Below are 68224 nucleotides of genomic sequence, written 5' to 3'. Positions count from 1 at the left end.
CCTCAGAATTCTGTGATTCTATGCAGAATGAGGTGAAGTCATAAACAAGTAACTTGTTCCTGCTGCAAGCTGCTGTCCTGCACAGCCATAGATGAGAAGCTGCCTGGGCAGGTAAACAGCTTTTCCCCCACCCCGTGCTGCAAAAGCTCTCCTCTGGCAGAAGCTCTGTGTGCACTGCAAAGGCTCTCTGGGTGTGTGATAAAATGAATGCCCAGGGAGGTGGTGGAGTCCCCATTCCTGGAGATGTTCAAGAGGGGATTGGATGTGGCACTTGGTGCCATGGTCTAGTCATGAGGTCTGTGGCAGGGGGGTGGCAGGTTGGACTTGATGATCTTTGAGGTCTCTTCCAACCTTAGTGATACTCTGATACTTTGATACTCTGATACTGTGAATATTTCTATTTTATATTTACCATTTCCTGGCAATGGTAGCTTCAGACACCACCACCACTTACTGACAAAGTATATTCACAGGTTCTGTGATTGGGTTGTGGGTCTTACCTTCCACACATGCAGGCAGTTGAATGATTCAAGCACAGATCTAAGAATTTCCAATACAGGATTAAAACTGGAAATAAAGGTGCTGGGATCTGCAGTTTTCCCCAGATGGGATTCTGTAGCAGATTATCAAGTCTATAGAATTCTATAGATCATCAAGTCCAACTGATCACCCAACCCTAACTAATCAGGTAGACCATGGCACAAAGTGCCAGGTTGGACATGTGTGTTGCAACCCCAGCAGGCACGCCCAGAGTGATTGCTGGCCGGCGCAGCTCTGCACGGGACAAGAAGGCCCTTTGGAATTCCCAGATCTTTCCATGGCTCTTGGTGATTCCAGACTGCTGTGATCAGAGTTTTGTCCTCTGCTCTTTCCAGTGTAGAGCCCGTTCTGCTCCGGGGTGGAACGTGGATCTGGAGATGCCGCAGTGGCACAGAACGTTCTTACATGGCACACTTGCTGCTTCTTGGCATGCAGAGTGGCAGAACTCTCTGCCACTTCAAAATGGCTTTCCTCCATCACATGGTCAGAGTAGTTCAGGTCTGGAAATGTTCAAACTGCTTGAGAATGTGGTACTTGTGCTCTACTTCTGCAGCATCTTCATCAGAGCTGGAGTCCGTTGCCAGAGACTATTTCCCTGATTTCAAATTCACAGCTTTTTCCTGTGTTTTGCCTTTTGACTTCTGGTGAGACCCCACCTGGAATATTGCATCCAGCTCTGGGCTGCCCAGTTCAGGAGGGACAGGGATCTGCTGGAGAGAGTCCAAGGGAGGACTCCAAGGATGCTGAAGGGACTGCAGCACTGCCTGGGGAGGAGAGGCTGAGAGCCCTGGGGCTGTTCAGTCTGCAGAGGAGAAGGCTGAGAGGGATCTGATCAATGTCTATCAATAGCTGAGGGCTGGCAGTCAAGAGCGAGGGGACAGCCTCTGCTCACTTTCTCCCTGGGATAGGCCAAGGGGCAATGGATGGAAACTGCAGCACAGGAGGTTCCACCTCAACATGAGGAGGAACTTCTTGACTGTGAGGATCACAGAGCCCTGGAGCAGGCTGCCCAGAGAGGTTGTGGAGTCTCCTTCTGTGGAGCCTTTGCAGCCCTGTCTGGATGTGTTCCTGTGTGACCTGTGCTGGATTCTCTGCTCCTGCTCTGGCAGGGGGAACTTGATGACCTTTGGAGGTCCCTTCCAACCGCTAACATCCTGTGAGCCTGTGAGCAGACGTGTTTATTTCACATGGCTTATTTTTCGGGTGGCGGCTCGCAGGCTGGCTCACCTCCCAACAGGCTGCTGCTGGGTTCAGTACTGTTGGGTCAGAACTCTCTTTTTCCAGCGAAACACGTGTTCTGCACAGCCTGGAAGAGCTGGGGGCTTCCTCTTCTAAGCTTCAGTTTGTGCTGCTAGCTGTAGAAAATTTCCCTTGCTTCCTGTAGCTTGTGGTGGGCAACTCTTTTTCCAATGCCGTTTGGCAGCTTTTTGCCTGCTTCAGTCATGGTGCTGCCTTCCACAGCTTGGGTGAGTTCTGCTTGCTGGCTGAGTTCCTCACAGCTGCTCAGGCCAGTGTTGCTGTGCCTTGGAGGTTTCTCTCCACTCTGGGGTAAGCAGGTCTCAGGCTCTAGCATGTAACTCTCGGAGCTTTGTTTGGCTCGCAGGCTATAGCTGCTGTCTTTCTTCAGGCGCTCTGGGCGTGAGCAGCATTTGTCTCCCTTCCTGGACGGGCAGGGTTTCCCTCCCCAAGTGTGGTGCCTAGAACAGCTGCTTTAAAGTTTGTTACTTCAAAGTTCTCCCTGCATGGTCCTGGTTCTGGTCACCTGTAAAGGGGAAAAGTCATCGGCAAGAACCCAGCGGCGGCAGGTTGTGCTGTGAAACCCTCAGCTAGGCCTCTCCTTTGCACGGCTACCGAATCACGAAGGCTCCGGCTCGGTGCCCTGTCACCTTTTAATTCTTTTTCCAAATAAAGAATCCTTTCATCATAGGACTGAGCCTTTTCCTTGTAATACTGAGTCTTTTCCTCATAGCTTTTAAATTCACTTGCTGCTGACCCTGTGCACGCAGCCACAATCACAGCGCGGTGGCCGCCTGGCTGGGCAGAGCTTTCAGCCAGTTCCTCACTAATGCCGTTTGGATTGTTGCAATTTTCTTTTGCCCATTCCAACCCCGAGGCTGTAATTCCACAACTGATCTTGTGAAGGTATCTCACCACTGACTACCCTGCTCCTTGTGCCATTCATGCAATAAAATAGTTCCTGGCAGTGGTTCCTTCAGTGGTACCGTAACTTATTGACAAGGTCTGTTCACGGGTCCGGTGATTGGCTCATGGCTGTTTCCTTTCCAATACAGCAATTCAAACTGGAAATAAAGGTTCTGTGATCTGTGGTTTTCCCACAAATGGGATTCTGTAGCAGGTGAACCTGGGACTCACAGCTTGCTCCTTTGTCCAGTACCACCCCAGATGCTGTAGCTATAATTCAAGTGGGTCCTGGCTCAGAGAGGGCTAAGAGCCTCACTCCTCTCGTGCCCAATTCTGGTGAGAACACCTCAAGTGTTCTGTTCAGTTCTGGGCACCTCATAATATAAGAGAGATGTGGAGGTGCTGGAGCCAGGACAGAGGAGGGCAAGGAAGCTGTGAAGGGCTTGAAGAATAAATCTGATGAGGAGCAACTGAAGAAGCTGGGGATGGTTGGTGTGAAGAAGAGAAGGCTAAGGGGAGACCTCAATGCTCTCTACAGCTCCCTGAAAGGAGGTTGTGCAGAGGTTGGTGCTGGTCTCTGCTCACAGGTAATTACTGACACAAGAAGAGGCAATGGCCTCAAGCTGTGACTGGGTAGGTTTACACTGCACAGCAAGAGATATTTTTCATGGCAAGAGTGGTCAAGGACTGGAATGTGCTGCCCAGGGAGGTGGTGCGGTCCCCAAGCCTGGATATGTTCAAAGGTGGTTTGGATGTGGTGCTTGGGGCTATGGGTTAGGGTGACCCTTGTAGAGTAGGGTTCTGGGTTGGACTTGGTGATCCTGAGGGTCTCTTCCAACCTGAAATATTTCTGTGATTCTGTGATACTTTCATTCATTGCAGCCTCCTCTTTTATTAATAACCTGCAGCAGTGCTTCAGCCTGGGAGCTGCTTAGGGCATTTGGCTCTCTCCTCTGATAATTAATCTATCTGCACACTTATGTTGCTGCCAGCCGCCACGTTGCTCCCTCCATAAAATGGGCTCTCAGGATTTCCTCTCCTTCATCTCCTGCTGCAAATCAAGGCCTGCACAATGCAGAGCCATTTATCTCTGGACCCTGACCAATTTGATGTTAATGTTTTAACAGACCCATAAAATAATTACATCACTTTACAGCCATGGGGCATTATAAAGCAAGGCTCTGCTGCCCAGCACAGCACCTTCTCTTGGCACAGGGAGCACAGGGAGCCCTGCACCATGAGCTTCACTGGCAAGTATGAGCTCCAGTCCCAGGAGAACTTTGAGCCTTTCATGAAAGCCATTGGTAAGTGCCTGCATGTGCCCTGTGCATGCATCTGCCCTCTGCCTGCATCTGCCCTGTGCTGCTTTGCCTCCACAGCTCCCAGTGCTCCCTGGCAGCTCAGCTGTGCTGCTGCTCCAGGCTGAAAAGCTCTCCCAGTTTCTCTGCCCCTGGTCTCTGTCCATCCTTGGGGGATTTCAACTGCATGTGTATGGAGATGTGATCTCAAAGCAGACAAGAGAGCCTCTCTGCATGGTGGCTGGAGTTCAGGGAAGGAAGGACAAGTGGGGGGGTTAGTTTCTATCTGGTGCTTAGCTAGGGGGTGCCTGCCCTGCTGCCAGCCTGAGAGTGGGCCAAGGGAGATGCCCAGTTCCCACACAAAACCCAGGGTGGTAGCATTTGGTCTCCTGCCTCCCCAGCAGACTCAGGGCCATGTGGTCCTTGGGGAGCCATCAGCACTCTAAAGCTTTTCCACAGGGCAATAGAAACCCTCCCAGCTGCAGGTCCCCAAATGCCACCACTTTAATTTGGCATCACCAATGGCTCCACCAAACAACTCTTGTTCCTGGGCAGGACTTCCTGATGACCAGATCCAGAAGGGCAAGGACATCAAGAGTACCTCAGAGATTGTGCAGGATGGGAACAAGTTCAAGTTTTCTGTGACCACTGGCTCCAAGGTGATAACAAACGAATTTACCATCGGGGAGGAGTTTGAGTTTACACTTCCAACAGGACAGAAAGCCAAGGTGAGTCACCAGCTCCTCCTCTGCCAGGGCTGGGGGATCTGAAGGACATTAAGTTTCATTTCCAGCCATCTCCTCTGCACTTGAGCACAGGGACTGACCAGAGCAGAGGTGTTAGAGCTGACAGAGGGAAGAGCCCTGGGCAGTTCCCCAGCCTGGCTCTGTCTCTCACGGTCTGCAAGCAGGACTTGATGTGATGGGAAGGAGCTAACTGCTGAGACCAAGTCTGCAGGCATGGCAGCCACTGCCCTGCTGCCTGCAGGCCCTCAGCTCTCTTAGGAACACTTTCTGGAAAGGAGAGTCCATTCTGGAGTCCATTCTGAGCCTTGAGAGTGGGTCAGCTCCTGTTCCTGGACATAGCTTCCAATGGTTCAGAAAATGCCAGGACAGCAGCACCAGCAGCAGCCAACTGCCTACAGCCCTGCCTCAGGAGAAACTGCCACTGCAGGAGCCTTTGTGAGCAGGAAGGATGAACAAAGAAATGCTCCAGTGAGCCCCAGCAGCTCTGTCACCATTTCCAGCATCACTCAAGTCCCTGAGCAGAAGCTGTAAATCAGCAGCTGCAGGGCAGAGGAACAAGTCTGAGAGATAGACAGACAGAGGAACAGACCTGGGGCTTGCTGGGTTCTGGATCTGAGTCCTTTCAATGAGCAGTGACAGCTGCCCTCAGGGAGCTGCTGCTGTCTGTAGCCCTTGGAGATGTGCAGCTCCTGGGGGCAGGAGACTCAGCAGATATTCCTGTGCCTGAGAGCTTGCCACCATCACTGACTTTATGAAAGTGCCTTGAACTCTTCCTCACCTTGACCAAGACATCCTGTAGCTCCGTGCTGTTGCTCAGCTCCTTGTCAGCTCAGCCCAAAGAAGGCTGCTGTGGCAGTGTGCAGTAGTTGGGTGGTGAGGAGGAGCCAACATGCCCTGGGCCAACTGTGCCTCTTGCAGCAGGCACGCAGCTGCTCTTGGTCTGGGTGCTGCATGAGGAGCTGCCCCAGAGAGCATGAGGGCTGCACAGAGGGAGCAGCAGTGCCAGGGGGAAGAGCCTTCCTTCTTCTCCTCCAAAATGCTCCAGACAGCTTGCAGGGGAAATGGCAACAACTCAGTTCAGAAGAGGAAGGAAGGAGACAATCTGGGGCGTGAGATGTTCTCCAGCAGTAACAGCAATGCTTCTGTCCTCTCCCACCAGGCTGTTTTTCAGCTGGAGGGGGACAACAAACTGGTGGGAACCATGCAAGGGATGAAGTATGTCAACGAGCTGAAAGGAGACATCATGACCAGTGTAAGTGTAGAAGGGAAGAGCATGGGGGAATGGTGCAGGCAGCTGCACCCAGGGGGCTGGCCTTAGAAAGCCTGCAGAGGTGCTGTGGGTCTTTGGGAGGTGTGGGAGATGAGGCCATGCCTGCAGACAGGCTCTCAGCCAAGGTTGGTCACTCAGCCAGGCACTGAAAGCAGTTTTTCATTGTAGTCAGGTCCCCAGAATGCTCTTCCAAAGCCCAGCAGGCTTTGCTGATCAGATCCTCAGGTAAGGAGGGCACATTCTCAGCCACCCAGAGATGTAGCTGTGTGTCTGGTGTGTTCAGTGCTGGGGCCCAGCCTGTTCAGTGTCTTTATTGATGATCTGGATGAGGGCATTGAGTCCATCAGCAGTAAGGTTGCAGAGGACACCAAGCTGGGAGCAGGAGTTGAGCTGTTAGAGGGTAGGAGAGCTCTGCAGAGGGACCTTGCCAGGCTGGACAGATGGGCAGAGGGCAAGGGCAGGAGATTGAACACATCCAAGTGCCAGGTGCTGCACATTGGCCACAGCAACCCCAGGCAGTGCTACAGGCCGGGGTCAGAGTGGCTGAGAGCAGCCAGGCAGAAAGGGACCTGTGGGTAGTGGTCAATAGTAGGCTGAACATGAGCCTGCAGTGTGCCCAGGTGGCAAAGAAAGCCAATGGCATCCTGGCCTGCATCAGGAACAGTGTGGCCAGCAGGAGCAGCGAAGTCATTCTGCCCTGTGCTCAGCACTGGCTAGGCCACACCTTGAGTCCTGTGTCCAGCTCTGGGCTCCTCAGGTCAAGAAGGACATTGAGAGACTTGAAGGTGTCCAGAGAAGGGCAACAAGGCTCAGGAGGGGTCTGGAGCACAGCCCTGTGAGGAGAGGCTGAGGGAGCTGGGGTTGCTTAGCCTGGAGAAGAGGAGGCTCAGGGAGACCTCCTTGCTCTCTCCAACTCCCTGAAGGGAGGTTGTAGCCAGGTGGGGGTTGGTCTCTTCTCCCAGGCAACCAGCAGCAGAACAAGAGGACACAGTCTCAAGCTGTGCCAGGGGAGGTTTAGGCTGGAGGTGAGGAGAAAGTTCTTCCCAGCAAGAGAGATTGGCCATGGGAATGTGCAGCCCAGGGAGGTGGTGGAGTCCCCATCCCTGGAGGTGTTTAAGAGGAGCCTGGATGAGGCCCTTGGTGCCATGGTTTACTTGATTAGATGGTGTTGGGTGACAGGTTGGACTTGATGATCTCTGAGGTCTTTTCCAACCTGGTTGATTCTATGGTTCTATGATTCTGGGCCTGGAACTTGTAAAGAAGACATCAGCAGACTGCTCCCTCCTGCTTGCTTGAGGCACTCAAGAAATCCAAAGCTTCACTAATTGAGGTCACAGGAGATAGGGTGGGGAGCAGTGCTGCTTTGATTTGCATGGCAGACCCTGTCTGGAGCTAACTCTCTCCATTTGTCTTTCAGGTTCTTACCATGGGTGACATCGTCTACAAGAGGGTCAATAAGAGAATCTAGAAGCTGTGCACACAGCAGCCACCTCTCTGTGTAAAATGTGTCCATTAAAGTCAACTTTGTACTAAAGGCCTCCTCCTTGCCATCAGCTTCTGTCCCCTTGCTCCAAGGAGATGCAGGGCTGGGCACGTTCCTGCAAGCCCTGCCACAGCCTGGGCAATGAGCTGAGCCAGGGCTGTGCTGCTGCTGGGGAATGGAACTGGGCTAGGCTGCAGCCTTGCAGCCATTGAGTCACCTTCTGGGATGTGCTCCACGCTGCTGAGCACTCTTCCAGAGCCTCCTTCCTCCCTGGGGAGCGGTGCCAGCATCCTGCCAGGCACGTGCCAGTGGTCATGTAGCCACAGCTGCCCTGGCTGGGTGGCTGCAGTGGGCAGGGCAAGGGCTCTGTTCCCTTTGCTTTCACACGTGGCCAACATGAGCACAGGGCAGGGCTAAAGGATGCTTTAGGGGGGGCTGAAGGAAGCCTCAGTGATCCTGCCTGGAAAGCTGCCCTGGGGAAGGCAGCAGCATGGGGGGAGTTCAGGTGTCTCAGCCATCATCTTCACCCTCACACCTCTGCAACAGGCTCCAGCCCCACAGGCTCTGGACACTCCATCCCCATCTCCTCCCCATCCCTTCCCACCAGCAGGAGCTCCTACACAGTCCTCGGGTGCCCTGTGTGCATTCCTCCCCAAACCATGGCTGCCAACTGCTGAGCAGGACCTGCCCAGCTCTGCCAGGGGGAAGGAGAGCTTCTTTCTCCTGGCAGGAGATGGGCACTGGCTGCTCACAGTGTAGGTACAGAAGGAGCACCAAAGTCATCTCCCAGCCTGTTGCTTGCTGCTGAAGGCTGTGTGCAGTTGTGGCTTTCTGCTGCACAGAGGAGAGGAAACTTCTCTTAGCTGCCTTTTCCAAGGCCTGTGCTGGGATGACAACTGGGAATGATCACTGGCAGAAGGCTCCAGGGCTGGTGGGAGGCACCTAGCAGGGATGATGTCCTTACAAATGCTCAAAGCTGATGAGGATGTTAGGGAAGCAAGACAAGGCCTTTCCCACCACCTCCTGCATCCCCAGCACGTGCCACCGATTTGTCCTCAGGTGCAGCTCTCCCCTGACTCCTCTCTCCTCAGGGGAGGCTCTCCTCTGACAGGTCAGCATTGATCCTCTTGCTGAGAGCTGACCAATGTGGATTGCCACAGCAGATGGGCACCCCAGGGACAAACAGCAGGGCCTAGCTCAACAGCACCTACAAAGCAGATGCTGGGCTCCAGTGGACTCAGAGCTGCAGAAACATCCACAAAATCTCTGAGTAAATGCAAAGAGGAAAAGCTGATTCTGTTTTCTTGCTCTTCTGCTGGGGAGCAGGTGTGGGAGTCTTAAACAAACCTTCTCTTCATCTCCTGGCTGCCACTGAATGTCTGGTGCAGAGCAGTTGGACTTCGCAGAGTGCAAAGCCCTGGTTCTATCTAGACCCCCAAGCACTGCCTTGATGTGGTTCCCTCAGCTCTGTGTGATGCCCACTGGCAGCTCACCCATAGACCTTCCCTTTTTAGCTCTGTAAAACTGATTGAGCCCCTGCCCAAGCTGGGAGGCAGGTGCTGAAAGCCACCCCAGCCCTCAGCTCACCCTGAAGGTGATCAGAGGTGACCTTTCCCCCCTGGAAACCATTTGTGCAGGCAGAGCAATCCACACAGCCAGAGCAACTGGCTTTTGGCCTGGACTCCTCAGAGGCACCTGCTGCCATCACTGCAGCCATTTCCTGGGTTGTAACTAAGGAGTCTCCTTCACTATGATTAATTTATCCTCATGGAGGAATTCCACCAAGTGCCACTTGCAAACTGCTGACAGCAGGATGTTGCCCCTGGGGGGGGTTAATGCCCATTCTGAGAACAGGGGGAGGGCAATGTATATATTGCTTAAAGAAAACTCTTTACCTCTCTGCTTCCAGGCCCACTCCAAATTATTTCTTGGTGGATTTGCTCCTTCCCTTCCTTTTTTCCCTCTCTGTTGGGAGGTAGGGGCAGCGGGGGAGAGCTTCTCAGCCTTGCCCCCATCTGAGCTCTTAACTCCCAGTTAAGGCTCAAACCACCACACCCCTGCAGCATCAGAAACACCAGCCCTGGCTCTTGCTCAGGCTCCACTCAATGCCCACAGGCACATCTGACTCTTTTTGGAACCAGCTTCCCACTCCTACCATCCCTTGGTCAAACACCCATGGGCATCCCAGTGAAGAAATGATGGCAGCACGAGAAAGTGTTGGGGAAACAAAAGCCACTCAGGGAAGAATCAGTTCCAATGTAACTGAGACTGCAGGGGCAGGGCTGGTGTGGAGAGAACAGAAATGGGTTTGCAACAGGCTTTCTGGCTTTGTTTTTAATGCTAGTGGTGGAAAAAAAGGATGTTGTCTCTGCCAGGATCCCTTCTGCTTTGCAGCCCCAGCAGAGCTTTCAGGACTCTCTCCTAGCAGGTCCCTGCTGTCAGTCTGGTGCCACTGGAAACAAGAGCTGAGGATAGGCCACAGCATTCCTAACGCTGGGAACACGATCCCACAGGCATGGATTTGGGTCAAGCCAGGCTTCATTCCTTCTTGTGGAAGAGGCTTGGTGAGGTCTCATTGCTGGGCTCAGGCATGACATGGATCTTTTGGTTTTTGAGGGCAGCTTCCCTCATCTTGTAGTACATGAACTCGTTCTGCTGGAACATGCGCAGCTCCATCTCGGTCTGGACACGCATGACCTGCAGGGCACAGCAGGGCACAGCCTGTCAGGCAGAGCACCTCCAGGGCAGCAAACATGGGGCACTGTCCTGGGCCATGGCATGGCATGCAGCTGGCCCTAGATGACCCTTCAGCAGGACAGAGGTATGCTCCAACCTGGTTGCCTGTGAGCTGTGAAGGTGAAGAGGCCCTTCCTGCACTCAGCTCTCCCACAGGCTGCTGGGGAGCCTCATTCTGCCACACCTGACCCGGGTCCTGGAGGTGATGCCATGCAGAGACAGGTACAGAGGGCATTTCCCACCCACAGCTTGGCCTGCTCCCTCCTCTGCAGGAGGAGGCAGAGCAGAGGAGAACGATGCTCAGCCCCTTTTCAGCCATGCCACAGCTGCACCTCCTGCGTCCCAGGACTGGCCAGGAGCACTCACCCCCAGAGCTGCACTCCAGCAGAGGCTCAGGAGACATTTTAGGGAATCCTTTGGACCTGCCTGTGAGTTGATTGAAACCCTTGGCCTTGAGCTGGGAGCACAGAGATAAGCAACTGCCAGTGTCCATTCTTTCCCTCCTAAGCAGGTGGGAAGGGAGATATGGAAATGGAGGTGCTGGGCTCAGCCTCTGCCATGCACAGGGAAGCAGTCAGCAGCCAGGTTGGCCTTAGGTACAAGGTACTGGTGATAGGAAACTACACTGAGACAGGTTAAGCTCTGCTGCAGTGGGGACTAAGCAGGAAGGGCTTTCATTCAGAGTCACAGACTGCAGTGGGTTGGAAGGGAGCCTCCAAGGGCATCTTGTCCAAGCCCCTACAGGCAGCAAGAGCAGGCTGCCCAGGGACACAGCCAGGCTGATCCTGAATGTCTCCAGGGACAGAACCTCAACCCCATCCCTGGGCAGCCTGTGCCAGTGTCTCCCCAGCCTCACTGTGCAGAACTTCCTCCTCATGTCCAACCTAACTCTGCCCTGCTCAAGTTTCAAACCATTACCACTCAGCCTGTCCCCACAGCCCCTTCTGATCAGTCCCTCCCCAGCCTCCCTTCATGGTCTCATGCACTTTTTTGTTGTTAATAAAGGAGAGTTCTTCAAAGCCAACGGCTCAGGTGAGTTACAGCAATGGCAGATCCCCCCCCTGGCTGTAGAGAGTCCATCACAGATGAGCAGCTGTAATCCCTGGGGCCTGCAGCTCTCAGCCCTAAGCTAGGCAATTCAGCTGCCAGTCCCCATGCAGCTTAGAGGGACTGGGGGTAGGGGGAAAATAGGAATGGACACCAGTAAAGAAGACCAGTTGGTCAAGTGGGAGCATCCACCACATGTCGAGTCAGCACAGTCAGACCGTGATGCCATCCACCCCAGAGCAGCCACTGGGCTGTGTGAAGAGTGGGAAACTCTGCCCTTGGGCACAGCAGTGCCAAAGCAGTGTTCCCCAGGGCAGGGTACTGGGACCAGCTCTAACATCTTTATCAGAGAGCTGGGTGAGGGCATTGAGGCAGTTTGCAGGTGACACCAGGTTGGGTGGCAGTGGTGATCTGCTGGAGGGTAGGGAGGCTCTGCAGAGGGACCTGGCCAGGCTGGATCCCTGGGGTGAGCTCAGTGGGATGAGGTTCAACAAGGCCAAGTGCTGGGTCCTGCACTTGGGTCACAACAACCCCAAGCAACACTCCAGACTTGGGGCAGAGTGAATGGAAAGCAGCCCAGTGGAAAAGGCTCTGGGGGTGCTAGTTGACAGCTGCTGAACGTGAGCCAGAGCGTGCCCAGGTGGCCAAGAAGACCACCAGCATCCTGGCCTGCACCAAGAGCAGTGTGGCCAGCAGGAGTAGGGGCATGATGGTGTCCCTGTACCGGGCACTGGTGAGGCCACAGCTTGAGCTCTGGGTTCAGTTCTGGGCACCACAGTATGGGAAAGACATTGAGGTGCTGGAGGGTGTCCAGAGAATAGCAGTGAGGCTGGGGAGGGGGCTGGAGGGCAGGTTGTATGAGGAGCAGCTGAGGGAGCTGGGGGTGTTTAGTGTGGTGAAGAGGAGGCTGAGGGAGACCTCACTGCTCTCTACAGCTCCCTGAGAGGAGGCTGCAGTGAGGTGGGGGTTGGGCTCTGCTGCCTAGTCTCAGGTGATGGAAGGAGAGGAACTGGCCTGGAGTTGTGCCAGGGGAGGCTGAGGTTGGAGAGCAGGAAAAATGTCTTTGCTGCAGAGTGGTCAGGGACTGGCAGAGGCTGCCCAGGGAGGTGGTGGAGTCCCCATGCCTGGAGGTGTTCAAGAAGCCGTAGCTGTGGTGCTTCAGACATGGTTTAGTGGTCATGGTAGTTGGGTTCCAGTTGGACTCAGTGACCTTAGAGGTCTTTTCCACCCCCAGTGATTCTGTGATCCCTAGGGAATGCCTCAGCACCAGCAGCAAGCAGTCAGTGCTCCACACCTCCCTCAGCTCTTACAGAGCAGTTTCAAGCAGACAGACTGCAGAGACAAGACAGGAGGTGACACCTACCTCCAGGTCCTTGGTGATGGGGTGGGAAGGCCCGTGGGTGATGAGGAGGATGGCGTAGGCTTTGCAGATGAGGCCGTGCCCCGCTTCGATCAGCCCGGCGTGCCAGTGCGTCACCCCCGCCCGCATCACCGCCATGCCCAGCTGGGCATTGTTGGGGTGATAGAGCTTCCTGGGAAAACAGGGGAGAATTTCAGCCCAGGAGAGCTCTTTGCCAGTGAGGTGATGTGTCTGGCAGGGAGCAGATGGGTCACTCCAGAGGCTGCTGTGTTCAGCGCACTGAAGCAGGCAGCCCGGCTCGGACAGGGGCAGGCGTGAGTGGCACAAGGCCGGGAGCAGGGCACAAGCTGTCGTGAGCGAAGGTGAGCACCCTGTGAGCAGGGACAGCTGGCCACCTGGGCTGGAGAATGCCAGGCTCTGTCATACTGTGTTATTTAGCACATCTGACCCTGCAGCCCAGATGGCACCAACTCAACTTCAGACATTCAGTGCGGTGCCTAAATTGAGGCTGCAACGGCCACTGCTGTCTTGGTGTGGTGGGTTGAGGTCAGAGGGAGCAGAGAAACAGGCTCCAGAAGCTCCAGAAATGTTCATCTCTGCCCCTGGAGACACATCCCTACCTCTGGGGATTCAGATCACTCTCCTATGGTCACTGCCCAAGGTGGGAAAAATGAAACCTGGCCTCTACATCTTATTTCAGAACTGAGGCAGAGTTAGAGGCTGCTTGGACTTACCCAAACCCTGCCCTGAAGGGCTTGCTTGGCACCTGGAGCTGGCAGCCCTTAAAGCAGGGAGGGGAGGTACTGCAGCCCTCCTTCTGGACTGGAAAGCAGAGGGACAGGGAGGGCAGGCAATGCCCTCTGTCATTCAACTAGCTGAGTGCCAGGGCTGGGATGGGAAGGGGCTTGTCAGGCCTGCAAGCCAGGGAGGTGACTCTCCCACCCCTCTGAAAAAGAACAGAACATCCCAGGCCTTTTGGGGTGAAATTGGCCAAAAAAAGACAAGCAATGTGCTCAGCAGGGAGCTAAATGAGATGGTGAAATGGGATTTTCTCTCTTCTCCAGGGTTTCCACTGCCTTGCAATAATGATTTGTTTCTTTTGAATGCTCAGCAAAACCTCAGCAGTACTGAAGTGCTTCAGCTTGGCTCTGAGCTTTGCCCAGCATCTGTGTGAACTAAGCCTCAATTCATTTCTGCTCACTGAGCTTCTACCACAGACCTTGTGTTAGTTACCCAGACAAAAATCTATGGATTAATCAGGAGTGAGGGGAGCTGGGGATTGGGGCTTGGAGCAGAGCAGCCTGAGGGCTGCCCTCAGTGCTGGGATAAAGATGTGCAGGGCTGGAGCCAGGCTCTGCTCAGGGATGGCCAAGGACAGCACAAGGGGCACTGGGGGCAAGCTGGAGCAGAGGAGGTGCCAGGGGAACAGGAGGGGAACTTTGTCCCTGTGAGGGTGCTGGAGCCTGGAGCAGGCTGCCCAGAGAGGCTGTGGAGTCTCCTGCTCTGGAGCCTTCCCAGCCCCCCCTGGATGTGTCCTGTGTGCCCTGCCCTGGGTGCCCTGCTCTGGCAGGGGTTGGGCTGGGTGAGCTCTGCAGGTCCCTTCCAGCCCCTCCCACTCCGTGGTTCTCTGCTCTCTTGAGCAGGAGCCATTTGCCATGGTTTACTCTGCACCTTCTCAACAACTCTTTACTCTGCAGCTTCTCCTGCCTGCAGGGTAGAGTGGAACAGGACATCTCCTGTGAGGACAGCCTCTCTGTCCTGCACCTAGGATGGGTCTTGCTACTAGGGCAGCCCTAAGATGCTGCTGGGACAGAACAAAACAGCTAAGGAAAGATGTACCCAACCACTTTGTCTGTGACTGACAAGATGTTTGGGAGCTCTTGTGCATTCCAGAAGGGGTCAAACTCTGTCTGGTGATACAACCAGGTCCCAGTCTGAATGCCAGCACTGATGGGAGCAAATGGACTCCTGTAGCACACTGCCTGGCATTGCATAACCACAGAGAGCTGCCAGAAACAAGGCACAGACATACAGGTAGCCATCCACCATCCTCTTGGCGTAGTCAGCTGCTTCCTCAAACATCTGGAGGTAGGAGAGCACCTCAGAGGCAATGCTGAGGATCCTCAGGAGGTAGATGTTGGTGTCCCCCAGCACTGCCTCCTGCTTCTTCAGGCACTCCCGGCACAGCTTCACGACCTGCACCGGAGGAAGCAGGGAGAGGAAGAGCAAAGTCAGCCCCAGGCAGACAGAGTTATTCAGCTGACAGCAGTGGGAGGTTGTTTGATCCTCCCAGCAGCAGTGCAGAGGGGGTCAGGCCCTGCTGTCCCTGGCAGTGCACCCCCAGCAAGCTGCAAAGGGCTCACCTCGTGGTACAGTCCTTCCATCCTGGCCTTGTTGATCTTCTCCAGCGTGTCCTTGGAGAGCTGCACCACCTCCTTCACTGCTTCTGCAGAGGGCTGGGGACAAGGTCAGGGAAACCAGTGAGGAAAAGGCAGTGCCTGGCACATGCCCAAACACCCTAGCTGAAGGGATGCTGGTTCCAGAGTCTGGGAACCCAGACCAGCTCAGTGGGCTGCTTCCCACACCGCCTGCGGGTTCTACATCCCCGAGTGCCTCTCAGACCTGCCCGCGGCTGGGACAGAAAGGTCTCCACCACCAAGCTGGGAGCTGAAGCTCCTGCTGACTTCAGCAAGAGTGGTGCTGCCCAGGGTGGTGGCCAGGTACATCTGGCATACAGAACTTGGTTCCTCAACTCTTCTCCCCACTTCCCTCCACCAGAAAAGGGTCAGAACTGGCCCTGCAGCTGGGAGTTCTCCCAAGATTCCATCCACGGAGCCTGTGAAAGCCACAGGCTGGCAGGTGTCAGCTGCTCCCAGGGCAGCTGCTTGGGAGAAACACAGAATACAGCATTGACCAGCTTGGAAAAGACCTCAGAGATCATCAAGTCCAACCTAATACCTAACACCATCTGATCAACTAAACCATGGCACCAAGGGCCTCATCCAGGCTCTTCCTAAACACCTCCAGGGATGGTGACTCTACCACCTCCCTGGGCAGCACATCCCAATGGCCAATCTCTCTTGCTGGGAAGAACTTCTTCCTCACCTCAAGCCTAAACCTCCCCTGGCACAGCTTGAGACTGTGTCCTCTTGTTCTGCTGCTGGGTGCCTGGGAGAAGAGACCAACCCCAACCTGACTACAACCTCCCTGCAGGGAGTTGGAGAGAGCAATGAGGTCTCCCCTGAGCCTCCTCTTCTCCAGGCTAAGCAACCCCAGCTCCCTCAGCCTCTCCTCCCAGGGCTGTGCTCCAGACCCCTCCTGAGCCTTGTTGCCCTTCTCTGGACACCTTCAAGTCTCTCAATGTCCTTCTTGACCTGAGGAGCCCAGAACTGGACACAGGACTCAAGGTGTGGCCTAACCAGTGCAGTGTACAGGGGCAGAATGACCTCCCTGCTCCTGCTGGCCACACTGTTCCTGATGCAGGCCTGGATGCCATTGGCCTTCTTGGCCCCCTGGGCACACTGCAGGCTCATGTTCAGCCTACCATCGACCAGCACCCCCAGGTCCCTCTCTGCCTGGCTGCTCTCAGCCACTCTGACCCCAGCCTGTAGCACTGCCTGGGGTTGCTGTGGCCAATGTGCAGCACCTGGCACTTGGATGTGTTCAGTCTCCTGCCCTTGGCCTCTGCCCATCTGCCCAGCCTGGCAAGGTCCCTCTGCAGAGCTCTGCTACCCTCTAACAGATCAACTCCTGCCCCCAGCTTGGTGTCATCTGCAAACTCACTGCTGATGGACTCAATGCCCTCATCCAGATCATCAATAAAGATATTGAACAGGCTGGGGCCCAGCCCTGATCCCTGGGGCACACCACTGGTGCCTGGCTGCCAGCTGGCTGTGGCACCATTCACCACCACTCTCTGGGCTCAGCCTCCAGCCAGTTCCTAACCCAGCTCAGAGAGCTGCTGTCCCAGCCAGGGGCTGACAGCTTGGCCAGGAGTTGGCTGTGGGGGACGGTGTCAAAGGCCTTGCTGCAGTCCAGGCAGACCACATCCACAGCCTGCCCCACAGCCACCAGGCAGTCACCTGGGCATGGAAGGAGATCAGGTTGGTCAGGCAGGACCTGCCCTTCCTAAATCCATGCTGGCTGGGCCTGGGCCCTTGGCTCCTGAGTGAGGGCTGGGTGCAGTGAGGCTCAGAAAGGTCACCACAGTTCCTCCCTCTGAACAAGGCTCTCCTTAGCTCCAGACACCATAAAGTGATCAGCCTCAGATTTCAGCTGCACCCAGAGAGTGCAATGTGGTTTGTCACACACCTCAGAGGAGTTTGGCTCTCACCATGCATTTGAAGATGTGGTACACATCTGCCTGGGAAAGCACTGCCTACCTGCCTGCCCTTCCTTCATGCAGTGCTGAAGCACAGCCCTGTGATACCCAGCCCCATCCTTCCCCTCCTGCTGCTCTGAGCCTTTGAAACTTGCATTCCAAACCATTCCATGTGGCATGACTTTCCCTCCTGGAAACCTGGCATCTGACATCAGCCCACCAGTACAGGGCTCCAGGAGCTTGCAGGAAGAGCCTGCTCTGGAGACATGCCATAGGGAGCAGCCATGAGCCCAGGGCCTCTGGGTGTGGATCAGCAGAAACTCAGCATTGCTGGAAGGACACAGTGAGGGGAGCCAGGGCTGCAGCACTGTCCCAGTGTCTCTTCCCATGCCTGGTCAAGCAGACTTCTGGTAAGACTGAAGGAGAGGATGGAGCCATCCAGAGGGACCTGTGCAGGCTGGAGAATGGCTGAGGAGAACCTCATGAGGTTCAATAAGGCACAGTGCAAGGTCCTGCACCTAGATCAGGGCAGTCCTCAGTATCAGTCCAGGCTGGGGGTGAGGAGATTGAGAGCAGCCCTGCAGAGAAGGCCTTGGGGGTGCTGGGGGGGGAGAAGCTGGGCAGGAACCAGCAATGGGCACTGGCAGCACAGGAGGCCAAGGGCAGCCTGGGCTGCATCCAAAGCAGTGTGGCCAGAGCTGGAGAGAGGATCCTGCCCCTCTGCTCTGCTCTGGGGAGACCTCACCGGCAGGGCTGGGGCCAGGTATGGGCCCCCAGCACAAGAGGGAGAAAGGAAGGAAGTGAACTTCAGTTAGGACACTTTAGGTTGGAAGGGACCTTTAGAGGTCACCAAGTCCATCCCCCTGCAGTCAGCAGGGACACCTTCAGCTGTGTCACACCGTGTCCCTGGCCTGGCATGCCTCCAGGGCTGGGGCATCCACCACCTCTGGGCACCCTGAGCCAGGCTCTCACCACCCACAGCAGAAAAAATTAACTCCTTCTACAGTCTACGTCTCTCCTCTTCTAGTTTAAAACCATCACCCCTTGTTCTGCCACCACAGGCCCTGTCAAAGCCTGGCCCCAGCTCTCTTAGAGGTCCCTTTAAGTACTGAGAAGCCACAGGTAAGGTCTCCCAGAATCCTTCTCTCCTCCAGGCTGAACAATTCCAGCTCCCTCACCCTGTGCTCACAGAAGAGAAGTTCTAGCCCTCTGATGGTTTCTGTGCTTCTACCCTTTGCCCTTGTGGCCTGTGCTCCAGGTGGGACACCACACACCCAGCCCCAGCAGCAGGCAGGAGCCAGGAGGGGAAGAAGAGATCAGCACAGCCACAGGACTCCCAGAACAGGGACTTCAAGCAGCACTTCCACAGCACCTTTCTCTAATCAAAACCCACTCCTGCCTCTCCCACGAGCCCAAAGCTTGCTGTCAACATAAACAGAGAGAGCTTTGGCAGGGGTGAAGGGCAGGAGGTGAGAGCCATGGCTGAGCAGGCAAGCTGAGCATCTGCTGGGCAGTGCAGAGCTGTCCATAGAATCACAGAAACATAGAATGGGTTAGGTAGGAAGGGACCTGAAACCTCACCTACTCCAACCCCCTGCCATGGGCAGGGACACCTCCCACCAGCACAGGCTGCTCAAGGCCTCATCCAGCCTGGCCCTGAACACCTCCAAGGAGGAGGCAGCCACAGCCTCCCTGGGCAACCTGTGCCAGAGTCTCCCCAGCCCCACTGCCAAGCATTTCTTCCTCATCTCCAGTCTCCATCTCTCCTCTCCCAGCTCAAAGCCATTGTTCCTCATCCTGGCACTCCCAGCCCTTGTCCAAAGTCCCTCCCCAGCTCTCCTGGAGCCTTTCAAGTACTGGAAGGCTGCTCTGAGGTCTCCCTGGAGCCTTCTCCAGGCTGAGCAGCCCCAAATCTCCCAGCCTGGCCCCACAGGGGAGGTTCTCCAGTCTCTGATCACCTTGGTGACCTCCTCTGGACTCTCTCCAGCAGCTCCAGGTCCTTCTTGTGCTGGGGGCCCCAGAGCTGGAGGCAGTGCTGCAGGTGGGGGCTGAGCAGAGCAGAGGGGCAGAATCCCCTCCCTGTGCTGCTGCTCTCCCTGCTCTGGCTGCAGCTCAGCACTCAGCTGGCTCTGGGCTGCCAGGGCCCAGTGCTGGCTCCTGGGGAGTTTGTCACCACCTGACCCCCCCAAGGCCTTCTCCTGCAGCCTGCTCTGGAGCCACTCCTCACCCAGCCTGGATTACCCTTACTCAGCTGCAGGACCTTGCCCTTGGCCTTGTTGAACCTCATGAGATTGGCTTGGGCTCAGCTCTGCAGCCTGCCCAGGTCCCTCTGGAGGGATCCCTTCCCTCCAGCTGTCAGCCACACCACACAGCTTGGTGTCATCCACAGACTTGCTGAGGGTGCCTCCATCCCAGTGTCACTGGCAAAGATGTTAACCAGCACTGGTCCCAGCACAGAGCCCTGAGGGACACCACTTGTCACTGCTCTCCATTTGGACACTGAGCCACTGACTGTCACCCTCTGAGTGCAGCCCTCCAGCCAATTCCTTATGCAGGCAGTGACCAAGAGCTCCTGTGGGACAGTGTCAAAGGCTTTACACAATGTAGGAGAGCCAAGAGTCAGCTGTGGATGTAAACAAGGGGAACTTTGCTGCTGGCTGGCAGGGGTGAAGGGCAGGAGGTCAGAGTGGTGGCCAAGCAGACAAGCTGAGCATCTGCTGGGTGTTGGCAGAGCTTTTCCATGCAGCTGTGAGAGGACCTGAGCTCAGCACATGGCATGGGCACCAGCCTGCTCCACAGGTGAGCTCAGGCTGCACACCTTGGCTGTGCATGGAGGGCAGTTGGAGCATCTGAAGTCATGCACCTGGCACAGCTGCAGGCTGCTCCTGCACAGGCACCTCACACCCAAAGGTGCAGGTCTGCCCACAGTGTGCCACAGAGCATCACAGAAGTCCTTCTCAAGGACAGCCTCAGACTCAGCAATCCCCAGACTACATGAGACAAGTCACAGGAGGAGGCCACCAAGATGATCAGAGGCTGCAGAACCTCCCCTGTGAGGACAGGCTGGGAGAGTTGGGGCTGTTCAGCCTGGAGAAGAGAAGGCTCCAGGGAGACCTCAGAGCAGCCTTCCAGTACCTGAAAGGCTCCAGGAGAGCTGGGGAGGGACTTTTGACAAGGGCTGAGAGTGCCAGGATGATGGCTTTGAGCTGGGAGAGGAGAGATTGAGACTGGAGATGAGGAAGAAATGCTTGGCGGTGGGGCTGGGGAGACTCTGGCACAGGCTGCCCAGAGAGGCTGTGGCTGCCTCCTGCCTGGAGGTGTTGAAGGCCAGGCTGGATGAGGCCTGGAGCAGCCAAATCTAGTTGAGAGGTGTCTCTGCCCAAGGCAGGGAGGGTTGGAGTAGATGGTGCCTGAGGTAACCCCCAACCTGAGCCCTTGCAGAATGCTGTGATGGTCCATGTGCTCCAGACCACGCAGCACAGGTCAGTCCTGTCACCAAGGACCTCACCCAGACTGGTTGGGGTTGCAAGGGACCTCTGCAGGTAATCTAATCCAACCTCCCTGCTGATGCAGGTTTGCCTTTAGCAGGTTGCCCAGGACCACACCCAGATGGGTTTAGAATGTCTCCAGAGGAGACTCCATCACCTCTCTGGGCAGCCTGCTCCAGGGCTCCAGCAGCCTCACACCAGAGCAGCTTTTCCTCATGTACAGACAGACCCTGAACACTTTCACCTGCAATATGTTTTCCTTTCTGCTATCCAAAGCTTTTGACTCCCTTTCAATTCCCAAGCTCCCTGACCAGCAGCAGCTGGCTCAGCTCTAGACCTAATTTTCCTCTATTTTCCCATTCTGCCTGGTGATGAACTTTTAGGTTGGAGTCCAAGGCAACTTCTGTGGGCTTTTTGAAATGAAAACCTGTCCTTGTGTTGCCTAACAGGGGTTAAACATAAGGAAAAACTTTGTTCCTGTGAGGCTGCTGGAGCCTGGAGCAGGCTGCCCAGAGAGGCTGTGGAGTCTCCTGCTCTGGAGCCTTCCCAACCCCCCCAGATGTGTTCTGTGTGCCCTGCTCTGGGTGCCCTGCTCTGGCAGGGGCTTGGACTGGGTGAGCTCTGGAGGTCCCTTCCAACCCCTCCCATTCTGTGCTTCTGTGATCCTGTTAGCTGGCCTTGCAAGGTGGGCTCAGGTTGGTGTTGTGCTCTCATTTGTTACAGGGCACTGGGCAGGCTTCTGCCAAATCCTGGCTGCTTCTGTTGAGTGTCCCTCAGCTGAGGAGCCACCCTCACAGAGACACACACAGAGGCCCTGATGGGGGAGACACAGTCACCTCTGGTGTTGGACACTGCAGGCCATCCCATACCTTGCTTTCCCCTGCCTTCACTGCCAGCATCAGGTCGTCCTTGATGCGCTTCTGGCAGTGCTCGCAGGTGCAGTCGAAGTAGTACTGCTTCCGCAGCTGCCGGCGCCGCTCCTCGCTCAGGCTCAGGAAGTCCACGTAGGAAACACTCAGCTCCTCCCCTGCAGAAATCTTGCTCAGTGCCCTCAGCTCGATCCTGGGAGCAAAGGAGACAAGAGGTGGGCTTGGAGAAGCAGCAGCAGCAGAGGGGCAGCCGCAGAGCCGTCGTCAGGGACGAGGCCTGGGAGCCGCCCTGGCTGGCAGCGCTGAGCCTCTGCCCTGAGCTACTGCTGTGGCTCTTCAAGGAGGCAGTGTGCAGACAGTTGACTGAGCACAGGGTAACACCATGGCCACACTGGCTTCTCCTGCCCCTCTGTGACCCCCTGGCAAGGATACTTATGGGTCACAACTACCACCAGATTACAGCTCCACTGCTTTACCCAGGTGGGGGCTGCACCTAGACCTATTCTTATGTGCAGGGGATTTCAGCAGAGGAAAGCTCTGGGACCAGGGCTACCCCAGGAGCCTTGCACAATGCTGAGCTTCACCTCTGGGGCTTTTTTTAGGTACTGCTTTGCATGCTACCCACCCCCCCTGGCTAGGCTCCCAGCTCTGAGCCATCTGCTTTCAGTATCATTTTCACTGTGAAAAGTGAAGGCACATTCCCTCTGGTTGCTGGGCAGGAGATGCCCTCAGCCTGTTCATGAAGGCCTAGAAACAGCTCTCTGGGAACTGTCTGCTTGTTCTACAGCCCTCTGGGTCTGATAGTGCTAATATTAAGCAAAAGGAAACTGCATGTCCCTGTTGCTAAACCACAGTCCCCAGCACATGCTTAACAGCAGGCTTTTGGAGAGCCAGGTCCCTGCCTTTCTGGCATGGCCTTCCCTGCAAGGGGTCTTCAAATAACACTCAGAACTATTCCCTTGATGTTTCACTTCAGCTCCCAGTTACCCTGAGCCATCTCCCTGTTACCCTGCCCGGGGAGGTGGTGGAGTCACCAGCACTGGAGGTGTTCAGGAGACTTGATGGGGTGCTTGGTGCCATGGGTTAGTTGATGAGGTGGTGTTGGATTGGTTGATGGGTTGGACATGGTGATCTTGAAGGTCTCTTCCAACCTGGTTTATTTTATTCTATCCTATCCTATCCTATCCTATCCTATCCTATCCTATCCTATCCTATCCTATTCTCCCAGCTACCCTGGGCCATCTTCCAGTTGCATAGGCTGAAGGAACACAACTGGCTGAAGAACTTGGCCAGAGAAGGCAAAAGTTCCATCAAACACCAGCTGTGAGGTGATGTTTCTCTGCCCACCTATCCCCACCTGCCAGTGACTCTGCTCATGGTTAGAATTCATTCCCTGCCCCTGAGACCTCTGGCCTTGGGCTCTGTGCTCAGAGCAGTTGGTTGGTTAAGCACAGGTCTGCAGGAAGCCAAAGGTACTAGTCAGCAAAGTGGGGCTAGTCCTTCTTTCTGAGCTCCCACCTTGCTGTCCTTGTCACCCTGCTGCCCTTGTCACCCTGCTGCCCTTTGTCACCCTGCTGCCCTTGTCACCCTGCTGCCCTTTGTCACCCTGCTGCCCTTTGTCACCCTGCTGCCCTTTGTCACCCTGCTGCCCTTTTGTCACCCTGCTGCCTGCTACCTCACTGCTGGGGCTCCCTGCCCACGAGCAGCCTGCCTGGATGGCTCTGCTGAGCTCAGCAGCATGATTGCTGTACACCCCTTCTACAAGGTGGGCCTGGGGACACCTCCTGGCTCCCACCTGAACACAGTGGGTTTAGGATGGACCCAGTGATGGGCACCAAAGGCACAGGTGGCATAGAACCCAAAGGCCTCAGGAGGTGCACTTAACAATAAGCCTTACGAGGAGGACAAGACTTTGTGTGTGTGAATCCAGTCCTGCAGGCATTCTAACTCCCCTAGAACTCCTACCACAAACTCAGCACCAAGGGCACAGCTCAGAGCCTTTCATCTGTGCTAAAGCTGCTGTGGAAACTACTGTCCAGGGCTGGCCTTGACCATCCCTGGGTGTTACACAACATCAGCAGCACGTTGCATACAGAAGTGATCACTGCACATGCCATGGGCACAAAGGGCAGCTGTTAGCTGTGGTACAGCCACGGGGACGTGCCAGCCAAGAGAGGGTGCAAGCCTCACTCCAGGAGAGTGTGCCTGGAAAGAGCAATTCCCTTAGGAATGGTTGACACAGAGACATTCCTGTTCACACTTCACAGGATCCTTGTTAGAGTCATGCAACCACAGCAGCAAACCCAAGCCCCTGACTTTTCTGATGCCCCTGAGAGCCTAAGCACCACAGGTATATTTTAAGCACCCAGGCCTTGTGTGGAGGGCATTGTTGGGGATAAGCCTGGGAACACATGGCATAGCTGAAATGCTGTACTTAAAGAGACACTGCCAGCTGCCAGCTTCTTTCCCCATTGTCTGCCCCAGCACCCAGGACCTTGAAAGACATAGAGCCTGACAGCCAGAACTCAACCTGCCCCAAAATAGCAACTCTCATCAGAACTGAAGCTCTTTTGTCCCCTTTAATGGTCCTGTCTGTAAGGCACCCAGGAAGTGCCAGTGGTGAAGAGGAGCACCTCACATCTGACCTGTGCTTGCTTGAAATGCACATTTGAAGACAAGAGAGTCCCTTTAGCAGGGCTGGCTGTAGCACACCAAGCACAGTCAGCTGTGCAGAGAGCTGGGGGGGGTCAGCATCTGTTTGCATGATTTCTGCCTTTGGATCAGGCAGCAGTGGCATCATGAAAAGGTAAAACATTCATCAGGTGTTATGATACAAAGAGGATGAAGCCTTCAGCTCCTGTGCTGCTGCTGCAGGCGCTCAGCAGGCAGGACTGGTGGCAGAGGAGAGTCAGCTCTTTAGTATGTCAGTAACACACTCATTGCTCATCCCCCGACGACCATGGGGTTTATTTTGGGCTGTCTAAGCTTAGCAAGACCTTGTGGTGACTTTCATGCTCTTGCCATAATCAGGGGAGGAGAAATGAGATGTGAAAAGGGGGAATACTGACAGGGAAGAAGCCAAAGGAGAGGGTGGGAAGGCAGAGAAGGGCTTGGCTGAGGGCAGACAGTCAGAGGATTACAACTACTGATTTAAGGTGCTACAAAGTGCAGAGTTAAGTGAGGTTTGGGTTTAGTGGGGCTTTAGACAGGGCAGGAGGGGAACTTTGGCAAGGGGGGAAAGTGAAGTTTTCTGCAAACAGAGGGAGCCCCTTGGGTTGTTTTTCCATTAAACAAGGGGCATGAGGGGAAGAGGGCAAGAGGGGAGAAGGATGCTTTCAAGACCAACCCACCTCATCTGTGTGTGGAACATTGACCTTACAGCCTCATGACTGAAAGACAAAACAAACATCTGCAGTTTACACAGGTAGAAGTACAACAACAAACAGATGGGCACAGGGGGCAGGGCATGGTCCTGCTGGGAGGCAAGGGCCTTCCCTCTGCCTGGCTCCTGTGTGAGAGCTTTGCTTTGGCCATCAAACACAGCCTGGGACGGACATCAGCCTGGGATACCAGCAACAAGGGCTCTGCTCTCTGGGATGGGTCCTCAAGTCCAACACTGTGCCTCGAGCGCTGGTAGAGAGCAGAGTCCCCACAACAGAGGCTCACCAGCTTCCATAGCAAGAGAAGAAACCTCCCCAGACTTTTATCAGGCCAATAACCAGCTGCTCAGGGGCAAAGTCAGGGGCAGGATACATGTGGGAGGTTCGAGCTGCTGCCAGGCAACAACAAAATGCCCTTCCACTACTTACCACCCACAAACTCAGACTTGAGGCTTGCTATCACTGCTGGTTACCTTCTCCACTTCCCAGGCTGGTTGGGGAGCTTTCCATCATTCCATCACAGATCTGATGCAGAGCAATTGGATAGCAGAGCACAGACTCCAATCTGACTTTGGGTCAGCCCCTGCTGCTCTCCAAGGTAATCACTCTAAAGCAGTTTCATTTCCTCTTTGCTCCTTATCAGCTGCTTGACAAACACTGGCACAGCTTAGCAGGCAAACCCAGCAGGGATAACTGCAGGCCTCAAGCAATGTTAGTTACAGAAGGGGAGAGGACTGGGGTACCTTACACCACTAAAGTTTGGTGAATATGGAAAATGGAGATGAAATACTGTGGCTGTGCAGTGTGAGGCAAGCAGCTTCCCAGCTGATGTCTTGCACATGATGCAACTTGCAGGATCAGCAGCAGTTTCCACCTCTTGAGGCTGGGAGGGCAGAGCATCCCCCACACTGCAGAGGGCAGAGCATCCCCCACACTGCAGAGGGCAGAGCATCCCCCCCACTGCAGAGGGCAGAGCATCCCCCCCACTGCAGAGGGCAGAGCATCCCCCCCACTGCAGAGGGCAGAGCATCCCCCCCACTGCAGAGGGCAGAGCATCCCCCCCACTGCAGAGGGCAGAGCATCCCCCCCACTGCAGAGGGCAGAGCATCCCCACTGCTGGCTGGTTGCAGCAGCCTCCACTCCCTCTGCTGCTGAAGCATCCCTGCACTTCCTGCTTCATCTCTTTCTACCCCAAGTGTCCTGCAGAAGTTTTCTTTTATCACAGATTACTACAGAATGTTAGAGGCTGGAGAGGACCTCCAGAGCTGACCCAGCCCAACCCCCTGCCAGAGCAGGGCACCCAGGGCAGGGCACACAGAACACATCCAGGTGGGACTGGGAAGGCTCCAGAGGAGACTCCACAGCCTCTCTGGGCAGCCTGCTCCAGGCCTCCAGCAGTCTCACACCAGAGAAGTTTCTCCTCCTGTTGAGGTGGAACCTCCTGGCTTCCAGCTTGTCCCTGTTGTGCCTTGTGCTGTCACTGGCACCAGTTCTTACAGGACTTGGCTGGGAATGGGCAATGCCCAGTGGCTTAGGCCATCACCTGCCTGGGTTTGTAGGTGACAGTCCGAGTTGTCACTAAGGGTTAATCAGCATCTAGTGGGGCTGGCACTCCCTGAGAGGAGCTGTGCCAGGGTGGTCACAAACACAGCAGCAGAGGACAATCCACAGCTGAATCCAAGCTGTGCTTGTGGAAAGCCCTTGGGCTGTGGACTTGGTGCAATGGTTATGAACTGTGACTGTTCCCAGGCTGTGTACCAGAAGGCATGGATGGGAGGGGTGATGCAGGCAGCTGCTTAGACCTTTATCCACCTGCTCTGAGCCTGCTTTCAAAACTCACAGAAAACAGGAAACAGCTCCTTGGTGGTGCAGCAGGTTTGGGGTCAGACACTGAGTGTTTGTTTAGTGCACCAAGTAATAGTTTTTGAAGCAAGAACAATGAGAGAGGACACAGTTCCTCTGTAGAGAGTCCTGATACCTGTGTTCTGAGCTAGAGAAGCAGAGTGAGCAGGTTTCTGGGGCAGGGATCTGGAAGTGTGGGGGTAGCAGAGGCTGCTGAGCTGCCTGTTTGGATGCATCCTTCACTCACTTGCCGTTGTTGAAGATGACAGTGCAGTTGGGCCAGCAGTCGTGGTTAGCCTGGCACAGGTTGGGGAAGATTCCCACACCAACAGCCTGCAGTCCTCTCTGGTCACTGAGGGTAAAGCCATTGCAGCTGATCTAGTCCCAAAACACAGGCAGGAAGAAGCATTAAAGGAGACAAAAGCTGAACTCAGTTGCCACCAATGCTCCAGAAGCAGCATCCCCACAAGCTGTAGGGAGACAGAGCTGCCTGCAAGAGCACAGAATCACAGATGGTGAGGCTTGGAAGGCACCTCAGAAGATCCTCCAGTCCAACCCCCTGCCAGAGCAGGATCACCTGGAATAAATCACACAGGATCAGTGTCCAGGCAGCTTTTGAATGGCTGCAGAGGAGGAGACTCCACAACCCCTTCTGGGCAGCCTGCTCCAGGGCTCAGCACCCTCACAGTTTTTCCTTATGTTTGCATGGAACCTCCTGGGCTCCTTTTGTGCCCTTTGTCCCTTGTCCTGTCACTGGGCACCACTGAGAGGAGCCTGGCTCCAGCCTCCTGACACTGCCCTTTAGCTGTTTAGAAGCATTGCTGAGAACCCCTCCCAAGCTGCTCCTCTCCAGGCCAAAGAGCCCCAGGTCTCCCAGGCTCTCCTTGCAAGGCAGATGTTCCAGTCCCCTCAGCAGCCTGCTGGCTCTCTCCTGGACTCTCTCCAGCAGTTCCTTGTCCTTCTTGAACTGGGAGCCCAGAATTGGACCCAGTACTGTAGATGAGGTCTCACTAGGACAGAGCAGAGGGGGAGAAGAACCCCCCTCAGCTTGCTGGGCACACTCTTCTTGGTGGGCCCCAGGGAGCCATTGGGATTCCTGTCCACAAGGTCTCATTGTTGGCTCCTGTAGTCCAACAGGGCTGCTTTCCCCTCACCTGTACTGACACATGGGGTTGCTGCTCCCCAAGTGCAGTACTCTAGACTTGCCCTTGCTGAGGGCAGCTCTCCAGCCTGACCATTGCAGAAGGTCATTGCAGAAACAAGAACTGTAGCTGGGATACAACAGCAGAAGAGAAGCAATGCAGGACTCGAGCAGAGCAGAGCTGAGGAAATGCTGCACAGCAGCTGCTGCACCTGGGATGGCTGAAATAAAGCTGGGTTGACCAGGGACTGGTTTGCTTGTATTTGCTTCCTGCAAGCAATTCAGAAGAAGGTCGCAGGACAGTGAATTGGAGGCAATCCCAGCAGAGCATAGGCAGAAAGCAAAGTTCCTGCAGGTGCCAGTTAGAAATGAAGCTCGAGAGCTGCATTCAGCCTGCTCACCGTTGCTGGATAGTCCCAGCTGACAACAATCACTCACTGCAGGTTGTTAGGAGTCCCAGACAGTGCCCAGGGTGACTGCTTCTGCAGGACAGGACCAAGCCTGGATTCTGAGTTCCTCTCTGGTACATTATTACCACATAGGAGCAGAGCAGGTTTCAGTTCCAAACATAGCCAAAGGAAGTATTTGCAAAGGGGAAATGCAATTGGCTATACCAAAGGAGAATTAAGTCAGCTGTTCATTAGCTCACTCTGGTAATAGTTTTGGTTCCTTTCATAACTGATTCTGTACTTTGTCTGTACTCCCTTACTTCTGCATGGACAAACCATGCCAGTCACTAGCACACAGGTCTCTGCACCCCCTGGACTGGATTGTCTTTGGGGGGTGGGTGCCACAGGATGCTCTGTCCCTTCTCTGCTCCAGGGCTGGCAAAGCAAACTTCTCCACCACATCAGCTACAGCAGATTGTGCATCTGCCCTCAGCTCCCCCTGGCCCCTAGGGCAGTGCTACTGGCTGAGGGGGCACTGCAGCCTGGGATGGACTGACCTGTACTGGGGCTGGGGGCCTGGAGCAGCTCAGCCTCAGCTGGCTCCTGGAGTTTCCTTCCCTACTGAGAATAAAATGTGTGGTTAATGAGAAAGCAGTGGATGTTATCAAATCTGGTTGGTGTATTGGACCTGGTATTGCATTCTATATACATGTATATACATGTGTATATATCATGCATTGACTAACCAGTTCTGATCCATCCAAATGTAACACACAAATCCTTCTATGTATGTTCTGGGGTCCCCAGCACAAGAAGGTCATGGAACTGTTGGAGAGGGTCCAGAGGAGGCCGTGAAGATGATCAGAGGGCTGCAGAACCTCCCCTAAGAGGACAGGCTGGGACTGTTGGGGTTGTTCAGCCTGGAGAAGAGAAGGCTCCAGAGAGCCCTCAGAGCAGCCTTCCAGTACCTGAAGGGCTCCAGGAGAGCTGGGGAGGGACTTGTGACAAGGGCTGAGAGTGACAGAACAAGAGACACTGGCTTTGAGCTGGGAGAGGACAGATTGAGACTGGAGATGAGGGAGAAATTCTTGGCAGTGAGGGTGGGGAGACTCTGGCACAGGTTGCCCAGGGAGGCTGTGGCTGCCTCCTCCTTGGAGGTGTTCATGGCCAGGATGGATGAGGCCTTGAGCAGCCTGTGCTGGTGGGAGGTGTCCCTGCCCATGGCAGGGGGCTGGAACTGGATGAGCTTTGAGGTCCCTTCCAACCCAAACCATTCTAGGAATCTAGGAATGCTCACTGAAAACCACATTTCAACTGGTTTACTCATCTCTGCCAGAGGCAGAGAGAGGCCCAGTGAGACCTGGCTAAGAGTGCAGCACCCATGGCCCAGAGAGCCTCTTGCTGCATGTTTAGCCAGACAACAGGTTCCAGACCTTGCCCTTGCCCTGCCTCAGTTCCCAGTGCCTGCACAGAAGCTCTGCTCAAGCTGCCTGGGCTGCTGTGGCCTCCCCCCATGCTCAGCTCGGGCTGGTTGGGGATTGCCTCCAGGAAGCTGGCGCTGGAATCAGCCCCCCCATCCCAGCCCCCCCCAGCATACCACTCCAAATATGTGGGAGATGAACTGGATGCCAAACTGCTGGCTCTGGGGTGGCCAGAACTCCAGGAAGCTCTCCACATCCACACGCAGCTCCTTCTTCTCCTCCTCGCTGAAGCTCTCCACATGGTTCTGCAGGTCGTCGATGGAGACCAGGCAGCCCTCTGCCAGCCCACTGCCTTCCCTCTCCAGCCTCCAGAGGATGCGGGCAGCCAGCCTGCAAGAGAGCCCAGCTGGCAGCCCCTGCAGCACCCATGGCAGCCTGGGCAGCACAGAGCCCAGCTGGCAGCCCCTGCAGCACCCATGGCAGCCTGGGCAGCACAGAGCCCAGCTGGCAGCCCCTGCAGCACCCATGGCAGCCTGGGCAGCACAGAGCCCAGCTGGCAGCCCCTGCAGCACCCATGGCAGCCTGGGCAGCACAGAGCCCAGCTGGCAGCCCCTGCAGCACCCATGGCAGCCTGGGCAGCACAGAGCCCAGCTGGCAGCCCCTGCAGCACCCATGGCAGCCTGGGCAGCACAGAGCCCAGCTGGCAGCCCCTGCAGCACCCATGGCAGCCTGGGCAGCACAGAGCCCAGCTGGCAGCCCCTGCAGCACCCATGGCAGCCTGGGCAGCATAGAGCCCAGCTGGCAGCCCCTGCAGCACCCATGGCAGCCTGGGCAGCACAGAGCCCAGCTGGCAGCCCCTGCAGCACCCATGGCAGCCTGGGCAGCACAGAGCCCAGCTGGCAGCCCCTGCAGCACCCATGGCAGCCTGGGCAGCACAGAGCCCAGCTGGCAGCCCCTGCAGCACCCATGGCAGCCTGGGCAGCACAGAGCCCAGCTGGCAGCCCCTGCAGCACCCATGGCAGCCTGGGCAGCACAGAGCCCAGCTGGCAGCCCCTGCACCACCCATGGCAGCCTGGGCAGCACAGAGCCCAGCTGGCAGCCCCTGCAGCACCCATGGCAGCCTGGGCAGCACAGAGCCCAGCTGGCAGCCCCTGCAGCACCCATGGCAGCCTGGGCAGCACAGAGCCCAGCTGGCAGCCCCTGCAGTACCCATGGCAGCGAGAGGGACGGAGGGAGCATCAGCACTCATTTCATGGGTGGGAGATGTGTGTAGACAGACAGACCGAGACAGGCTCAGCACCAGCCAGCAGAGGGCTGGCCACCATCCCTGGGCTTTAGAGGGAAAGGGAGATGCAGAGGTTTGCCCTGGCAACGAAGTTCTCATCTGGGGAAGCGCCCCAGAGCCTTACTGCCCAGCCTGCAGCCTTTTCCTTTCCCTGCAGATTGCTCTCTTTTCTCATGATGGAGCTAGGCTACCAATCCAATATATCCTGTAGACAGAGTGGAGAAGAGACCACCTCCTCTGCTGCTTTTCTACCTACTTCCCGTTTTCCTGCCCCTCCTAAGCCCCCCGGGCAGGTTGGCCTCATCCCATTCAGCTGCAGCAAAGGGTTTGGGTTCCCACACCAGAGGAAGTGCAGAAGCAGAAGCCCTGCGCACCCTGCACGACCTGCAGCTCCCCATTCCCTCAGCTCAGGGATGCTCCTGCTCTTTCCCAAACCACATCCCACCTCCAACGCCCCGCTCCCTGCCCCCCGCCCGCCCGGCAGGCCGTGCCGTGCCGTGCCGTGCCGGGCCGTGCCGGGCCGTGCCGGGCCGGGCCGTGCCGTGCCGTGCCGGGCCGGGCCGTGGCGGGCCGTGCCGTGCCGTGCCGTGCCGGGCCGTGCCGTGCCGGGCCGTGGCGTGCCGGGCCGTGCCGGGCCGGGCCGGGCCGTGCCGTGGCGGGCCGTGGCGTGGCGGGCCGTGCCGTGCCGTGCCGTGCCGTGCTGTGCCGTGCCGGGCCGTGCCGTGCCGTGCCGGGCCGTGCCGGTCCATGCCGTGCCGTGCCGGGCCGTGCCGGGCCGTGCCGTGCCGTGCCGGGCCGTGGCGGGCCGGGCCGGGCCGGGCCGTGCCGTGCCGTGCCGTGCCGGGCCGGGCCGGGCCGGGCCGGGCCGTGCCGGGGCGGGCCGTGCCGTGCCGTGCCGGGCCGTGCCGTGCTCACCGGATGTTTTCGGAGGGCGCCGTGCCGTGCCGCTTGAGGGCGGCGCACTCCTGGCGGTGCTCCAGCCAGGCTGCGCGCTGGCAGGTGCGGTCGCAGTAGTGAGCGAACTTGCACTGGCCGCAGCGGTGCAGCCGCTCCTGCCGCTTGAAGCAGGTGTGGCAGATGACGTGGGTCAGGCTGCAAGGACAGAAGGACCCCGTGGCTTGTACCTGAGTGAAGGGCCAGGCCCACACACACAGTCACAGAGCACATCTGGCTGGAAGAGACCTCCAGGCTCACCCAGCCCAAGCCTCCCCCCAGCACTGCAGGCTCAGCACCAAGCCATGGCCCTAAGCACCAGCTCCACAGCTGCTGGAACACCCCCAGGGATGGGCACTGCAGCACTGCCCTGGGCAGCCTCTGCCAAGCTCTGAGAACCCTTCCAGGGCACAAAGATTTCCTGAGCTCCAGCCTGAGCCTCCCCTGGGGCAGCTTGGAACCATTGCCTCTGCTCCTGTCCCTTGCCACCAAGGAGCAGAGGCTGTGCCCCCTCCTCACTCCAACCTCCCTGCAGGGAGCTGCAGAGAGCAAGGAGGTCTCCCTCAGCCTCCTCTTCTCCAGCCTGAACACCCCCAGCTCCCTCAGCCCTCCTCTAGCCCAGGGGCTCCAGGCCCTTCTCCAGCCTGGCTGCCCTGCTCTGGACAGGCTCCAGCCCCTCAGTGTCCTTCCTGCAGGGAGGGCCCAGAGCTGAACACAGCACTCCAGCTGTGGCCTCCCCAGTGCTGAGCACAGGGGGATGGTCACCTCCTGTCCCTGCTGCCCACCCTGCTTCTGACCCAAGCCAGGAGGCCATTGGCTCCCTTGCCCCCCTGGGCACTGCTGGCTCCTGGTCAGTGGCTGCCAACCAACACCCCCAGGTCCCTCTCTGAATTGCAGCTTTCCAACCACACCTCCCCAGGTCTGTAGCTCCCCATGGGGTTGTTGTGGCCCAGGTGGAGGTTCTACCAGCTTTGTGCCCCAGGGTTCTACACCTCCCCAGACGCCAGACCCCTCAAGATTCTTTGGGAAGGCAAAGAAAAGCCCCAACCAGCTTAACGCCCCTGCAGTGCCCAGAGCTGCTGCTCTTCCCTTTGGCTGTGTCAGGACAAATTGTTTCAAGGAGGGCAGCAATAAGACATTGATCAGCTCTCAGCCCTCTTATCTGCAGCTCCTCCTCAGCACCCCTGCTGCTAACAGTTTGTTTGCTTTTCCTCTCTGGCCTGTGCTGGAATTCCAGCCACCCACTTGGCCAAGCAGAGCGCAGGTGCCTAAGGAGTTTGGGACTCAGGTGACCACAAAGAAGAATGCGAAGGCAAAGAGCCAGCCTGAGAGCTTCACCTGCCTGCCAAGCCTCTGAATTAGGCTGAAGTGTCCCCTCCCCAAGCACTATTCCTGGGTCTTGCATGGACAAGGTCACAAAATGGAGCAGCAACCACCAGCATGCCCAGGTCCTTAGGCACACACATGCTGGGGGTAGAGATGTACCCCAGCAAAGCAGAGGTGAGCCATCATGAAGATCAGAGTGGGAAATCCTGGGTTTGAGCTTCCATGGATTACAAACCAGCTTTGCCTGTCACTCCTTCACACCACTGGGCCAAAGGCAGAGCTGCACTGGCTGCACTGCACTTGGCAGTTGTGCCATGGTGCTGCAGATCATGTGAGGAAACCAAGGAAACTGCCTCCTTCAGGGTGGATCTTCCCAACACAGAGTGGTTCCTGCCTTCTCCTCCTTCCCTCAGCCACAGTAAGTGTCTCCTGGCAGCTCACCCTCAGGAGGCAGCAGCCCAGAGCCCAGCCCAGGTGGGCTTGGGGCCCTCCTTGTCACAGGGGTTGCAGGCAGACAGGTGCCATGGGTTGGTGAAGGGCTGCAGGGTCAGGGCAGGGGCCCAGCCAGTCAGCAGCCCAGGGATGGACAAGGAACACCAGACCACTGCAGAGAGGAAAGATGAACCCTCAAGAGCTTGCAGGAGCACTGTCTGGGCTAGGAGCTGATGAAGGCTGCGATGCCAGGGTTAGGGAGCAGCACTTGAGTCTGTGGACACCCTAAGAGTTTAATAATTGGTCTGCATGAGGCTGGCACACTGCTGAGCTGAGCACATCAATGAGTCAGGCTGGTCAGGGACACAGAATGTGCCACCCTCGAGACAAGGAACACAGTGCCTGGTGTGAGGATGAGGGCCCTGGAACTGCTTAGTCTGGAGCAGAGGAGGCTGAGGGAGACCTCCTTGCTCTCTGCAGCTCCCTGAGAGGAGGCTGCAGTGAGCTGGGGGTTGGGCTCTGCTCCCTAGTCTCAGGTGACAGAAGGAGAGGAACTGGCCTGGAATTGTGCCAGGGGAGGCTGAGGTTGGAGAGGAGGAAAAGTTTCTTTTCTGCAGGAGTGGTCAGGGCCTGGCAGAGGCTGCCCAGGGAGGTGGTGGAGTCCCCATGGCTGGAGGTGTTGCAGACCCCTGTGGCCAGGGCAGCTGGGGACAGTTTGATGGCCATGGTGGGGTTGGGTTGCTGGTTGCACTGGATGAGCTCAGAGGCCTTTTCCAACCCAAAACAATTCTATGATTCTATTCTATGTGCTCTGCCCTCAGAGCATGAAGTTCTCCCTGTTCAGTCTGGCATTAACTTTCTGCTCTTCAGGCCACCGAGAGCCTTCCCGCAGACAGCCCAGCGAGGCAGAGCTCCCTGCAGACGCTCTCTCTGATGTCACCAACACTAAGTGCAGCTCCTGGCTCTGCAGTTTAACCAGCTGAGAGGCTGCTGTGAGCCTGACAGTGATGGGGTAACTGGGAACAGCTTCCAAAAGGAGCAGGCTTCATCTTCAGGGGTCCCCAACAGGGTTTCCATGAAGCATCCTACCATTGTGTCTGTGTAACAGTAACTAAAGGGCCGTGGGGGAGGAATGTATCAAGAGGATACTGGTGAAGAAGTCTAACCTGACAGCCTCCATCCAAGAGTGACCAATGCTCACACCAAGGGGAAACCTCCCCCAGGTGCCCATTTCACATCTCCAGCTGTCTGCTCCTTCCTTGGGAAGGAGGGGGGAGACAAGCAGCTTTGGGACTTCCCCCTTGCTGATAGAGGGGCCCTGCCCTGCCGAGGCAGCAGGGAGGCAGTGCAGGGGCAGCAGGCAGTGCAGGGGCAGCAGGCAGGCAGTGCAGGGGCAGCAGGCAGTGCCGGGGCAGCAGGGAGGCAGTGCAGGGGCAGCAGGCAGTGCAGGGGCAGCAGGGAGGCAGTGCAGGGGCAGCAGGCAGGCAGTGCAGGGGCAGCAGGCAGTGCAGGGGCAGCAGGGAGGCAGTGCAGGGGCAGCAGGCAGTGCAGGGGCAGCAGGGAGGCAGTGCAGGGGCAGCAGGCAGGCAGTGCAGGGGCAGCAGGCAGGCAGTGCAGGGGCAACAGGCAGGCAGTGCAGGGGCAGCAGGGAGGCAGTGCCGGGGCAGCAGGGAGGCAGTGCAGGGGCAGCAGGGAGGCAGTGCCGGGGCAGCAGGCAGGCAGTGCAGGGGCAGCAGGGAGGCAGTGCCGGGGCAGCAGGGAGGCAGTGCAGGGGCAGCAGGCAGGCAGTGCCGGGGCAGCAGGGAGGCAGTGCCGGGGCAGCAGGGAGGCAGTGCAGGGGCAGCAGGCAGGCAGTGCCGGGGCAGCAGGGAGGCAGTGCCGGGGCAGCAGGGAGGCAGTGCAGGGGCAGCAGGGAGGCAGTGCCGGGGCAGCAGGCAGGCAGTGCAGGGGCAGCAGGGAGGCAGTGCCGGGGCAGCAGGGAGGCAGTGCAGGGGCAGCAGGCAGGCAGTGCAGGGGCAGCAGGCAGTGCCGGGGCAGCAGGCAGTGCCGGGGCAGCAGGCAGTGCAGGGGCAGCAGGGAGGCAGTGCAGGGGCAGCAGGGAGGCAGTGCAGGGGCAGCAGGGAGGCAGTGCAGGGGCAGCAGGCAGTGCCGGGGCAGCAGGGAGGCAGTGCCAGGGCAGCAGGGAGGCAGTGCCGGGGCAGCAGGCAGGCAGTGCAGGGGCAGCAGGCAGGCAGTGCAGGGGCAGCAGGGAGGCAGTGCCGGGGCAGCAGGCAGTGCCGGGGCAGCAGGCAGGCAGTGCAGGGGCAGCAGGGAGGCAGTGCCGGGGCAGCAGGCAGTGCCGGGGCAGCAGGCAGGCAGTGCAGGGGCAGCAGGCAGGCAGTGCCGGGGCAGCAGGGAGGCAGTGCCGGGGCAGCAGGGAGGCAGTGCAGGGGCAGCAGGGAGGCAGTGCCGGGGCAGCAGGGAGGCAGTGCAGGGGCAGCAGGCAGGCAGTGCAGGGGCAGCAGGGAGGCAGTGCCGGGTCAGCAGGCAGGCAGTGCAGGGGCAGCAGGCAGTGCAGGGGCAGCAGGCAGGCAGTGCCAGGGCAGCAGGCAGTGCCGGGGCAGCAGGGAGGCAGTGCCAGGGCAGCAGGGAGGCAGTGCAGGGGCAGCAGGGAGGCAGTGCAGGGGCAGCAGGGAGGCAGTGCCGGGGCAGCAGGCAGGCAGTGCAGGGGCAGCAGGCAGGCAGTGCCGGGGCAGCAGGGAGGCAGTGCCGGGGCAAGGGGCTGCAGCCAGCTGGCAGCAGCCAAGTGAGAGAGCTGGGCAGAAATGCGAGGCTGTGCTGTGTCAGCTGTCAGGTCAGCGGGGAGAGAGGTGCAGGGGAAACTGCGCTCCTTGTAAGGCAAAAGAGAGGCAGAGGGCTGCGAAAAGCCTCACGGCCGTGCCGTGCCGTGCCGTGCCGTGCCGTGCCAGGAAGCACCGGGAGGCACCGCCCCTGGGGCTCCCTCCTGCTCCTGCCTGGGGCTCCCTGCTGCACCTGCACACGCCGGGGGCAATCAGGAGGTGAGGAGGCAGGCAGTTTCCCCGCAAGGAGTGAGGAGTGGGAGGGGAATATTGAGCTTCAACAAGGCAAAGTGCAAGGTCCTGCTCCTGGGTTGGCACAACCCTTGGTACCAATCAAGGCTGGGAGAAGATGAGATTGAGAGCAGCCCTGCAGAGAAGGACTTGAGGGTGCCTGTGGAGGAGACGCTGGACAGGAGCCACCAAGATGATCAGAGGCTGGAGAACCTCCCCTGTGTATAACATTCACCCAAATAGGTGAAAGTTACACACTGGCATGTGTAGAGCCCTGGGACCATCTGTGAGGCCAGCAGGCAGCTGCAGCACCTCCCCTGTGGGGCCAGGCTGGGAGAGCTGGGGCTGTGCAGCCTGGAGAAGAGAAGGCTCCAGGGAGACCTCAGAGCTGCAGTTCAGTATCTGCAGGGGAGCTGCAGGCAGGCTGGGGAGGGACTGCTCAGAAGGGGCTGTGGGGATAGGCCCAGGGGCAGTGGTTTGAACCTGGAGCAGGGCAGAGTTAGGTTGGACCTGAGGAGGAAGCTCTGCACAGGGAGGCTGGGGAGACACTGGCACAGGCTGCCCAGGGATGGGGTTGAGGCTCTGTCCCTGGGGACACTGAAGCTCAGCCTGGCTGTGACCCTGGGCAGCCTGCTCCAGCTGGAGCTGTCCCTGCTGCCTGCAGGGGTTGGACAGGATGCCCTCGGAGGCTCCCTCCCAGCCCACTGCAATCTGTGCAGCTGCAAAACAGTGCAGCAAAGCCCAGCTCCTCAGAGGCTGGTGTCCCCCCAGCTCCTCAGAGGCTGGTGTCCCCCCAGCTCCTCAGAGGCTGGTCTCCCCCCAGCTCCTCAGAGGCTGGTGCCCCCCAGCTCCTCAGAGGCTGGTGTCCCCCCAGCTCCTCAGAGGCTGGTGTCCCTCCAGCTCCTCAGAGGCTGGTGTCCCTCCAGCTCCTCAGAGGCTGGTCTCCCCCAGCTCCTCAGAGGCTGGTGTCCCCCCAGCTCCTCAGAGGCTGGTCTCCCCCAGCTCCTCAGAGGCTGGTGCCCCCCAGCTCCTCAGAGGCTGGTCTCCCCCCAGCTCCTCAGAGGCTGGTGTCCCCCCAGCTCCTCAGAGGCTGGTCTCCCCCCAGCTCCTCAGAGGCTGGTGTCCCCCAGCTCCTCAGAGGCTGGTGTCCCCCCAGCTCCTCAGAGGCTGGTCTCCCCCCAGCTCCTCAGAGGCTGGTGCCCCCCAGCTCCTCAGAGGCTGGTGTCCCTCCAGCTCCTCAGAGGCTGGTGTCCCTCCAGCTCCTCAGAGGCTGGTGTCCCCCCAGCTCCTCAGAGGCTGGTCTCCCCCCAGCTCCTCAGAGGCTGGTGTCCCCCAGCTCCTCAGAGGCTGGTGTCCCCCCAGCTCCTCAGAGGCTGGTCTCCCCCCAGCTCCTCAGAGGCTGGTGCCCCCCAGCTCCTCAGAGGCTGGTGTCCCTCCAGCTCCTCAGAGGCTGGTGTCCCCCAGCTCCTCAGAGGCTGGTGTCCCCCCAGCTCCTCAGAGGCTGGTCTCCCCCCAGCTCCTCAGAGGCTGGTGCCCCCCAGCTCCTCAGAGGCTGGTGCCCCCCAGCTCCTCAGAGGCTGGCCATCTTCCACACATAGTGAGAGCTACTTTTGTTCACCCTGCCTCAGTGCAGGACCTTCATTAGCACAGTGATGCCTCCAGCCCACCAAAGCTCTGCCAGGTCAGGGATTTAGGACTGACCTGGAGGGGAGATGGCACTTCAGGACTCACTAAATTACTCTCTTGGGTGCCTCAGGTTTCCTTGGCTTCCAAGCACCTACTGAGCTGAGCTCTGGGGCTCATGAGCTCTGCTGTGACCTAGATGAGAAGCATGACTACAACTGATCTTGGATGCAGTCACAAAGGCAGTAGTGCAGTGTGCCAGCCAACAAATGCAGAAGGTGACAGAGCACTGTCAGCTAACCCCTGGCTCCTGCAAGCACAGCTCTCAGTGAAAGCAGAAGCAGCAAACAGCTCTTGTGACTGCTTGGCTTGGATCCAGATTAACTAAGATCTGTTGTTAGACCTGCCAGGATGGAGGGCTTAGACCTGCCACAGGAAGTGCATCTATCTCATCTCTGGGACACACATAACCCAAACATCATCTGCCAACAGTCTCCCATGCAGCACCCTCAGGACCTTGTTCACTGCTCAGGTGAGATGGCTGCAAAGGGCCAGAGCAGGATTCACATAATCACAGAATGTTAGAGGTTGGAAGGGACCTCAGGAGATCATCCAGGCCAACCCTCTGCCAGAGCAGGGTACCCAGGGGAGCTCACACAGAACACATCCAGGTGAGGCTGGAAAGGCTCCAGAGCAGGAGACTCCACAACCTCTCTGGGCAGCCTGCTCCAGGCTCCAGCAGCCTCACACCAGAGAAGTTTCTCCTCCTGTTGAGGTGGAACCTCCTGGCTTCCAGCTTGTCCCTGTTGGTCCTTGTGCTGTCCCTGGGCATTGAGTATTACTGAATAGACAATGGGGATGGGGAGAAGCTCACAAACTGTTTAACCTGAGTTTATTCCATTTTGTACATCACAGGTGACCCAACTCACACCTAAGTCCTGCTCCATATTGGCTAGCTGGGAATCTCTGTCCTCAACATCCTACAGAGGACAGCATAAGAAGAGGCCAAGATGGAGGCAAAGTCCAGCTGGCTATGAAAGCCAAGGCTCTAACACTACATTAAACACAAGAGCCTGAGGAAGGGCATCTTCTCTTGCAGCAGAGAGAGGGAAAGGAAGGTACTCAATAGCTGGCATCAACTGAGTATACCTGTAGTAGTGAATTATTAGCATGAGAATAGTTTTGCTCCTTTAGAAAGGGAGCTGGAGCTAAGCACAAAGGACAGCTCTGTCTAACATCTTTATCAGAGAGCTGGGTGAGGGCATTGAGGCAGTTTGCAGGTGACACCAGGTTGGGTGGCAGTGGTGATCTGCTGGAGGGTAGGGAGGCTCTGCAGAGGGACCTGGCCAGGCTGGATCCCTGGAGTGAGCTCAGTGGGATGAGGTTCAACAAGGCCAAGTGCTGGGTCCTGCACTTGGGTCACAACAACCCCAAGCAACACTCCAGACTTGGGGCAGAGTGAATGGAAAGCAGCCCAGTGGAAAAGGCTCTGGGGGTGCTGGTTGACAGCTGCTGAACGTGAGCCAGAGCGTGCCCAGGTGGCCAAGAAGGCCACCAGCATCCTGGCCTGCACCAAGAGCAGTGTGGCCAGCAGGAGTAGGGGCATGATGGTGTCCCTGTACCGGGCACTGGTGAGGCCACAGCTTGAGCTCTGGGTTCAGTTCTGGGCACCACAGTATGGGAAAGACATTGAGGTGCTGGAGGGTGTCCAGAGAAGAGCAGTGAGGCTGGGGAGGGGGCTGGAGGGCAGGTTGTATGAGGAGCAGCTGAGGGAGCTGGGGGTGTTTAGTGTGGTGAAGAGGAGGCTGAGGGAGACCTCATTGCTCTCTACAGCTCCCTGTGAGCACAGGCTGAGGGAGCTTGGGGGTCTTGAGCTTGGAGCCTGAGGGCTGCCCTCATTGCTGGTGATAAAGATGTGCAGGGCAGTGAGGGGAAGATGGAGTGAGGCTCTGCTCAGGGATGGCCAAGGACAGCACAAGGGGCACTGGGGGCAAGCTGGAGCAGAGGAGGTGCCAGGGGAACAGGAGGGAAAACTTTGTCGCTGTGAGGGTGCTGGAGCCTGGAGCAGGCTGCCCAGAGAGGCTGTGGAGTCTCCTGCTCTGGAGCCTTCCCAGCACCCCCTGGATGTGCTCTGTGTGCCCTGCTCTGGGTGCCCTGCTCTGGCAGGGGTTGGGCTAGATGAGCTCTGGAGCTCCCTTCCACCCCCTAACATTCTGTGATTCCATGAGCAGCACTGATGAGATCCCCCCTCAGCCTTCTCTTCTCCAGGCTGAAGAGATTCAAGCCCCTCAGCCTTTCTTCCTAACTGATGATCTTTGAGGTCTTTTCCAACCTTATTGATTCTATGATTCTATAAAAGATGTTCCAGTGCCCTAAACATCTTCAGAGCCCTTTGCTGTACCTCTCCAGCAGTTCCCTGTCCTTGAACTTGGGAGCCCAGAACCAGACTCAGAACTCCAGATGTGGCCTCACCAGGGCAGAGTAGAGGGGGAGGAGAACCTCCCTCCAGCCGCTGGCCACACTCTTACTGATGCCCCCAGGATGCCCTTGGCCTTCTTGGCCACAAGAGCACATTGCTGTCTCATGGCCATCCTGCTGTCCACCAGCATTCCCAAGTCTTTTCCCACAGAGCTGCTTCCCAGCAGGTCTCCCCTCACCTGCACTGCTGCAGGCTTGTCCCTCCCCACGGGAGGGTAAGACAGAAATTGGTTCCTTGTGTCTTATCTCTCAGGATGATTCACTGAGTTGAAGGGCAGAAGTGGGCTCCTATCAGCCACACAACTGAATGGTTTTCCTCTTTGAAACAACACCAGGAAGACAAATTCCTTTGCCCCAGACTTCAGTTCCTGGCTACACCAGTGGGGCTACAGCAGCATAGCAACACTGGCACAGGCTGCCCAGGGAGGCTGTGGCTGCCTCCTCCCTGGAGGTGTCCAAGGCCAGGCTGGATGAGGCCTTGAGCAGCCTGTGCTGGTGGCAGGGGGTTGGAACTGGATGAGCTTTGAGGTCCCTTCCAAGCCAAGCCATAAATCACTGTGTGAAAATGTAAATCTAGTCTGATGCAGGAGTGAAAGCAGACACTCACCTGCAGTGAGCTCAGTGGCTATGAATACAAAGACTCTTGAACAGAAACACTGTCACTGGCAAACCCCCACTGGCTGCCAGCAGAGAGGAATGACACTGCATGGTGCAGCTGGGAGGAGGCACACCTGAGTGCAGGAGGCTGGAACCCACTGCACAGAATCAGAGACTCACAGAGTCATTAAGCTAGGAAAATGCCTTTAAGATCCTTGAGTCCAACTGCAACCCAGCTACCATGGCCACTAAACCATGTCCTGAAGCACCACAGCTACAGCCTCTGGAACACCTCCAGGCTCGGGGACTCCACCACCTCCCTGGGCAGCCTCTGCCAGTCCCTGACCACTCTGCAGCAAAGACATTTTTCCTAATGTCCAGTTAAAACCTTCCCTGGCACAACTTCAGCCCCTTGCCTCTTGTTCTATCTCTGGTTACTTGGGAGCAGAGCCCAACCCCCAGCTCACTGCAGCCTCCTCTCAGGGAGCTGTAGAGAGCAATGAGGTCTCCCCCAGCCTTCTCTTCTCCACACCAAACACCCCCAGCTCCCTCAGCTGCTCCTCATACAACCTGCCCTCCAACCCCCTCCCCAGCCTCACTGCTCTTCTCTGGACACCCTCCTGCAGCTCACTGTCTCTCTTTCCACACACTATACGTTGTGGCTTCACCAAAGCCAGGCTGAGATTGCTATCCCTCGACCACACCAACTCCTAGCAGTTCCCTGCAGCGCAGCACGGGTCTGACTTGTGCAGCACTGAGCACACCCAGCTGCTCCTAACAGCTGACAGCACCAAGCACCTTGCAAGGACACATCCTGGAAGCAGATTGCACCATATGAAAGGTAAAAAGCTGACCTGAGCCCTGCAAACTGGATCTGTCTTTACCGAAGGACTTCTGACTCCCCTTCGTGCCCTTCCCTGACAGTGTCCAGGCACTTCCCAACTTCTCCCTGCCCAGCCGGGTGAAATTTTGCATCGAGATCGGTTTTGCTCTGTGTTTACAAAGTGCTTTTCTCTTACCTGTCAAAAACCACAGCTGCATAGGCTGGCTCTGCAAAGATGACATCCCCAGGCAAGAATTCCTTCTGGGCTTTCAAGCCCCTGCCTTTGCCTTCCGACGTGAACAGTTCGACCGACTCCATTCCCCCTTTGGTCATCCCAGGGACCCCGAGGCTTGGGAGGCGGTGAGCCAAGTGTCACTGTCACTCCTGTCAGCTTGGCCCTGCCCCGGGGCCTCGCTGATAAACGGCCTGGCCTGCCCCCACCCCCACCACACCGCTTCCCATAGAAGGGAAGGGAGAGAGCAGGAGAGGCAGGAGGCAAAGATCCCAGACCTGCGCCGGGGCTACTGCTTCACGAGGCACCCCCTGCGTGAAAGCCACCTTTGGAGCCGCTCCTCTCAGCCACAGCAGCTGTGTACATTCTGGCTGGGAGTAATTTATACTCTCCCATTGGAGAGGGAAGGTTTTCCCTTTGCAGGGTATTTTTAGCAGTCACATGCTTCTGTCTCTCAGGAAGCAACAGCTGAGAGTGGGCCGGGAGGGCTGCTATGGATAGTTCTGACCCTTCCACTGTCATCTGGCTTTTTCCAGAAGTTAAACAATGCTGCTTTATTTTTACCCTCCAGGGAAGGCCAGCGTGTTTAGAGGCAGGGATAACTGCAAAACACACACCCTGGGATGCTCAGCATCCTCCAGCATCACCAGAGCCTGGAAAAAGAGAGCCACCTCCTAAAGGCTGGCAGCTGTGGGTGCACAGAACGGCATGGAGGGAGGTGGAAGGACAGCAGCGGTTCGGTGTGGGCTGCGGAAGCAAGGACAGACTTGTACAGGCTGGGGTGCACTAAATCTCCTTGAAAGGGCACTGCACTTGAGAGCTCTCCCCACCTCCAGGGTTCAGTCCTGGAAGAGGTAGGGGAATCTGAGCCATGTGAGTGAAAAGGAGGGTCCACCAGACAGACTAAAGCTGTGAGAAGCCAGGCTTCGCTCTTTGCTCCCAGCAGCCAGTACAGGTTTGGGGACACAAGCTCACAGGCTGCCCAGAGAGGCTGTGGAGTCTCCTCCAGAGTCATTCCATATTCAGGGTGAAGCTGGACAGGGCTCTGGGCAGCCTGATCTAGTGGAGGATGTCCCTGCTGGGACTATTGGATGAGCATTGAGGTCCCTTCCAACCCAGTCCATTCTGTGATTCTATGACTGGATGATCTGCAGAGGTCCCTTTCAACCCTAGCAGTCTGTGACTCTGCCATTCTGTGAGATACAAGGGCAGGCCTGCATGTATAAGAGTGAACCTTGCTGTGCCAGTCAAACCCAGTCCAGATCATTGTCCAGCATCCTTCTATCACTTTGTGGGGCTGGTTCCTGCTACCACTAGCAAAGCTGATGCCATTTCCTCCTGATGTCTAAGCACTGCACAGGTGTCAATGCTTGCAAACCCTTTCACACACCTCTGTGTGCACAACCCCTGCCTGTTTGAACAGGGAAAGCAAGGTGCAGAGAAACGAAGAGGCTCATTCCTCTCCATCCCTGCACTGCAACAGAAATGCTTTCCCTTGCCTAGGCAGTGGGAAGCCTCATTGTGCTCAAGACAGCCATAGAACTGCTCAGTGTCTTGTGCTGAAGCTTCTGGCAGTTCTCCTTGCCTGCATGTGAAGTATGGTATGGGGCTCCAGCACTAACAGCCCGTGCTGCAGCTTGCCCGTGTGTGCCAAGCAGACACAACCCAACTCCACAGCTCCATGAATTCAGGGTGACAGGCTGTGCATGTGGCTATGAGCAACTGGCCCCAAACAACTCCTCCACCTCTTGGGAGAGGGGCCAGAGCTGACACAGAGCCATCAGCACAAACTTCCCAGCATTTACACTCTGCAGGGTAGGAAAGCCACTGCTGGCAATTAGCAGCTGCAGGGGATTGCAGCTTTAATTGCAATGCACTGCTGTCAGGATGCTGTTGTCTCGTCTGTTACCCATGTTTAGTTCTCCTGGCTGTGAGCACCTTCTGCATACATATGGTCCTCATACAACATGACCCCCAAACCCCTCACCATAACCTGCCCTCCAAACCCCTCCCCAGCCTCACTGCTCTTCTCTGGACACCCTGCAGCACCTCAATATCTTTCCCATACTGTGGCACTCAGAGCTGAACACGGTGCTCAAGCTGTGGCCTCACCAGAGCCACGTACAGGAGCACAAGAAGAAGGCAAAGGCTCAGTACCTGCTGCTCTCAGCACGTGGACACAGTCCAAGACACCACCTGGCACCACCACCTGGGCTTATGTGTTTCAAGAGCAGGGGTTAGTGTTAGCTCACCTTCAGCCACACCACGTCAGGCTTGCACTGGGCTAGGTGCAAGAGTACTGCAGCTTGGTCTAACTCTCCCCCAAACCATCCTACTGATTTATGGCTCTCAAATCACTCCTAGAGCTAAACTGCTCCTGGAGCACCAGGACCTCAGCTGAGGTCAGAGAAGATTGTGCTTGCAAGTTAGCCAGCTTCAGTTTGGAGGAGCTGATAGCTCTGGGGATAAATGTTGGGCTGGAGAGCCAAGTGGCCCTGTCAGGAGAACACAGGCAGCCCTCTGCTGCCTTCTAAACATTTACACAAAGCACAATGTTGTCAAACTTAGTCACTGCAGCTTTGCACGGGGGGGGCAAACAGTGATTAGAGAGAGGGGGTGAAAAAAGGAGGGGGAAAGCTAATTGTCCCTGGTGGGTGCCCCTCAGACTTGTCCTGTCTTTGTCATTCAGCTTCACACGGTGAGGATGTGCCCTGCCTCCTGGAACCCCCTTCTGGGGCAGTGAAATGAGACCACTTTGCTTCTGGGGGCCTGCAGTGGGGGTGAGGGGAGGCTGCCCTGGGGAGGGAAGGAGAGATGGGGTGGTGGAGGGAAGGCCTGGCTGGTGCAGCAGCTGGGGGCTCTGGGTGCCAGGGGCAGCGAGGAGCCATTCCCTGTGGGGAGCCTGCAGGCTGCAGCAGTCCCTAGGCAGTTACAGGAGCAGTCACCAGGCAAGCGCTGGTCACTGGGCTTGTGAGAGCAGCTGTTGGGCAGTTCCCAGGCAGCAGGTCTGAGGCAGCTGCTGGTAACTACCTGCAAGAGCAGAAGCACCTGCGAGGCAGGTGGTATGAGAGGACCGGTAGTGAGGACTGGTGATTGGGCAGCTACAGAATCAGCGTCTCAGCAGGGTGGGGCTGGAAGGGAGCTCTGGAGCTCACCCAGCCCGAGCCCTGCTCCAGCAGGGCACCCACAGCGCAGTGCCCGGGGGGGGCTGGAAGCTCTGCAGAGAAGGAGACTCCGCAGCCTCTCTGGGCAGCTCTGTCGCCCTCACACCAGCGCCGCCTCTCACGCATCAGGAGCCCCCTCCCGGCCCTGCAGCTGTGCCCAGCAGTGCCCGCCGAGCAAGGCGGGCGGCGGCCCCGAGGGGCGCGAAGCCGGCGGCCCCGAGGGGCGCGAAGCCGGCGGGGGCGGAGGGGAGGGGGAAGGAGGGGGCGGGAAAGCCTGAGGCGGGAAAGCCTGAGGCGGGAAAGCCTGAGGCGAGAAAGCCTGGGGCGGGTCCGCGGGGCGCAGGTGGCGTTCGGCAGGGGCTCCTCAGAGGCGAGAGGGCTTGGGGAAGGGGTCTGGCTCCCGAGGCCCAGGCAGGGCTCCTCTGAGCCGGGAGCGCCGGGGCCATGGCCGCGGCGGGGCCGGAGGCGGAGGAAGCTCTGCGGCCGCCGCCCAGGGCCAAGGTGAGTGAGGCTCTGCCGGGGAGCCGCAGCCGGCCCTGGCGGGGCAGGAGCAGGAGGAGATGCCAGGGGCTGCCAGAGCGTGGTACAGGCACGGCGGTGAAATGAAGCGTGTCCTTGTGGTGGTGGTAGCCTCGGTGGAAAGACCCAACCTGCCCTGGTGTGAGAGGGCCCTGCCCGCGGTCCCTTCCAGCCCTGACAGGTCTGTGATCTGTGATCCGGCTTAAAAGCAGACACTTGGTACCAAAGGTAGGAAGCAAGGAGGAGCAAAAGGCAGCGGGGGCTCGTCTGTGTGTCGTAGGTGGGAGCAGCAGGCAGAGCGTTCCCCCAGCTGCTCTGCAGCTCCTCAGAGGCACTCCTGGGCTTTGGATGCCTCCCCTGGCATCCAGCTTCTGAATTATGCTCCTGGGCCCAGATGTTAGGCATCTTCGGTACACTCAAGGCCTTGCTCTGGTTTCATTAAGTAATCTGCAGCGACACTAAGGTGACAAAGAGGTGAATGTTACACACTGGCATGTGTAGAGCCCTGGGACCATCTGTGAGGCCAGCAGGCAGCTGCAGCACCTCCCCTGTGGGCACAGGCTGGGAGAGCTGGGGCTGTGCAGCCTGGAGAAGAGAAGGCTCCAGGGAGACCTCAGAGCTGCAGTTCAATATCTGCAGGGGAGCTGCAGGCAGGCTGGGGAGGGACTGCTCAGAAGGGGCTGTGGGGATAGGCCCAGGGGCAGTGGTTTGAACCTGGAGCAGGGCAGAGTTAGGTTGGACATGAGGAGGAAGCTCTGCACAGGGAGGCTGGGGAGACACTGGCACAGGCTGCCCAGGGATGGGGTTGAGGCTCTGTCCCTGGGGACACTGAAGCTCAGCCTGGCTGTGTCCCTGGGCAGCCTGCTCCAGCTGGAGCTGTCCCTGCTGCCTGCAGTGGGTTGGCCAAGATGCCCTTGGAGGCTCCCTCCCAGCCCACTGCAAACTGTCAATTAAGTCTTAAGGTTGTGGCTGGGAAGTGATGGAACTCTCCATGCCCTGTCCTTCCTAGGCAGTCTCTCCTCGCTGTCTTTTCCCCAGGTAATCTCTCCTGAGAGACATCATTCTGCTGAAATCAATGAAATAGCACCCCCCAAAAGTCTCATGCTTCCAGGTACACCAAGCCATTCAAAATGGGTACAAAATACTTGTTTCTTGCAAGGCTTTGCTCAGTGCTTTATAGGCTCTGAGTATTCAGCTGTATAATGAAAACCAACTTTTACAAAAGCTACACACTTAACAATGCCTCAGTGCAGAGTGTTGTTAGACACAGCCTCAGGCTGCACCAGGGGAGCTTTAGGTTGGACATTAGGGAAAGGTTTTCTCCTGCAAGAGTGGTCAGGCACTGGCACAGGCTGCCCAGAGAGGTGGTGCAGTCACCACCCCTGGAGGTGTTTGGAGGTTGCATAGCTGTGGTGCTCAGTAATTTGAATTTGTGATGAACTTGGCAGGGCAGGGTTAGTATCATAGTGTCAGTCAGGGTTGGAAGGGACCACAAGGATCATCCAGTTCCAACCCCACTGCCATGGGCAGGGACACCCCACACCAGATCAGCCTGGCCAGAGCCTCATCCAGCCTGGGCTTAAACACCTCCAGGGCTGGGGCCTCAACCACCTCCCTGGACAACACATTCCAGGGCTTCACCACTCTCATGGGGAAGAACTTCCTCCTCCCCTCCAGCCTGAATCTCCCCACCTCCAGCTTCATTCCATTCCCCCCAGTCCTATCACTGCCTGAGAGCCTGAGCAGTCCCTCCCCAGCCTTCTTGTAGCCCCCTGCAGATCCTGGAAGCCTTGGACCTGATGATCTCAGGGGTCTGTTCCCTCCTGAGTGATCCCAGGACTCTGTGTGAAGCATCCATGAGCAGCAGGCTTGCCCATTGTCAGTTGGATTTAGTAGTACTCCTGAGCAGAAAGAACTGCAGTGGAATGAAGGCCTCTGTTTAAAAAGCTGACAGCTATTTTAAGCAGCCAGCTTTCTGCAGTTGCAAAGCAGTGCAAGTATGCCTGCCCTGCCTGCTCTTAAAGGGCTATCCTTGGGGAAGGTTAGGAATGTGCTCTTGCTATCTTTGGGTTTGAAGTGTGTTTTCCACATGTATTTCTGGAGCTGAATTGCCATGTTCCTGAATTCCAAAATGGGCTTTGGTGCACCAGCAACAAAACCTTTGCTTTAGAAGTACCTTCACCTCCTGGGCATGTCAAGGGGTTTGGAGGGTCTGCAGGTTGTGTTTCCCTGATGGTCAGTGTTCAGAGGTAGTTCACACCCTTATTTATAGTGCACAGCTGGCACAGGCTTTGTGAGCAGGACACAGCAAGGATTGCTGGTTGTGCTGGGCAGGTCACACCTGTGCCAGGCAGCTATGGAACTGGGTATTAGAGGTCATGTCTGGTTTGACAGCCTGTGGAGGAGGGAGGTGTCCTCTTCTGATGTGCAACATTGGCAGTGACTTTTCTCAGGGACAAAGTTGTAGGGGTTGGAAGGGAACCTCCAGAGGTAAGTCAAACCCCTCTGCCAAAGCAGGACCACTTAGGGCAGGTCCCACAGGAAGACTTCCAAGTAGGTTTTGAAAGTCTCTAGAGAAGGAGAATCATGGAATGGTATGGGCTGGAAGGGCCCTCCCAGGGTCATGGAGTTCAGCCCCCAGGCTGAGCAGGGCAGGAGCAGGCAGGGCCGGCTCCGTGGTGGGGCTGCATTCATTTCCTCCCCTATCCTAGCATCCCTGTTTGCCAGGGGGCATGGCAGGAGTCATAATTCCCCTGAGATTAGATGATTCCAAGGGCTGCTTGAGGCAAAATGTTGTGAGTAATGCTGAGAGCTCTGTCAGTGCCTGAGGTGTGGTGTTGTGACACGAGCTGGCCTTTGCTTGTGGCTCTGCCTCATACAAATGGAATCACTGAATAGTAGAGGTTGGAAGTGACCTCTGGAGATCACCCAGCCCAACCCCCTGCCAGAGCAGGGTACCCAGGCTATGACACCCAGGAACACATCCAGCTGGGGCTGGAAAGGCTCCAGAGGAGACTCCACAGCCTCTCTGGGCAGCCTGCTCCAGGCCTCCAGCAGCCTCACACCAGAGAAGTTTCTCCTCCTGTTGAGGTGGAACCTCCTGGCTTCCAGCTTGTCCCTGTTGGTCCTTGTCCTGTCCCTGGGCACCACCAGCCAGAGCCTGGCCCCTTCCTCCTGACCCCCAGCCCTCAGCTATTGATAGACATTGATCAGATCCCCCCCCTAAACCTCCCCAGGGCTCTCAGCCTCTCTTCACAGCAGAGAAGCACAAGTCTCTTAACACAGGTGTTGAAAGCAACCTCTGGTGAAAGAAGTCCCAGTGCCTGGGCCTGGGCCTGCCTGGATCCTGGAGGCTGAGGCAGGAATAACGGCAGCCTCTCCCCAGGGCAAGCGTCGTGCTTGGAAGGTTCAGCTGTGCGTCCAGCGGTGCGGTGAGGCAGCCGTGAGGCGGCAGCGGGTTCGGCGCCGGCGAGCTAACCACGGCCCCTTCCAGGTGACTGCCCCTGCAGTGCTGCCTCTTAGCCTGCAGGGAGTGCTTGGCGCTGAGCCTGCCCTTGTCTGCTTTCAGGTGGGCTGGAGTGGGGGTGTGGGCAATCGCAGGTACTGCAATCCCTGCGACGTGTTCTGTCCTGCCCCTGTTGCTGCTCCGGCTCCCTGCTTGGAAAAGGTCCACACTAAAAAGGTGAAGCAGTTGTCAGGAGACCAAGGCCAACTGCCAGCACAGCCCTTGCAGCCTGCTTCTGGTAAGAGCTAAACAATTGAACTGCTGGGGGAGGTCCAGAGGAGGCCATAAAGATGATCCTCTGATGGAGACAGGATGAAAGTTGGGGCTGTCAAGCCTGGAGAAGAGAAGGCTCCAGGGAGACCTTAGAGCTGCCTTCCAGTACCTGAAGGGGCTCCAGGAGAGCTGGGGAGGGACTTTTGACAAGGGCTTGTAGGATGAGAGGCAATGAATTGAAGCTGCAATAGGGGAGATTTAGACTGGGGATTAGGAAGAAATGCTTTAGAGTGAGGCTGGGGAGACTCTGGCACAGGCTGCCCAGGGAGGTGTTGAAGACCAGGCTGGATGAGGCCTTGAGCAGCCTGTGCTGGTGGGAGGTGTCCCTGCCCATGGCAGGGGGTTGGAACTGGATGCTTTTGAAGGTCCCTTCCAACCCAGCCCATGCTGTGATTCTGGGAATCTCAGAATTTGTCTGGCAGCTGTTCTCTGTCCCCCTCTGAAACAGAGAGCTATCTGCCTACTCTTGCCATGTCTCTGTGCCTTTCTGTTCTGCTGAAGCTGTGAAGCAGTCTCAGGATAACTCCTTGGGTAAATAAACAAAGATACTCCCCAGAGCAGCTCTGAAGCCTTGGAACCTTGCTTTCAAATTCCCTCTGAGGCTGGACAGGGCTCTGGGCAACCTGATCTAGCTGAGGATTCCCCTGCTCACTGCAGGGGGGGGTTGGACTGGATGACCTTTGGAGGTCCCTTCCAACCCAGCCTGTTCTGTGATCTCTCATTGCCTGACACTGCAGGCAAACACTGCTGATTTTGTATCAATGAAACATGTTTGTTGTGGTTCTGAGAACTCACTGCAGTCCTGACAAGATGTTCCACTGGAGATACAATCATTAATTCAAAACCACTTAGTCCCTGAGTGCTGCACAAGCTGCTGACCTGTGTTTCAAGGAGAAGCACCAGTGTGTGCACTCTGAATCAGCCTCTGCAGGGACATCTCTGCCTGGAGCCATCACACTCGGCTGATCTGTAGGTATCTAATGAGGGACTTCCTAAGGCTGTGTTCCTTAGCAGTCTTTGCATTCATCTCCTTGCAAGGATGAAGGTATTTTCTAGCCTTTTGCAAGCAGGTGAGCACCCAGCAGACTGTTCTGCTTTCCAAGGCTGCTGCTGCAGTCCCCTGCTTTGCTCCATGGATTGTTTGAGCTTTTCCTTTGCTGTGCTGGCAGCAGATTTGTCCTCACTTCCCTTTCTCCAGCTTTACAGAAGCCTGAAAAACCTCTGCTGCCTGCAACAGCTGAAGGATCTTCATCATCCTCCAGTGCACTGCTGAAGTTTAACGATTCAGACAAGTACTGCAAGCTCTGCTGTGCTCCCTTCATCACTCCACTTGTGGCCCAGGCACATTATGGTGGTAAGAGGCACAGGAAGAACGAAGCACGGAGGAAGATCCTGGAGGAGCTGGGGGAAGAGGCTGTCCCTGCAGAATTCAGGATGAATGGTAAGCAGAGGCTCAGCAAGTGCTGCAGTCTGCATGAGTGCTCAGCTCTGATTTGCTCAAGGAACTGCCCTGATCTGTACAGGGAAATGCAAGTCTCCTGTGTTCCACAAGTTCATTTCTCCCTTTGTTTGGCAAAGTTTTGCCTCTGACAGCTGTACAGTAGAAAATGTTTCTTAGAGACCTGAAGTCCCAAATCCTGCAGTCAAATTCAAAGGGCCATAGAGAATAGCCCAGTCCCCTAAATCCAGCCCCAGGATCAGCTGTTCCTCTGTTGTCCCTAAGATGTCTGCACACATTCTTGAAAACTGGGCATGCAGCAAGCTGCACAACCTCCACCAAGAGCATCCCTCAGGGCTGCCTGAGCTCTGCCTGCTGAATCACAAAGCCTTCTACTGCCATTGACTCCCTCTGGCAGCAGGTGATTCTGTAACCTGCTCTGGTTGGAGGTGTCCCCTGCAGATATTGAACTGCAGCTCTGAGGTCTCCCTGGAGCCTTCTCTTCTCCAGGCTGCACAGCCCCAGCTCTCCCAGCCTGGCCCCACAGCAGAGGTTCTCCAGCCTCTGATCATCTTTGTGGCCTCCTCTGGACCCTCTCCAGCAGCTCCAGGCTCTTCTTGTGTTGAGGACTCCAGAGCTGGACCCAGTACTGCAGATGAGGTCTCCCCAGAGCAGAGGGGCAGGATCCTCTCTCTCCAGCTCTGGCCATACTGCTTTGGATGCAGCCCAGGCTGCTCTTGGCCTTCTGTGCTGCCAGTGCCCATTGCTGGCTCCTGTCCAGCTTCTCCCCCCCCCAGCACCCCCAAGTCCTGCTCTGCAGGGCTGCTCTCAATCTCAGCAGCCCCAGCCTGGACTGGTAGCAAAGATTTCTCCAACCTGGGTGCAAAACCTTGCATTGTGCCTTGTTGACCCTCATGAGGTTCACCTGGGCACCACCTCTGCAGCCTGTCCAGGTCCTTCTGGCTGCCATCCTGTCCCTCACTCTTGCCAACCACACCACTCAGCCTGGTGTCACCTGCACTGCTCTCATGGAACATCTCAGAAGAGCCTTTAGGTCTGTCTGTAAAGGTTGTGGGAATGTTGTGTTGGGGGCTCTGGGATGGGATCATCATGTGCTGTGAGTTTTGCTGTTTGGTTGTACTCTAACCTTCAGAATTCCCTTTTCTGTTTCCCAGCCTTTGGGCTTGGCTATTACCTGTGCCAGGTGTGCAATGTCAGCATGACTGCCATAGAAGGGTACCTGTCCCACGTGCGAGGCAACAAGCACCAGATGAAGTAAGTCAGGCAGAGGAATCTGATCAGTGGTGACAAACACCTGAAGGGTGGGTCAGGAGGGTGGGGCCAGGCTCCTTGCAGTGATACCCTCTGAAGAGGGCAATGGACATAAACTCAACCCCAGGAAATTCCATAGCAGCATGAGGAAAAACTTCTTTGGTGTGAGGCTGCTGGAGCCTGGAGCAGGCTGCCCAGAGAGGCTGTGGAGTCTCCTCTGGAGCCTTTCCAGCCCCCCCTGGATGTGTTCTGGGTGCCCTGCCCTGGGTGCTCCTGCTTTGCAGTGAGGTTGGACTCAGTGATCTCAGGAGGTCCCCTCCACCTCCTGACATTCTAAGATTCTGTGGCCTGAATTTAAAGCTTCCCAGTGACAGGGCAGAGAAAACCTTCACCCCAAAGAGTGCCAGCTCTCCAGCAGCTGCTCAGCATTCATCAGCATGCATCCACACTTGCCAACACTTATGGGGTAGATGGCAGCTGATGTAGTTTGCCTCTTACCCAGAGGAGGGCCTGTGGCCTGTGTTGATTGGAGAAGAGCCAGGGTGGTGATTCCAGGGCTGCTTCTCAGCCACTGTTGTTCAAGCAGGCTAAGGTTTTCAGGGGTTCAGTTTTCCCAAAGAGTAGAATCTGTAACTTCAGCTTTACAGCTGAGCTCAGGTGTGACAGGGATGGAGCTACACAGAACAACACTCTTGGAATGCTCTGACTCTGGAGCTCTGCCTTGTGGGGGAGGTGAGGTCAGCAGATGCCTAGCAGTGTTGTCAGTGTCAGTAACTGAGGCTTTCTCTCCAGCCTCCATAGCCAGCAGCCAGCAGCTTGTGAGCAGGCACAAGGAGAGACACCCAGCAGGCACTCTAACAAGGGATACTCTGAAGAGGAGCAGGTGTCTGAGGTGGCCACTGTCACACAGAAGAGCTTCAACCTATCAGTTTCAGAGTCTAAAGATGGCTACCAGCTTCTGTTTGCTGAAACCTCTACCAGCTTCTACAGGAAGGAACAGAAAATCAAGATAAAAATTGAGGAGGAAAAGTGAGGTCAGTGTAGAGGTAAAGTGTTGGAGAGAAACCACACACCAGAGAAAAAGAAATACAGTGAAGGTGCAGATTGGGGGAAAGAAAATGAGAAGCAGAAGAGCATTAAATCTGAGATAGACTTGAGTCAAGCCCTCATAAAGGCAAAAGACTTAAAGGAAACCTTAGTGAGGGAGCAAAAGGGTAAAAAGAAGCCACAGATAGAGGACAAGAGAGAAGAGGAGCTACTCTGGGATGAATCTGGCTTTGTTTTGCTTAGCTTTAAGAAGTTGGTTCTGTTTGTGAGCTCAGTTGGCCATTTTGTGCTGTACTGTGATTTTTTGTTCAGCAAAAGGTTTGTTCCAGTCTGTAAGGGAGGATAAGCCTCTGAAGTTTGGGGGCAGTGGGTTGGGAATCAGTTGTTCAGTGCTCTACACACAGAGCAGCCAGGGCAGCACTGGGAGCTTGAGAGCCTGCACTCCCTTGTGGAACACAACAAATAAGGGTCATTAGCTTGGGGAATGCTGCTGGAGCCTCCCCAGAGTGTGCAGCTTCCTCCAGGCGTTAATGATGCCCCCTGGGGAGGCCTCTGTCCCAGGAAGGTGCTCAGGCACTGCAGTGTTCCCCACAGTGCCTGTGGCCTCCTCTCTGACAGGTGTGATAGGAGAACATGAAAGGCTTTTGTTTGCAGATCGTCTCTGGGGATTTGTTGGGTTTGAGGTGGTGTCCCTCTGTTCTGAGTGGAACAATGAGGCTGTCAAACATGGGAATGGTTGTCAGAGCTGTGCTGGCTGGCAGATTGTCCTCCTTGCAATCCTGGTGTTCAGTTTAGGAAGCAGAGCAAAGGTGCACTCTGCCAAGCTAACTGCTGACATGAGGCTGTGGCCTGCCTCACCCACACCAAGGAATGCACAGAAGGTAGAATGAAGCTGGATTTGTGACCCAAATCATACTCTGAACAATCAATAAAGCCTTTGTGTTCCCACTTTAAATGTATCACCAGGCCTTCCTTCACAGAATGGAGTTCTGTGCTTGATGAGCACTGATGTCTTGTTGAGCTGCAATTCAGCCTGGGATGATGGGGTTCAAACTCTTTTGTTCTTCCCAGGACTCTCAGGTGAGACCTCCAGTGGCACTGGAAGCACACTGGTTTCTACAGGGCCTGGGCCAGGCAAGCTGCCCAGGAGAAAGAGGAGAAAGCCTTGGAGATGTGGTGCTGGGGGACATGGTTTAGAATCACAGAAGCACAGAATGGTCTGGGTTAGAAGGGAGATCCAAAGCTCAGCCAGTCCAAGCCCTCTGCACCCAGCAGGGACATCCTCCACTGGAGCAGGCTGCCCAGAGCCCTCTCCAGCCTCACCTGGAAGAGCTCCAGGGCTGGAGCCTCAACCACCTCCCTGGGCAACCTGCTGCAGTGTTCCAGCAGCCTCCTGGGGCAGAACTTGTTCCTCACATCCTATCTCAATCTGCTCTGCTCTGGTTTGAAGCCATTGCCCCTGGTGCTGTCCCTGCAGGCCTTTAGTGACTGTTTAGTGGTGACCTGGCAGTGTTGGGTTAAGTGCTGGACTTGATCTGAATGCCTCTTCCACCCAAAACAGCTCTATGATGCTATGATTTGAGTGGACTTCAGTGCCATGGTGTGCTCTGGAGCACAGCCTGGCCAGGCTTTGGGTGGTGAGCACCTGTGGGAGCAGTGATTCACAGTAGGGCAAGTGGGGAAACCCTCTTCCCTCTCTCCCACTTAGAGTGAGAAGTCCCTGATGGTGTTCTCTACAACTCCCTGAATTGAGGCTGCAGTGAGCTGGGGGTTGGCCTCTTCTCCCTGGTGTCAGGTGGTAGAAGGAGAGGAAATAGCTACAAGGCAAGGCTTAAGTTGGATAGTAGGAAAAATTCCTTTGTGGCAGGAGTGCTCAGGGACTGGCAGAGGCTGCCCAGGGAGGTGGTGGAGTCCCCATCCCTGGAGGAGTTTGAGAAATGTGTGGCCATGGCACTTGGGGATGTAGTTTAATGGCCATGGTGGGGCTGGGTTATGGTTGGACTCCGTGATCTCAGAGAGCTCTTCCAACCCAAACAGTTCTGTGAGTGCCCTCCCTGCCTGCAGTGTGCAGAGCTGGGGTCAGAGGATTTGCAGCCTGGGTGCTGTCTGACTGGAGCCTGCTGCACTGAGTCAATAGAGTTCTGACAAAGGCTGGCAGCAGTTTCATGAGGCACCAGTTAGTATCTCTCCTGGTGCCTTCAGGCTGCACAGGAGCTTTCTCTGAGCCTTGCTGTGGGATCCTGATGTGCCACTCAGACTGCTCCTCTTGGGAAGCCTGCCCAACTGACACCTGTAGGGATGGATGGGCACAAGCTTTAGGAAGGGCAGGAGGGGAGGAGCTGTTGCTCTCTGTGTCAGTGACCAGCTGGAATCAGTGGAGCTCCACCTGGGCAAGGGTGATGAGCTGGTGGAGAGCAGATGGGTGAAGATGAAGGGGAAGGTGGTGTTACTGGAGGGGTCTGCTACAGGCCACCTGGCCAGCAGAACCAAGCAGATGAGGCACTCCTCAGGCAAACAGAAGTGGCTTCATGTTCACAGGCCCTGCTCCTTGTGGGGGATTTCAACCACCCTGACCTCTGCTGGAGGGACAACACAGCTGGGTACAGCATGCCAGGCTGTTCCTGGGATGCACAGATGACAGCTTCCTCCTCCAAGTGGCAGAGGAACCAAGGAGAAAAGGCTGTGCTGGACCTTGTGCTCACCCACAGGGAAGGGCTGGTGAGCAGTGTGAGGCTCAGGGATAACCTTGGCTGCAGTGACCATGAAGCAATAGAATTGAAGGTCCTCAGGGTGATTAGGAGAAGTATCCCAGGCTCACAGCCCTGGACTTTAGGCATGCAGACTCTGATCACTTCAGGGATCTGCTGGCCAAAGCGCCGTGGGACAAAGGCCTAGAGGGAAGAGGGGCCCAGGACAGCTGGGCAGTGTTCAAGGATCACCTTCTCTGTGCCCAGGAGCAAAGGATGCCCACAAGGAGGGAAGCAGGAAAGAATGCCAGGAGACCTGCCGGGATGAGCAAGGAGCTGCTGGACACCCTGGCACACAAAAAGGAACTCTACAAGGAGTGGAAGAGAGGAGAGCTGGAATGGGGGCATGTAAGGGAGCTGCCTGAGCAGCAAGAGCCCTGCTGAGGAAAGCCAAAGCTCAGTTAGAGTTCAGTCCAGCCAGGGAGAGCAAGGGCAGCAGTAAACATTCCTATAGGTATAGTAATGGTGAAAAGAAGCCTGAGGAAGGTGTGGGCCCCTCAGAAAGCCAACAGCTGAGCTGGTGACAAGTGCCATGGAGAAGGCTGAGGCTCTCAATGACTTCTTTACCTCAGTCTTCACTGGCAAGGGCTCCAGCTGCACTCCCAGTGTGATGGAAGATGATGGCAGGGGCTGGAGGAAGGAACTGCCCATGGTGAGTGAAGATCAGGTGGTGGCCATCTGAAGAACCTGAAAGTGTTCAAGGCCATAGGACCTGATGGGATACAGCCAGGGGTGCTGAGGGAGCTGGGGAGGAGCTTGCTAAACCACTCTCCATCATATTCCACAAGTCCTGGCAGTCTGGGGAGGGCCCCAGGGACTGGAAAAGGGGAAACATAACTCCCAGTTTCAGGAAGGGAAAGAGAGATGACCCAGGGGACTACAGGCCGGGCAGTCTCACCTCTGTGCCTGGTGAGAGCACGGAGCAGATCCTCCTGGAGGCACTGCTGAGGCAGAAGAACAGCAAAGAGCTGACTGGGCACAATCAGCAGGGCTGCACCAAGGGCAAATCCTGCCTGACAAACCTGGTGGCCTTCTGTGACAAGGTCACAACATCAAGAGATGAAGGCTGAGCAGCTGAGGTCGTTGACCTGGACCTGAGCAAAGCCTTCGGCACTGCCCCACACCACATCCTGGTCCCCAGGCTGGGGCAGGATGGGGTCCATGGATGAACCATTCAGTGGGTACAGAAATGGCTTGAGGGCTGCACCCAAAGGGTGGCTGGCAATGATCCATGGCCAAGTGGAGGCCAGGACAAGTGGAGTCCCTCAGGGATCAGCACTGGGACCAGGCTTGTTCAACATCTGTGTTGGTGCCAGGGACAGTGGCACTGAGTGCAGCCTCAGCAGGGCTGCTGATGGCACCAAGCTGTGTGGGGCAGCAGGCAGCTGGAGGGAAGGATCCATCCAGAGGGACCTGGACAGGCTGGAGGGAAGGATCTATCCAGAGGGACCTGGGCAGGCTGCAGATCTGAGCCTAGGGCAACTTCAGGAGCTTCAACAAGACGAAGGGCAGGGTCCTGCAGCTGGGGCAGGGCAATGCCAGGCACTGATCCAGGCTGAGCAGGGACTGGCTGGAGAGCAGCCCTGCAGGAAAGGCCTTGGGGGTGCTGGGGGAGGAGAAGCTCAGCAGGAGCCAGCAGGGAGCACTTGCAGCCCAGAGAGCCAAGCAGAGCCTGGGCTGCAGCAAGAGAAGTGTGGCCAGCAGGGCCAGGGAGGGGATTCTGCCCCTCTGCTCCACTCTGCTGAGACCACAGCTGGAGCTCTGGGGCCAGCTCTGGAGCCTCTGTGCCAGGAAGGCTCTGGAGGGGCTGGAAGGTGTCCAGAGCAGGGCCACGAGGAGGAGCAGAGGGCTGGAGCTGCTCTGCTATGAGGACAGACTGAGGGAGTTGGGGTTGTGCAGGCTGGAGAGGAGAAGGCTCCCAGGAGACCTCATTGTGGCCTTCCAGGATCTGCAGGGGGCTCCAAGAAAGCTGGGGAGGGACTTTTGAGGGTGTCAGGGAGGGATAGGACTGGGGGGGATGGAGCAAAACTAGAAGTGGGGAGATTGAGATTGGCTGTGAGGAAGAAGTTGTTGCCCATGAGGGTGGTGAGAGCCTGGCACAGGCTGCCCAGGGAGGTGGTGGAAGCCTCCTGCCTGGAGGTGTTTGCAGCCAGGCTGGAGGTGGCTGTGAGCAACCTGCTGTGGTGTGAGGGTTGGGACTGGCTGAGCCTTGAGGTCTCTTCCAATCTAACAGTTCCATGATTCTGTTGGGAGGGTTGTGGTGTGGGATGCAGTGGAGACCAGGGCCTTCAAGCCTTGAGTTCTGGATTTGTGCCTTGTGCCTGATTGCAGTCTTGGATTTAGATTTCTCCTGCTGCTGATCAGTTCACAAAGCTGAGGAGGGAGCACCTGAGCTGTCAAGCAACAGTCTGTCTAAAAGACAAACTTGACTGGATCCAACCAAGCAAACCTGAGCAGGAAGGGGTAGGTGCCAAGGGCAATTCATTTGTTCTGGAGCCTCAGGAACCTGAACTTGGAGGATTCAGCTTTAAGTCTCAAGTGTACCTCAGGTCCTTGCCAGGCTCTCTTGGTGTTTGTCTGAGGCTGGCAGTGCCTCTGCTCTCTCCAGTGGCCCTTTCCCAGTGCTCAGCACTTGCATGCCTGTCTGTGCCCTTCCACGGACTCTTTCCCTGGCGTTCCTTAGCCCTTGCTGGTCAGCTGAGGCATCCTCATCTCACACAGCAGCAGCTGCTTCTGTGTCTTCCTCTTGGGCAGAGAGGGTGTTCAGGCAGAATTCACTGATGCTGACTGCTGACAGTTGTGAGCTGTTGTGAACTGCCAGCTACAGGCCGTTTGTATTGTCCTGCAGGGGCACCAGGGAGCTCTTCAAGCCCTCTCTGCTACTCAGTGCTGTGAGAATTACAAGGGCAGCACTGCAGCTTCTCCCAGGAAAGGCAAATCATGATTTCCCCTTGCTCAGGACACCCAGTTCAGCCAGCTAGGCACTGGGAGAATGAATGTCTCCAGGGACAGAGCCTCAACCCCATCCCTGGGCAGCCTGTGCCAGTGTCTCCCCAGCCTCCCTGTGCAGAGCTTCCTCCTCATGTCCAACCTAACTCTGCCCTGCTCCAGGTTCAAACCACTGCCCCTGGGCCTATCCCCACAGCCCCTTCTGAGCAGTCCCTCCCCAGCCTGCCTGCAGCTCCCCTGCAGATACTGAACTGCAGCTCTGAGGTCTCCCTGGAGCCTTCTCTTCTCCAGGCTGCACAGCCCCAGCTCTCCCAGCCTGGCCCCATAGCAGTTCTCCAGCCCCCTAATGATCTCAAAGATCTTTTCCAACCTGGTTAGTTCTGTTCTGTCTTTGTGGCCTCCTTTGGACCCTCTCCAGCAGGTCCACATCTCACTTCTGTTTGGGGTCCTGTATCTGCCCCCAGCCCTGCAGGTGAGGTCTCCCCAGAGCAGAGCAGAGGGGCAGGATCCTCTCTCTCCAGCTCTGGCCACACTGCTTTGGATGCAGCCCAGGCTGCCCTTGGCCTCCTGTGCTGCCAGTGCCCATTGCTGGCTCCTGCCCAGCTTCTCCCCCCCAGCACCCCCAAGGCCTTCTCTGCAGGGCTGCTCTCAATCTCCTCACCCCCAGCCTGGACTGATACTGAGGACTGCCCTGATCTAGGTGCAGGACCTTGCCCTTGTCACTGTAAGAAAACAGACCTCCAGCAGATGGCAGTGCCAGGCTGTAGCACTGCCCCTGTACACAAGGCAGAGGGGAGCTGCCAACTTAGCAACTTTTGAACTAAGAGCTTCACTTGCAGAAGTCAAGAGCAGGAGAGGAGCTCTGGAGCTGGCAGAACAAGGAGATGGTTTGGCCTTTCTGCAGAGAGTGAAGCCTGAACTCCTCACCCAGCCACTGGAAGGTGCTTGCAGTATTGCTCTTAGGCTCAAACATGAGGGGGGAGATCCCAGCAGATGTGTTCTTGCCACATTTTGTTTTAAAATGAGTACTCAAGGCTGCAGATGCTGCAGGGAAGGCTCAGCTGGCTCTCAGCTAGCAGAAGTAACTCACAGCTCTGTTCTAGGTAAGTGGCAGCCAATTTTCTAGGGTCATAAACAGAGATTCTTGTTCATGTCTCTTCTGATTGCCTTCTTCCTGCTCTCTCTCACTTGTGCTGGTGGTTCCCTACATGCAGGCACTGAAATACTGAGCCCCCAGGCTGGTGACTTTATTTCCCTTACAGTCAGTGTGCCTTTTGTCCCACACTTGGGCTTCAGCACAGGACTGATTCTCAACACCACCAGGCAAAACCACAGGCCCTCAGCTCACACAACTCTTCCTGCACTTGCAGGAACCAGAATCACACTGTGTGGAGTGTGAAAATGGACTCTGAAAGCTGTGGGTAAATGACAGCTCTGTGTGTGGCAGGGAGGTGTCCAAGAAACCCTTCCAGTGCAGTAGGATTTCTTAGAACTGGCAAGGAAACTGCTCCCAGCAATGCCCTGAGCACTACCTGGCAAGCACTGGAAATGCAGCTGGGTTCCCCACAGCTAACTGCTGGGAGTTCCCAACCCCTCTGCCCTGTGAGCCCGAGCTCCACAGGCTCAACCACATTACACTGCCTGGGATCCTCCAGCTGGGCTCTTCCCTCCCAGTGTGGCTTTTGGAGCTGCACTCTGCCAGTTTCTGGTGATGCCATTCCTGAGCTGCAGTGCCAAAGCCTGCCTTTGGTAGCCAGCAGAAAGGATGATTCCTGCTTCTTGTCATCCCTCAGTGCCAGAGGTAGGCACGGAGCTTATCCCCCAGGCTCTGCCCTGACATCCATTTGCCTTTACATGCAAGTGAAGCCCATGCCCTCAGAGCAGGATGGCAGAAGCTGGGGGGGCTTTCTGTAGAGGCCTTGAGATCCTCAAGTCCAACCTTAATTGCCTTTAGCTATGGCCCTCAGCACCACATCTACACAGCTTTGAAACCCTTCCAGGGATGGTGACTCCACCTCTGCCCTGGGCAGCCTGGGGAGGAAATTATTCCTTATCTCACTGGGGAGACCTCATTGCTCTCCACAGCTCCCTGAGAGGAGGCTGCAGTGAGGAGGGGGTTGGTGTCTCCTCCCTAGTCTCAGGTGCCAGAAGGAGAGGCAAGGGCCTGGAATTGTGCCAGGGGAGGGTCAGGTTGGAGAGGAGGAAAAATGTCTTTGCTGCAGAGTGGTCAGGGGTTGGCACAGGCTGCCCAGGGAGGTGGTGGAGTCCCCATGCCTGGAGGTGGCTGTGGCACTTGGGGCCATGGTTTGAGGGCCATGGTGGGGCTGGGCTGATGTTGGACTGGGTGATCTGAGAGGGCTCTTTCACCACAAACAGTTGTGTGACTCTATGAGCTCTCCCTCAATCAAATTGAGGTCTGTTCCTCACACTGGTCCTGGGACAGCAGTGCACATCTGGCCGGGTAACCCATGCCCTGTTTTCTCTACTGAGAATCTGCTTGTGGAGCTGGACACAGGTCTGGATCTCCCAACTCACCTGCCCAGAGGAGTTTGTGGATGCTGCACTGCTCCATGTGGTCACCTGCAGTGCAGGGAAGGGAGTGGAACCACCTGCACTGTAGCCCTTTCCACCCCTCAAACAGGTGAAGGCTTATCACAGAATTGTCAGGGTTGGAAGGGACCTCAAGGATCATCCAGTTCCACCCCCCTGCCATGGGCAGGGACACCTCGCACTGCAGCAGAGCCACATCCAGCCTGGCCTTAAAAACCTGCGGGGGGGGGGAGGCTTCCACCACCTCTGGTGTGACACTGAAGGACCTGGCTGATGCCAGCACAGCAAGGAAAATGGGAGTACAATTCCCTACCTCTGGCAGTATGCAGCCAGCTCCTCACCCCCTCCTTTAGCTTTCCCATGCAATTCCAGCACTTATGGCATCAACCCCCCAAAGGTGGCTGAAGGAGAGGGCCAGGCTTGGCTGCCAGACAAAGTGCTCTGGCTGTGCATGCAGCACTCACACAAATGTTTTCAGCTCAGGCAGTGCTGGGCACAGGGGAGCACAGCCAGGGCAGACAGCTCCTGCCAGAGCCCAGTGCTGCTCCGTGGCAGGCAGCCAAGCCCCGTGGCTTCTGCAGCAGAGGCTGCCAAGGGAGAGCAGGCAGGCAGCAGCCCTTCCAGCTGCCCTGGGGGAGCACACAGTGAGTGCCAGCAGAGAGGGCAATGGCTGCAGCCCTGCCACAGCCACCCTGCAGCTGAGGGGAGAGCAGACTTTTCAAGCCTGGAGGCCAATGCAAGCACCCCAAATATCCTTTGTACAATCACAGGATCATTCAGGTTGGAAAACACCTCTGGGATCATCAAGTCTACACAACACCTCCATGACCTCTACACATGTCCTGAAGTGCCACAGTTTTTGAACACCTCCAGGCATGGGGACTCCACCACCTCCCTGGGCAGCCTGTGCCAGCCCCTGACCACTCCTGCAGCAAAGACATTTTTCTTAGTCTCCAACCTAACCCTCTCCTGGTGCAAGCTGAGGCCATTATCTCCTGTCCTGTCATTAGTTACCTGGCAGAGGAGGCTAAAAGTGGTCTCACTGCAACCTCCTTTCAGGGAGCTGTAGAGAGCAATGAGCTCATCCCTCAGCCTCCTCCGCTTCAGGCTAAGGATTGTTTTAGGTTGGAAAAGACCTTTAAGATCAAGTCCAACTGTAAACCTAATATGGCCAAGTCCACAATTAAACCTTGTCCCTAAACACCACATCTACACTCTTTTAAATCCCTCCAAGGATGGGGACTTCACCCCTGCTCTGCACAGCCTGTTCCAGGGCTTCACTACCTTTGGACACAAATTTGCTCCTAATATCCAACCTAAACCTTCCCTGGTGCAACTTGAAGCCATTTCTTCTCTTCCTATCACTTGTCATTTGGAAGAGAGACCAATCCCCACCTGGCTCCAATGTCTTTTCAGGGGTTGTAGAAAGCAAGAAAGTCATCCTCCAGCCTCCTTTTCTCCAGGTTGAACATCCCCAGCTCCATCAGCCACATCTCACATGACTTGTGCTCTGGTCTCCTTTGGACCAGCACCTCAATGTATTTCTTGCAGTGAGAGGCCCAAAAACTGAGCCCAGTACCACAGGTGATTGGACCATGCATGATTTGCAGTGCACTGTTCTCAACACCAAGCCCCTGGCAGAGGAGCCCACAAGGAGTGCAGATACTCCTTATGAACAGTGTCAAGATTGCTTATAGAGCTCTGGGCCAGGCTTCCATTTGCCCATGCTTGTGACAGCTCCTGGACTTGTCAGATGCCACATGAGCATTTCTGAAGCAGGAACAGCATGGCCAAGTGCAAGGTCCTGGCACCTGGCTCAGGTGGCCCAGCACAAATCCAGGCTGGGTGAGGAGTGGCTCCAGAGCAGGCTGCAGGAGAAGGCCTTGGGGGGGTCAGGTGGTGATAAACTCCCCAGGAGCCAGCACTGGTCCCTGGCAGCCCAGAGCCAGCTGAGTGCTGAGCTGCAGCCAGAGCAGGGAGAGAGCAGCACAGGGAGGGGATTCTGCCCCTCTGCTCTGCCCTGCTCAGCCCCCACCTGCAGCACTGCCTCCAGCTCTGGGGGCCCAGCACAAGAAGGACCTGGAGAGGGTCCAGAGGAGGCCACAAAGATCCTGGCTGGGAGTGCCAGGATGAGGGACAATGGCTTTGAGCTGGGTGAGGGGAGACTGAGACTGGAGATGAGGAAGAAATTCTTGGCAGTGAGGGTGGGGAGACTCTGGCACAGGCTGCTCTGGGAGGCTGTGGCTGTTCAAGGCCAGGTTGGATGAGGCCTTGAGCATCCTGGGCTGGTAGGAGGTGTCCTTGCCCATGGCAGGAGGTCCCTTCCAACCCAAACCATTCCATGAATCTATCAACAACTCCAAATCCATCTCACAAGGGCTCCCAGTGCATTGTGCTTGCTCTCCACTAGCAGCTGCTGCAGCACAGCAGTGCCTGCTTGCCTGTCTTACCCTAAGCACACAGCATCAGAGCCCTCTAGAAATCCCTGCTAGGAATAGCCAAAAGGCTGATTTAGCCCACCAGCACACCTACCCTGGAACACGAAAGCACTGCCACAGCAGGGTGGGTCTGCTCTCACTGCATGCTTGCTCACAGGCCTGAGCAGTACTCTTAACCCAGTCAGCTGCTGGGGCTAACAGAGGAGGAAAACCATGACTCAGGATGCTGCAGGTATGGGATGTACATTGGAGAGTGCACCAGGCCAGGCAGCAGAGGTCCAGGTGAACACCAGCTTGAGGATATTACCTCAGCCTCCTTTTCTTCACCAGCCTCTTGCTGTTGTGCTTGGAGTGCAGAGCAGGAAGATGAAAGGCAGCTGTGCCCCCGAGAGCACAGCCTACCCCCGGCCAGCCCCGCAGCAGCTGCGTGCCAGGCGGCTGCGTGCCAGGCAGCTGCGTGCCAGGCAGCTGTGCCAGCCCTGCTCGGGCTGGGCCACACAACACCTTCACCACAGGTGGGCACAGAGCACTGCTGAGCCCCTGCAGCTGCTGCCTGCGGTTGCATTGCTTTGTTTGCCGAGCTAGAAAGAAAGCAAACGAGAGAGCTGTGAGGAGAGCAGCAGGCAGGCAGCACAGTGGCTGCCCACGGCCTCTCCATCAGATTTGAGAGCAGTTGCTCTTAAAACATAGCCCCCTCCATACAACCTTCTCATTCTGAGGGCAATTCAAAGGGAAGAAGGGCACAGAATCATAGAATCATGGAGATGTTTGGGCTGGAAAAGCCCTCTGAGATCACCCAGTCCAACCAGCACCCCAGCCCCACCATGGCCCCCAAACCATGGCCCCCAAACCATGGCCCCAGCTGCCATGGCCACACCTTGCTGGAACACCTCCAGGCATGGGGACTCCACCAGCTCCCTGGGCAGCCTCTGCCAATCCCTGACCCCTCTTGCAGCAAAGAGATTTTTCCTGCTCTCCAACCTAAACCTCCCCTGGCACAACTCCAGGCCATTTCCTCTCCTCCTATCACCTGATCCTAGGGAGCAGAGCCCAACCCCCACCTCACTGCAGCCTCCTCTCAGGGAGCTGTAGAGAGCGGTGAGGTCTCCCTCAGCCTCCTCTGCTCCAGTCACTCTGCACTCCCTGTGGTCATCTCCAGATGTCCCTTCCAACCCCCTCCACTCTGTGACTTTGCTGTGCACAGACTGTAAACAGCTGGGGTTCTGTCCAGCTTCTCTGGGAATCTCCTGAGGTGCTCTGGGGTGGAGTAAAGTGCTTGGGAGACAGCTTGCCCACACTTGTGTTCAACGGCAAAGATGTCTTCTGGAAGGGTCACAGCTGGAGCAGAGCAGCAGCCAGTGCAGTGCTGCACAGATGGTGATCCCTGCAGGGTGCCCATCCACCTCCTACAGCCTTTGCTTTTATAGGACTCCATTAAGGCAGTGGTTCCCAAATGCCTGAGGTTTGAGGTCAGCACCAAGCCGGGTGAGTCCCCTCTCAGTGACTGTGCATGCACCATGTAGGTGCTGGGTGAAGGAAGAGAGCTTTGCAGCAGGTCCTGAAGGATGACCTTGAGAGATAATCATGCTCATGAAGCAAGAAAACTGGTGTTAGGGAAGGTGGAAAGGAGCTGGTGGAAGAAGAGGAGAAGAAACAGAGGTAAGGAAAGGGAAAGCGCAGGAAAAGGAAAGTCGTGGCCAAGGCTGGACTCTGAGCAGCAAAGTTCGTGCTGGAGAGTGACATTGGCCAAGGTGCTGAAGAGCAGGGCAGGCAGCTCTCGCAGAGAACTCTGGTGGGCAAACAGAAGTCTGCCAGCTGCTGCCTGGCACTGCCTCAGGAGGTATGAAATGAACCTTGACAGTCTGCAGCGCTTGAGAAGCAAAATCCCCCACCAAAAAAAGAGCCCTCCAAGCTCTTTGGGATGTTTTCCTGAGCACACATGAAGTGAACCTGGGGAACTGGAGTTCTTCTGAGCAGCACATTGAGTACAAACCTACCAGGAGAAAACTCAGGCTCAGATTCCTTCTGCATCCCATCAGAGCCCAACTGGGGAGTACAGGCTCAGGGTAGCCCAGGTGGAGCTCTGGAGATGCCCCAGGCATCCAGGTACCTCCCACATCTCTGCTTCAGCACTAATAGAGGCTCCCCACGTGTGCTCCCATGGAGTGAGGACCTGCTGTGGCACTTCCAGCCGTCAGGATCCTCTGCAGCAGCAGGAGAGCTGCATCACACCAGGTGTTCAGGAGAAGTAAGAGAGTGTCCCTGCAGCCCCGTGGAACAGAGCCAGGGATAAGCAGGTGCTCTGCAGGGAGAAGAGCCTCCTTGGGGTGCCTCAGGTTCTGTGCCTTCCTGTGCCCTGCAGGCTGTCTGCAGCCTCTCCAGAGGACCCCAGCCGGTCTCGGGTTCCCCCCAGCCTTGTTTTTCCATCACTCTTCCACCTGAGCCACAATGGCTTTGCAGCAGCACCTCAGTCCCTGTCTTTGTCTAAAAACTAGCAGGAGTTGCAGCCACAGGATAAGAGCAGTGGGGCTGGCGATCTGCCCACAGCCATCAGCAGGGGCAGCAGGGGCAGCAGGGGCAGCTTGCCCCTTCCATCTGCCTGCTGGGAGCTGGGGATGGCCTGGGAGTCTCCATGGGCCAAGGCATGCACGTTCTGCACAGGCAGGCTCCCCTCTGCTCCGGAGTGCTGCAGGCAAGAGCAAACCGAGGAGTAAACACGGCTGTGTCACCTACTTGTCCTGAAACGCCTCAGCTTAGGCTAAAATCTTTCATGGGGGTGACTGAAACCACCAGAAAAACAGAGAGAAGCTGGGGTGCAAGGTGCAGCCCCTAAGCCCAGGCCTGCCCCAGCCACAGCAGTGCTGCTGCTGCTGCTGCTGCTGCTGCTGCTGCTGCTGCTGCCGCCGCTGCTGCTGCTGTGCAAACCCCTGCTGGCTTTGTGGTGATAAACAAAGGGCACTGCCCGGGGCTCTGGCTGGGTTTGCGCTAACCGAAGGGGTGCGAAGCGCTGCCGGCTCCGCGGAGGGCAGCAGCTCCGAGCAGCTGCGGCTGCGCTGCCGCCTCCAGCAGCCCTGCAAGGCTCTGCCTCCGCTGGCAGCTGGCTGGGCGAGTGGGAGCCTCCTTGCCTGGGGCTGCACCACCGTCCTGCGGCTGGCCCCTGCTCGGCCACACTGGCCAGCTGCATCCTTGGGATGGAAGAGAGGAGCACGTGAATTTTGTGGGGGTCCTTCTTCCCCTGCAGGCTCCCCAAACAGGTTAAAGGGGTAAGGACCTCCCAACAACACGAGAGAGACGTGGAGAGAGCTGGGGCTGTGCAGCCTGGAGAAGAGAAGGCTCCAGGGAGACCTCAGAGCTGCAGTTCAGTATCTGCAGGGCAGCTGCAGGCAGGCTGGGGAGGGACTGTTCAGAAGGGGCTGTGGGGATAGGCCCAGGGGCAGTGGTTTGAACCTGGAGCAGGGCAGAGTTAGGTTGGACATGAGGAGGAAGCTCTGCACAGGGAGGCTGGGGAGACACTGGCACAGGCTGCCCAGGGATGGGGTTGAGGCTCTGTCCCTGGAGACATTCGGAGGGACTGTTCAGAAGGGGCTGTGGGGATAGGCCCAGGGGCATCTCTGTGTTTGCAGGTGGTGATTTGTTTATTCACCTTCTCCTGAGCTCAGTCACAAGGTGCTCCTGGGGAGCAGTGTTTGTGTCAAACCCACAGGGGGAAGCTTCACTTCTCTTAAAGAAACTGCTGTGGCTCTGTGCCACCTCTCTGAGCTCCCCAGCCCATGGCTGTGACAAGTGCAGCTTGAGCTCCTTTCTGCTGAGCTAGAGGACAACTCTTTATCCTTTTTTTTCAGCTTGGATTGCCAAGGAAAGTTTTGTCTGCATGAAAATCTCTTGTTCTGTTCTCAGGTGAGCATCTCCTCTGAGATGAGATCTGACCCCTGGGCTGGAAAGGAGGTGGTGGAGTTATGTTCTGAAATCATTTGGACCCCCTCTGTATATTTTAAGGCTCCTTTGGGACTGAGATGCAGGGAGGTGATGCAGGTCAGGGGAGGCAGTATGCCAAAGTGGGGGTGGGTTTG

General features: G+C 56.7%; 2 protein-coding genes across 3 annotated transcripts; one reads left to right on the top strand and one right to left on the bottom strand.

Moving 5' to 3' along the window:
• Positions 1 to 3871: 3871 nt before the first annotated feature.
• On the top strand, positions 3872 to 7525 carry LOC128898451 (fatty acid-binding protein, liver-like). Its single transcript, XM_054172323.1, has 4 exons — positions 3872 to 3986; positions 4536 to 4708; positions 5886 to 5978; positions 7414 to 7525. Exons 1-4 carry the CDS (start codon positions 3920 to 3922, stop codon positions 7462 to 7464), a joined length of 384 nt encoding a protein of 127 aa, XP_054028298.1. The 5' UTR covers positions 3872 to 3919; the 3' UTR covers positions 7465 to 7525.
• Positions 7526 to 9812: 2287 nt separating this feature from the next.
• On the bottom strand, positions 9813 to 42550 carry SMYD1 (SET and MYND domain containing 1). Of its 2 annotated transcripts, XM_054172240.1 has the most exons (10): positions 42217 to 42550; positions 31674 to 31850; positions 29650 to 29863; positions 26770 to 26900; positions 24651 to 24689; positions 21301 to 21493; positions 14986 to 15078; positions 14655 to 14818; positions 12626 to 12794; positions 9813 to 10176 (listed from the first exon to the last, which is right to left on the bottom strand). In XM_054172240.1, the coding sequence occupies exons 1-10, from the start codon at positions 42351 to 42353 to the stop codon at positions 10018 to 10020; spliced, it is 1476 nt and encodes a 491-aa protein (XP_054028215.1). In that variant the 5' UTR covers positions 42354 to 42550; the 3' UTR covers positions 9813 to 10017. The 2 variants fall into 2 exon arrangements, with proteins under 2 accessions (XP_054028215.1, XP_054028216.1); XM_054172241.1 differs by lacking the exon at positions 24651 to 24689.
• Between the last annotated feature and the right edge of the window lie 25674 nt (positions 42551 to 68224).

Source organism: Dryobates pubescens, chromosome 23, assembly GCF_014839835.1.
Source record: "Dryobates pubescens isolate bDryPub1 chromosome 23, bDryPub1.pri, whole genome shotgun sequence".
Lineage (NCBI taxonomy): Eukaryota > Metazoa > Chordata > Aves > Piciformes > Picidae > Dryobates > Dryobates pubescens.
This window is presented reverse-complemented; position numbering and strand designations above follow the sequence as displayed.

Bases quoted from the DNA above. Each gene is read 5' to 3' on its own strand.
- SMYD1 (XM_054172240.1), bottom strand. From the start codon at position 42,353: ATGACCAAAGGGGGAATGGAGTCGGTCGAACTGTTCACGTCGGAAGGC. The intron at 31,851-42,216 runs GTAAGAGAAAAG...CTGTCCTTGCAG, and splicing joins GCAGCTGTGGTTTTTGACAG to CCTGACCCACGTCATCTGCC. The intron at 21,494-24,650 runs GTGGGTTGGTCT...CTTTGCTCCCAG, and splicing joins ATGTTCCACACACAGATGAG to GATCGAGCTGAGGGCACTGA.
- LOC128898451 (XM_054172323.1), top strand. From the start codon at position 3,920: ATGAGCTTCACTGGCAAGTATGAGCTCCAGTCCCAGGAGAACTTTGAG. The intron at 3,987-4,535 runs GTAAGTGCCTGC...GTTCCTGGGCAG, and splicing joins GCCTTTCATGAAAGCCATTG to GACTTCCTGATGACCAGATC. The intron at 5,979-7,413 runs GTAAGTGTAGAA...TTTGTCTTTCAG, and splicing joins AAGGAGACATCATGACCAGT to GTTCTTACCATGGGTGACAT.